At 51.8% G+C, this 72,089-nt stretch overlaps 2 protein-coding genes and 1 long non-coding RNA gene across 9 annotated transcripts; all 3 read right to left on the reverse strand.

Annotated features, from left to right (window-relative positions):
• Window positions 1-10,500: 10,500 nt before the first annotated feature.
• LOC121273405 lies at window positions 10,501-18,131 on the reverse strand. Its single transcript, XR_005942016.1, has 2 exons — window positions 17,965-18,131; window positions 10,501-10,943 (listed from the first exon to the last, which is right to left on the reverse strand). It is a non-coding gene; the product is annotated as an uncharacterized LOC121273405 (long non-coding RNA).
• Window positions 18,132-30,655: 12,524 nt separating this feature from the next.
• On the reverse strand, window positions 30,656-36,496 carry LOC121273402 (putative golgin subfamily A member 6-like protein 3). 7 transcript variants are annotated; one of them, XM_041180587.1, is made up of 5 exons: window positions 35,131-36,496; window positions 34,779-35,054; window positions 34,390-34,517; window positions 33,325-33,723; window positions 30,656-32,575 (listed from the first exon to the last, which is right to left on the reverse strand). In XM_041180587.1, exons 1-5 carry the CDS (start codon window positions 35,226-35,228, stop codon window positions 32,439-32,441), a joined length of 1,038 nt encoding a protein of 345 aa, XP_041036521.1. In that variant the 5' UTR covers window positions 35,229-36,496; the 3' UTR covers window positions 30,656-32,438. The 7 variants fall into 7 exon arrangements, with proteins under 7 accessions (XP_041036521.1, XP_041036519.1, XP_041036520.1 ...); XM_041180585.1 differs by having other exon boundaries at window positions 33,199-33,723; XM_041180586.1 differs by having other exon boundaries at window positions 30,656-32,496; window positions 33,196-33,723.
• A 1,695-nt stretch (window positions 36,497-38,191) lies between these two features.
• Window positions 38,192-41,260, reverse strand: LOC121273400 (zinc finger protein 665-like). Its single transcript, XM_041180579.1, has one exon. The coding sequence runs from the start codon at window positions 41,225-41,227 to the stop codon at window positions 38,192-38,194; it is 3,036 nt and encodes a 1,011-aa protein (XP_041036513.1). The 5' UTR covers window positions 41,228-41,260.
• Window positions 41,261-72,089: the final 30,829 nt, after the last annotated feature.

The raw sequence follows: 72,089 nt of genomic DNA on the forward strand, positions 1-72,089 counted from the left end.
TCCCTCTGTACCGCCCCTCTGATAGTGCAACACTCCCTCTGTACTGACCCGCTGACAGTGCGGCACTCCCTCAGTACTGACACTCTGACAGTGCAGCACTTCCTCAGTACTGAACCTCTGACAATGCAGCACTCACTCAGCACTGACCCTCTGACAGTGCAGCACTCCCTCAGTACTCACCCTTTGACAGTGCAGCACTCCCTCATTACTGACACTCTGACAGTGCAGCACTCCCTCAGTACTGACCCTCTGACAGTGCAGCACTCCCTCAGTACGTCCCTCTCTCAGTGCAGCACTCCCTCAGTACTGACCCTCTGACAGTGCGGCACTCCCTCAAAATTGACTCTCTGACAATGCAGCCCTCCCTCAGCACTGACCCTCTGACAGTGCTGCACTCCCTCAGTAGTGACCCTCTGACAGTGTGGCACTCTCTCAGTACTGACCCTCCGACAGTGCAGCACTGCCTCAGCAGTGACCATCTGACAGTGCGGCACTCCCTCAGTACTGAACCTCTGACAGTGCAGCACTCCCTCAGTACTGACCCTCTGACAGTGCAGCACTCCTCAGTACTGACCCTCTGAAACGGCGGCACTGTTTCACTACTGACCCTCTGACAGTGCGGCACTCCCTCAGCACTGACCCTCAGACAGTGCAGCACTCCCTCAGTACTGACCCTCCGACAGTGCGGCACTCCCTCAGCACTGACCCTCTGACAGTGCAGCAATCTCTCAGTAATGACCCTCTGACATTGCGGCACTCCCTCAGTACTGACCCTCCGAAAGTGCGGCACTCGCTCAGCACTGATTCTCAGACAATGCAGCACTCCCTCAGTAGTGACCCTCTGACAGTGCAGCACTCCCTCAGTACTGACCCTCTGACAGTGCAGCACTCCCTCATTACTGACCCTCTGACAGTGCACAATTCCCTCTGTACTGACCCTCTGACAGTGCAGCACTCCCTCAGGACTGACCCTCTGACATTGCAGCACTCCCACAGTACTTAACCTCTGACATTGCGTGACTCCCTCAGCACTGACACTCTGACAGTGCAGCACTCCCTCTGTACTGACCCTCTGGCAGTGCAGCACTCCCTCTGTACTGACCCTCTGACAGTGCAGCACTCCCTCAGTACTGATCCTCTGACTGGGCAACACTCCCTCAGTACTGACCCTCTGACAGTGCAGCTCTCCCTCAGTACTGACTATCTGACAGGGCGGCACTCCCTCCATACCGACAATCTGACAGCGCAGCACTCCCTCAGTACTGACCCTCTGACAGTACTGCACTCCCTCAGTACTGACCCTCTGACAGTGCGGCACTCCCTCAGCACTGACCCTCTGACAGTGCAGCAATCTCTCAGTAATGACCCTCTGACAGTGCGGCACTCCCTCAGTACTGACCCTCTGACAGTGCAGCACTCCCTCAGTACTGAACCTCTGACAGTGCAGCACTCCCTCAGTACTGACCCTCTGAGAGTGCAGCACTCCCTCAGGACTGACCCTCTCACAGTGCGGTACTACCTCAGTACTGACCCTCTGACAGTGAGGCACTCCCTCAGTACTGACCCTCTGACAGTGCAGCATTCCCTCATTACTGACCCTCTGACAATGCGGCGCTCCCTCTGTACTGATCCTCTGACAGTGCAGCACTCCCTCAGTACTGACCCTCTGACAGTGCAGCACTCCCTCAGTACTGACCCTCTGACAGTGCAGCACTCCCTCAGTACTGCCTCTCTGACAGTGCAGCACTCCCTCAGTACTCATCCTCTGACAGGGCAACACTCCCTCAGTACTGACCCTCTGACAGTGCAGCACTCCCTCAGTACTGACCCTCTGACAGTACAGCACTCCCTCAGAACTGACCCTCTGACAGTGCGGCACTCCCTCAGTACTGACCATCTGACAGTGCAGCACTCCCTCAGTACTGACCCTCTGACAGTGCAGCACTCCTCAGTACTGACCCTCTGACAGTGCAGCACTCCCTCAGTACTGAACCTCTGACAGTGCAGCACTCCCTCAGTACTGACCCTCTGACAGTGCAGCACTCCCTCAGTCCTGACTATCTGACAGTGCAGCACTCCCTCAGTACTGACCCTCTGACAGTACTGCACTCCCTCAGTACTGACCCTCTGACAGTGCGGCACTCCATCATTACTGACCCTCTGACATTGCAGCACTGCCTCAGTACTGACCCTCTGACAGTGCGGCGCTCCCTCATTACTGACCCTCTGACAGTGCAGCACTCCCTCAGTTCTTACCATCTGAAAGTGCAGCACTCCCTCAGTACTGACCCTCTGACATTGCGGCACTCCCTCAGTACTGATCCTCTGACAGTGCAGCACTCATCAGTACTGAACATCTGACAGTGCAGCACTCCCTCAGTACTGACCCTCTGACAGTGCAGCACTCCCTCAGTACTGACCCTCTGACATTGCGGCACTCCCTCAGTACTGATCCTCTGACAGTGCAGCACTCCCTCAGCAATGACCCTCTGACAGTGCAGCACTCCCTCAGTACTGACGCTCCGACAGTACAGCACTCCCTCAGTACTGACCCTCTGACAGTTCAGCACTCCCTCAGTACTGACCCTCTGACAGTTCAGCACTCCCTCAGTACTGACCCTCTGACAGTGCAGCACTCCCTCAGTACTGACGCTCTGACAGTGCAGCATTCCCTCAGTAATGTCCCTCTGACAGTGCGGCACTCCCTCAGTACTGACCCTCCGACAGTGTGGCACTAGCTCAGCACTGACCCTCTGACAGTGCAGCAGTCCCTCATTACTGACCCTCTGACAGTGCAGCACTCCCTCAGTTCTGACACACTGACAGTGCAGCACTCCCTCAGTACTGACCCTCTGACATTGCGGCACTCGCTCAGTACTGACCCTCTGACAGTGCAGCACTCCCTCAGTACTGACCCTCTGACAGTGCTGCACTCCCTCAGTACTGACCCTGTGACGTTGCAGCCCTCCCTCAGTACTGACCCTCTGACAGTGCAGCACTCCCTCAGCACTGACCCTCCGACTGTGCGGCAGTCGCTCAGCACTGACCCTCCGACAGTTTTGCACTCCCTCAGCACTTACCCTCTGGCAGTGCGGCACTCCCTCAGTACTCATCCTCTGACACTGCGGCACTGCCTCAGTACTGACGCTCTGACAGTCCGGCACTCCCTCAGTACTGACCCTCTGACAGTGCGGCACTCCCTCAGTCCTGACGCACTGACAGTGCAGCTCTCTCTCAGAACTGACCCTTCCGACAGTGCGGCACTCCCTCAGCACTGACCCTCCGACAGTGTGGCACTCCCTCAGCACTTACCCTCTGACAGTGCGGCACTCCCTCAGTACTGACCCTCTGAAATTGCGGCACTCCCTCAGTACTGACCCTCTGACAGTGCGGCACTCCTTCAGTACTGACCCTGTGACAGTGCAGCACTCCCTCAGGACTGACCCTCTGATAGTGCAGAACTCCCTCAGTACTGACCCTCTGATAGTGCAGCACTCCCTCAGTACTGACCGTCTGATAGTGCAGCACTCCCTCAGTACTGACCCTCTGACAGTGCAGCACTCCCTCAGTACTGACCCTGTGACAGTGCAGCACTCCCTCAGTACTGACCCTCTGACAGTGCAGCACTCCTTCAGTACTGACCCTGTGACAGTGCAGCACTCCCTCAGTACTGACCCGCTGACAGTGCAGCACTCCCTCAGTGCTGACCCTCTGATAGTGCAGCACTCCCTCAGTACTGACCCTCTGACAGTGCAGCACTCCCTCTGTACTGACCCTCTGCCAGTGCGGCACTCCCTCAGTACTGACACTCTGACACTGCAGCATTCCCTCAGTACTGACCCTCTGACAGTGCAGCACTCCCTTAATACTGACCCTCTGACAGTGCAGCACTCCCTCAGTACTGACCTTCTGACAGTGCAGCACTCCCTCATTACTTACCCTCTGATAGTGCAACACTCCCTCAGTACTGACCCTCTGATAGTGCAGCACTCCCTCAGTACTGACCCTCTGACGGTGCAGCACTCATTCTGTACTGACCCTCTGACAGTGCGGCACTCCCTCAGTACTGACACTCTGACACTGCAGCACTTCCTCAGTACTGAAACTCTGACCCGGCAGCTTTCCCTCAGTACTGACCCTCTGACAGTGCAGCACTCCCTCAGTACTGATCCTCTGACAGTGCAGCACTCCCTCAGTACTGACCCTCTGATAGTGCAGCACACCCTCAGTACTGACCCTCTGACAGTGCAGCACTCCCTCAGTACTGACCCTCTGACAGTGCAGCACTCCCTCACTACTGACCCTCTGACAGTGCGGCACTCCCTCAGTACTGACTCTCTGACAGTGCTGCACTCCCTCAGCACTGACCCTCTGACAATGCATCACTCCCTCAGTACTGACCCTCTGACAGTGCAACACTCCCTCAGTACTGACCCTTTGACAGTGCAGCACTCCCTCAGTACTGACCCTCTGATAGTGCAACACTCCCTCTGTACTGACCCGCTGACAGTGCGGCACTCCCTCAGTACTGACACTCTGACAGTGCAGCACTTCCTCAGTACTGAACCTCTGACAATGCAACACTCACTCAGCACTGACCCTCTGACAGTGCAGCACTCCCTCAGTACTCACCCTCTGACAGTGCAGCACTCCCTCATTACTGACACTCTGACAGTGCAGCACTCCCTCAGTACTGACCCTCTGACAGTGCAGCACTCCCTCAGTACGTCCCTCTCTCAGTGCAGCACTCCCTCAGTACTGACCCTCTGACAGTGCGGCACTCCCTCAAAATTGACTCTCTGACAATGCAGCCCTCCCTCAGCACTGACCCTCTGACAGTGCTGCACTCCCCCAGTACTGACCCTCTGACAGTGGGGCACTCACTCAGTACTGACCCTCCGACAGTGCAGCGCTCCCTCAGCAGTGACCATCTGACAGTGCGGCACTCCCTCAGTACTGAACCTCTGACAGTGCAGCACTACCTCAGTACTGACCCTCTGACAGTGCAGCACTCCTCAGTACTGACCCTCTGAAACGGCGGCACTGTTTCACTACTGACCCTCTGACAGTGCGGCACTCCCTCAGCACTGACCCTCAGACAGTGCAGCACTCCCTCAGTACTGACCCTCCGACAGTGCGGCACTCCCTCAGCACTGACCCTCTGACAGTGCAGCAATCTCTCAGTAATGACCCTCTGACATTGCGGCACTCCCTCAGTACTGACCCTCCGACAGTGCGGCACTCGCTCAGCACTGATTCTCAGACAATGCAGCACTCCCTCAGTACTGAACCTCTGACAGTGCAGCACTCCCTCAGTAGTGACCCTCTGACAGTGCAGCACTCCCTCAGTACTGACCCTCTGATAGTGCAGCACTCCCTCAGTACTGACCCTCTGACGGTGCAGCACTCATTCTGTACTGACCCTCTGACAGTGCGGCACTCCCTCAGTACTGATCCTCTGACAGTGCAGCACTCCCTCAGTACTGACCCTCTGATAGTGCAGCACACCCTCAGTACTGACCCTCTGACAGTGCAGCACTCCCTCAGTACTGACCCTCTGACAGTGCAGCACTCCCTCACTACTGACCCTCTGACAGTGCGGCACTCCCTCAGTACTGACTCTCTGACAGTGCTGCACTCCCTCAGCACTGACCCTCTGACAATGCATCACTCCCTCAGTACTGACCCTCTGACAGTGCAACACTCCCTCAGTACTGACCCTTTGACAGTGCAGCACTCCCTCAGTACTGACCCTCTGATAGTGCAACACTCCCTCTGTACTGACCCGCTGACAGTGCGGCACTCCCTCAGTACTGACACTCTGACAGTGCAGCACTTCCTCAGTACTGAACCTCTGACAATGCAGCACTCACTCAGCACTGACCCTCTGACAGTGCAGCACTCCCTCAGTACTCACCCTCTGACAGTGCAGCACTCCCTCATTACTGACACTCTGACAGTGCAGCACTCCCTCAGTACTGACCCTCTGACAGTGCAGCACTCCCTCAGTACGTCCCTCTCTCAGTGCAGCACTCCCTCAGTACTGACCCTCTGACAGTGCGGCACTCCCTCAAAATTGACTCTCTGACAATGCAGCCCTCCCTCAGCACTGACCCTCTGACAGTGCTGCACTCCCCCAGTACTGACCCTCTGACAGTGTGGCACTCTCTCAGTACTGACCCTCCGACAGTGCAGCACTGCCTCAGCAGTGACCATCTGACAGTGCGGCACTCCCTCAGTACTGAACCTCTGACAGTGCAGCACTACCTCAGTACTGACCCTCTGACAGTGCAGCACTCCTCAGTACTGACCCTCTGAAACGGCGGCACTGTTTCACTACTGACCCTCTGACAGTGCACAATTCCCTCTGTACTGACCCTCTGACAGTGCAGCACTCCCTCAGGACTGACACTCTGACATTGCAGCACTCCCACAGTACTTAACCTCTGACAGTGCAGCACTCCCTCAGTACTGACGCTCCAACACTGCAGCTCTCCCTCAGTACTGACCCTCTGAAAGTGCGGCACTACCTCAGTACTGACCCTCCGACAGTGCAGCACTCCCTCAGTACTGAGCCTCTGACATTGCTGCACTCCCTCAGTACTGACCCTCTGACAGTGCAGCACTCCCTCAGTACTGACGCTCTGACAGTGCAGCACTCCCTCAGTACTGACCCCCTGACAGTGCGGCACTCCCTCAGTACTGACCCTCTGACGGTGCAGTACTCCCTCAGTACTGACCCTCTGACAGTGCAGCACTCCCTCAGTACTGACCCTCTGACAGTGAAGCACTCCCTCAGTACTGACCCTCTGACACTGCAGCACTCCCTCAGTACGGCCCCTCTGACAGTGCAGCACTCCCTCAGTACTGATCCTCTGACTGGGCAACACTCCCTCAGTACTGACCCTCTGACAGTGCAGCACTCCCTCAGTACTGACCCTCTGACAGTGCAGCACTCCCTCAGTACTGACTATCTGACAGGGCGGCACTCCCTCCATACCGACAATCTGACAGCGCAGCACTCCCTCAGTACTGACCCTCTGACAGTACTGCACTCCCTCAGTACTGACCCTCTGACAGTGCGGCACTTCCTCAGCAATGACCCTCTGACAGTGCAGCACTTTCTCAGTACTGACACTCCGACAATACAGCACTCCCTCTGTACTGACCCTCTGACAGTGCAGCACTCCCTCAGTACTGACCCTCTGAGAGTGCAGCACTCCCTCAGGACTGACCCTCTCACAGTGCGGTACTACCTCAGTACTGACCCTCTGACAGTGAGGCACTCCCTCAGTACTGACCCTCTGACAGTGCAGCATTCCCTCATTACTGACCCTCTGACAATGCGGCGCTCCCTCTGTACTGATCCTCTGACAGTGCAGCACTCCCTCAGTACTGACCCTCTGACAGTGCAGCACTCCCTCAGTACTGCCTCTCTGACAGTGCAGCACTCCCTCAGTACTCATCCTCTGACAGGGCAACACTCCCTCAGTACTGACCCTCTGACAGTGCAGCACTCCCTCAGTACTGACCCTCTGACAGTACAGCACTCCCTCAGAACTGACCCTCTGACAGTGCGGCACTCCCTCAGTACTGACCATCTGACAGTGCAGCACTCCCTCAGTCCTGACCATCTGACAGTGCAGCACTCCCTCAGTACTGACCCTCTGACAGTGCAGCACTCCTCAGTACTGACCCTCTGACAGTGCAGCACTCCCTCAGTACTGAACCTCTGACAGTGCAGCACTCCCTCAGTACTGACCCTCTGACAGTGCAGCACTCCCTCAGTCCTGACTATCTGACAGTGCAGCACTCCCTCAGTACTGACCCTCTGACAGTACTGCACTCCCTCAGTACTGACCCTCTGACAGTGCGGCACTCCATCATTACTGACCATCTGACATTGCAGCACTGCCTCAGTACTGACCCTCTGACAGTGCAGCACTCCCTCATTACTGACCCTCTGACTGTGCAGCACTCCCTCAGTTCTTACCCTCTGAAAGTGCAGCACTCCCTCAGTACTGACCCTCTGACATTGCGGCACTCCCTCTGTACTGACCCTCTGACAGTGCAGCACTCCCTCAGTACTGACCCTCTGACAGTGCGGCACTCCCTCAGTACTGATCCTCTGACAGTGCAGCACTCATCAGTACTGAACATCTGACAGTGCAGCACTCCCTCAGTACTGACCCTCTGACAGTGCAGCACTCCCTCAGTACTGACCCTCTGACATTTCGGCACTCCCTCAGTACTGATCCTCTGACAGTGCAGCACTCATCAGTACTGACCATCTGACAGTGCAGCACTCCCTCAGCAATGACCCTCTGACAGTGCAGCACTCCCTCAGTACTGACGCTCGGACAGTACAGCACTCCCTCAGTACTGACCCTCTGACAGTTCAGCACTCCCTCAGTACTGACCCTCTGACAGTTCAGCACTCCCTCAGTACTGACCCGCTGACAGTGCAGCACTCCCTCAGTACTGAACCTCTGACAGTGCAGCACTCCCTCAGTACTGACGCTCTGACAGTGCAGCATTCCCTCAATACTGACCATCTGAAAGTGCGGCACTCCCTCAGTACTGACCCTCTGACAATGCAGCACTCCCTCAGTACTGACCCTTCCGACAATGCGGCACTCCCTCAGCACTGACCCTTGACAGTGCAGCACTCCCTCAATACTGACACTCTGACAGTGCTGCACTCCCTCAGTACTGACCCTCTGACAGTGCTGCACTCCCTCAGTACTGACCCTCTGACAGTGCGGCACTCCCTCAATGCTGACCCTCTGACAGTGCAGCACTCCCTCAGTACTGACCCTATGACAGTGCAGCACTCCCTCAGTACTGACCCTCTGACAGTGCTGCACTCCCTCAGTACTGACCCTCTGACAGTGCGGCTCTCCCTAAATACTGACCCTCTGACAGTGCAGCACTCCCTTATTACTGACCCTCTGACAGTGCTGCACTCCCTCAGTACTGACCCTGTGACGTTGCAGCCCTCCCTCAATAATGACTCTCTGACAGTGCAGCACTCCCTCAGTACTGACCCTCTGACAGTGCAGCACTCCCTCATTACTGACCCTCTGACTCTGCAGCACTCCCTCAGTACTGACCATCCGACAGTGCAGCACGCCCTCAGTACTGACCCTACGACAGTGCAGCACTCCCTCAGTACCGACCTGCCGACAGTGCGTCACTCCCTCAGTACTGACCCTCTGACCGTTCGGCACTCCCTCAGTACTGACACTCTGACAGTGCTGCACTCCCTCAGTACTGACCCTCTGACAGTGCAGCACTCCCTCAGCAATGACCCCCTGACAGTGCGGCACTCCCTCAGTACTGACCCTCTGACAGTGCGGCACTCCCTCAGTACTGACCCTCTGACAGTGCAGCACTCCCTCAGTACTGACCCTCTGACAGTGCAGCACTCCCTCAGTACTGACTCTCTGACAGTGCAGCACTCCCTCAGCAATGACCCCCTGACAGTGCAGCACTCCCTCAGTACTGACCCTCTGACAGTGCAGCACTCCCTCAGTACTGACCCTCTGACAGTGCAGCACTCCCTCAGCAATGACCCTCTGACAGTGCAGCACTCCCTCAGTACTGACCCTCCGACAGTGCAGCACTCCCTCAGTACTGATCTTCTGACAGTGCAGCACTACCTCAGTACTGGCCCTCTGACAGTGCGGCACTCCCTCAGTAGTGACCATCTGACAGTGCGGCACTCCCTCAGCACTGACACTCTGACAGTGCATTACTCCCTCAATACTGACCATCTGACAGTGCGGCACTCCCTCAGTGCTGACCCTCTGACAGTGCGGCACTCCCTCAGCTCTGACCCTCTGACAGTGCAGCACTCCCTCAGTACTGACCCTCTGACAGTGCAGCACTCCCTCAATACTGACCATCTGACAGTGCGGCACTCCCGCAGTGCTGACCGTCTGACAGTGCGACACTCCCTCAGCACTGACCCTCTGACAGTGCAGCACTCCCTCAGTACTGACCCTCTGACAGTGCTGCACTCCCTCAGTACTGACCCTCTGACAGTGCAGCACTCCCTCAGTACTGACCCTCTGACAGTGCAGCACTCCCTCAGTACTGACCCTCTGACAGTGCTGCACTCCCTCAGTACTGACCCTCTGACAGTGCAGCACTCCCTCAGTACTGACCGTCTGACAGTGCAGCACTCCCTCAGTACTGACCCTCTGACAGTGCGGCACTCCCTCAGTGCTGACCGTCTGACTGTGCGACACTCCCTCAGTACAGACCCTCTGACAGTGCAGCACTCCCTCAGTACTGACCCTCTGACAGTGCAGTACTCCCTCAGTACTGATTCTCTGACAGTGCGGCACTCCCTCAGTTCTCACCTTCTGACAGTGCTGCACTCCCTCAGTCCTGGTGTTGGTGTCTCTGCTACTCTCTGTCCCTGACACTGATGGTTTGTGTGAGTGATGGGCTGTGTTGAAAGCTGCTGCAGTTGGAGATAGTGAGGAGTCCGGGTGAAGTTTCATTGATCAGTTTATTGTATTTTGGGACACAGGGTGATCTTATCCTGACCTGGGGGAGGCACAGGATCAGGAATTACACATCCCTAATTTGCCTTTTTGATCTCGATTTTACCAATCACGCTTGACCTGGACAATATGATGGTTTTTTCTGTAGTTATTTTCTTCTCTCCTTTCCATAATGTTCTAAATGGCCAAAAATACCCGGTCTTGTACTCAGCAGTGATGCATATGGATCGATCGTAGATTCCTATACAGCCCACTTCAGCGCAAATTTCAAAATCTGTTTTCCCACAGTGATCCACTTTGACACGAAGGCTCTTTCCACATTTGTTAATCAGTGTCAGTCGCTCCATCTCTCACAGCTTCCAGAATCCTCTTCAATCTCGACTCTCTGGGTCCCAGTCAGGAAACATATTTGGCAAAAGCGGGTCAAATCTGGGAGAGAGGGAGCAGAGCAAATTGGGAGAGAGTTATTGAATTGAAGATTGGCACAAGTACAGGAGAGACAGAAACAGAGACAGAAAGGTAGAGTTAGAGCACAGAGAGAAAAGGAGGGGGAGATACTAACACTGATTTCTTTCAGTTCCTCCCTCTCACTAACCCCTGTGTTCCCCAACATTTCTGGTATGTTATTAGTTTCTCCTTTGCGAAGACAGAACCAAAGTCTGTGTTTAGTTGGTCACCCATTTCTTTGTTCCCCATTATAAATTCCCCTGTTTCTGACTGTAAGGGACCTGCATTTGTCTTCACCAATCTTTATCTCTTCACATACCTATAGAAACTTTTACACTCAGTTTTTATGTTCCCTGCAAGCTTATTCACATAATCTATTTCCCCTTCGTAATCAATCCCTTGATCCTCCTTTACTGAATTCTAAACTGCTCCCAGTCCTCAGGTCTGTTTTTTTTTCTGGCCAATTTAAATGCCTCTTCCTTGGATCTTGGAAAGAGAGAGAACGAGACAGAAGGAGAGAGAGAGACAGAAAGACAGAAGGAGAAAGACAGAGGGAAATAAGAAGAGAGGGAGAGATAGAGAGAGTGAGAGTGACAGCGAGAGAGAGGTAGAGAGCGAGGCAGAGGGACAGAGACAGAGAGGGAGAAAGACAGAGACAGGGAAAGAGAGAGATTGAGTGAGAGAGAGAGACAGACAGAGAGAGACAGAGAGAGAGACAGAGAGAGAGAGAGAGACAGAGAGAGAGAGGAACAGAAAGAGAGAGACAGTGAGAGGGACTGAGACAGAGGGACAGAAACAGAGTGTGAGAAGCAGAGAGAGAGACAGAAAGTGAAAGAAGCAGAGACAGGGAGATAGAGAAAGAAGGGAGTGATATGGATGGAAAGAGAGGGAGAAAGACAGACAGGGAGAGACAGATAGAGAGAAAGAGAGAGACAGAGAGAGTGAGACAGACAGACAGAGACAGAGAGAGATGTGGGAGTGAGACAGAGAGTGAGAACGAGAGAGGGAAAGAGAGGATTGTAAGAGTGAGAGAGACAGAGAGTGGGAGACAGACGGTTAATGGGGTGGGTCTGGAGCCAGGACAGAGAGCAGAGCAAAATTCAGAGAGAGAGAGAGAGGTACAGGCAGGGAGACCGACATCCAAACAGAGACAGAAAAAGACAGACAGAGTGAGATAGACTGAGAGACTGATAAAGTGACAGATAGAGAGTGGCACAGAGAAGAAGAGGGGGAAAGTGAGGGGAGAGTGAGAGTGGGATACAGGAGAGAGACTGGGGAGAGAAACTGAGAGTGACGGGGAGAGAGCAAGGCTCAGAGATACAAAGAGAGAGAGAGAGAGAAAGGGACACAGAGATAGGGCAGAGAGAGAGAGAGAGGGCTCAGAGAGACAGAGAGAGCAGATAGAGAGAGAGAGACAGAGAGAGAGAGACAGAGAGAGAGAGAGACAGAGACAGAGAGAGAGACAGAGACAGAGAGAGACAGAGACAGAGAGAGAGAAAGAGAGAGAGACAGACAGAGAGAGACAGACAGAGAGAGACAGAGAGAGAGACAGAGAGAGAGACAGAGAGAGAGACACACACAAAGAAAAATAGAGATAGAGAGAGAGAGATGGACTGAGATAGATAGGGAGAGAAAGAGACAGAGAGAAAGAGAGACAGAGATAGACAGACAGAGAGAGAGAGGGACAATGAGAGAGAGAGAGGGAGGCAGAGAGGGAGACAGACAGAGAGAGAGAGACAGAGAGGCACAGAGGGGGGAGGCAGACAGACAGGCAGAGGTACAGGGATAGGGAGAGAGAGACAAAGCGAGACAGACCAAGAGAAGACAGAAGGAGACAGACAGATAGTTAGAGAGGGAGAGAGATTCAGAGAGAAGACAGAGAGAGAGAGACAGATAGAGAGAGAGAGAGACAGAGAGAGGGGGAGAGAGAGAGACAGAGAGAGGGGGAGAGAGAGAGACAGAGAGAGGGGGAGAGAGAGATACAGAGAGAGAGAGAAGACAGAGAGAGAGAGAGACAGAGAGAGGGGCAGAGAGAAAGAGACAGAGAGAGACAGATAGAGAGAGAGAGACAGAGAGAGGGGGAGAGAGAGAGAGACAGAGAGAGACAGAGAGAAAGAGAGAGAGACAGAGGGGAGATAGAGAGAGAGACAGAGAGAGGGGGAGATTGGTGGGGGAGAGACTCAGGGGGCTGCTGAGAGATTCCCCAACATCTCACTAAGAGACTTATTGACAACGTCGAGATTCCCGTCTGGTCTGAAAGTCTGGGGACTCTGGGTAAGGCTGCTCTTTATAAAGGATCCGGAGAGGAACTGATCCCACCCCCTGATTTTCATATTGGGAATTCACCGTCAGCTGGTTTAAGGGGAATTCTCAGTCAGTGAGTAGCCCGAGGCTCCGACTGGGAATGTTCTCTGTTTCCAATAAAGATCCAGAGAGTCAGGAACAGGGAGAGAATGAGACTGAACAGAAAACACACATCAGAGTGAACTAAAGGGAGGGAGAGAGAGAGAATCTGCAAACTGAAAGAGAGATAGACATGGAGCCCAGGGAGAATGAAGAGGGAATTAACACAGGGGAGAGTGTAGAGGGAGATTTACACTGTATCTAACCCCGTGCTGTACCTGTCCTGGGAGTGTTTGATGGGGACGGTGTAGAGGGAGATTTACTCTGTATCTAACCCCGTGCTGTACCTGTCCTGGGAGTGTTTGACGGGGACGGTGTAGAGGGAGATTTACTCTGTATCTAACCCCGTGCTGTACCTGTCCTGGGAGTGTTTGATGGAGACAGTGTAGAGGGAGATTTACTCTGTATCTAACCCCGTGCTGTACCTGTCCTGGGAGTGTTTGATGGGGACAATGTAGAGGGAGATTTACTCTGTATCTAACCCCGTGCTGTACCTGTCCTGGGAGTGTTTGATGGGGATGGTGTAGAGGGAGATTTACTCTGTATCTAACCCCGTGCTGTACCTGTCCTGGGAGTGTTTGATGGGGACGGTGTAGAGGGAGATTTACTCTGTATCTAACTCCGTGCTGTACCTGTCCTGGGAGTGTTTGATGGAGACAGTGTAGAGGGAGATTTACTCTGTATCTAACCCCGTGCTGTACCTGTCCTGGGAGTGTTTGATGGGGACAGTGTAGAGGGAGTTTTACTCTGTATCTAACCCCGTGCTGTACCTGTCCTGGGAATGTTTGATGGGGTCAGTGTAGAGGGAGATTTACTTTGTATCTAACCCCGTGCTGTACCTGTCCTGGGAGTGTTTGATGGGGACGGTGCAGAGGGAGGTTTACTCTGTATCTAACCCCGTGCTGTACCTGTCCTGGGAGTGTTTGATGGGGACGGTGTAGAGGGAGATTTACTCTGTATCTAACCCCGTGCTGTACCTGTCCTGGGAGTGTTTGATGGGGACAGTGTAGAGGGAGATTTACTCTGTATCTAACCCCGTGCTGTACCTGTCCTGGGAGTGTTTGATGGGGACGGTGTAGAGTGAGCTTTACTCTGTATCTAACCCCGTGCTGTACCTGTCCTCGGAGTTTTTGATGCGGACAGCGTAGAGCACCTTCTGAAGGAGTATCACAGTGTCAGAGGGTCAGTGCTGTGGGAGCGCTGCACTGTCAGAGGGTCAGTACTGAGGGTTTGCTGCACTGTCAGAGGGTCAGTACTGAGGGAGTGCTGCACTGTCAGAGGGTCAGTACTGAGGGAGTGCTGCACTGTCAGAGGGTCAGTACTGAGGGAGTGCCGCACTGTCACAGGGTCAGTACTGAGGGAGTGCCGCACTGTCAGATGGTCAGTACTGAGGGAGTGCCGCACTGTCACACGGTCAGTACTGAGGTAGTGCCGCACTGTCAGAGGGTCAGTACTGAGGGTTTGCTGCACTTTCGGAGGGTCAGTACTGAGGGAGTGCTGCATTGTGAGATGGTCAGTACTGAGGGAGTGCTGCACTGTCAGAGGGTCATTACTGAGGGAGTGCCGCACTGTCACAGGGTCAGTACTGAGGGAGTGCCGCACTGTCAGAGGGTCAGTACTGAGGGTTTGCTGCACTTTCGGAGGGTCAGTACTGAGGGAGTGCTGCATTGTGAGATGGTCAGTACTGAGGGGGTGCTGCACTGTCAGAGGGTCATTACTGAGGGAGTGCCGCACTGTCAGAGGGTCAGTACTGAGGGAGTGCTGCACTCTCAGAGGGTCAGTACTGAGGGAGTGCTGCACTGTCAGAGGTTAAGTACTGAGGGAGTGATGCACTGTCGGAAGTTCAATACTGAGGGAGTGCCGCACTGTCAGAGGGTTAGTACTGAGGGAGTGCTGCCCTGTCAGAGGGTCAGTACTGAGGGAGTGCTGCACTGTCAGAGGGTCAGTACTGAGGGAGTGCTGCACTGTCAGAGATTTGTTACTGTTAGGATATTGAAGGTTCTAATGGCCGTTCTGACTGAGTCACAAAGGAATTTTTGGCCAAGCTATCACAACGATTTCGACTTGTATTTATATAACAAGAACTTTGTCCGTGTGGTGTAGGTACACCCACGGCGCTGTTAGGGAGGGAGTTCCAGGAGTTTGTCCGTGTGGTGTAGGTACACCCACGGCGCTGTTAGGGAGGGAGTTCCAGGATTTTTTCCGTGTGGTGTAGGTACACCCACACCGCTGTTAGGGAGGGAGTTCCAGGAGTTTGTCCGTGTGGTGTAGGTACACCCACGGCGCTGTTAGGGAGGGAGTTCCAGGATTTTGTCCGTGTGGTGTAGGTACACCCACGGCGCTGTTAGGGAGGGAGTACCAGGATTTTGTCCGTGTGGTGTAGGTACACCCACGGTGCTGTTAGGGAGGGAGTTCCAGGATTTTGTCCGTGTGGTGTAGGTACACCCACGGCGCTGTTAGGGAGGGAGTTCCAGGATTTTGTCCGTGTGGTGTAGGTACACCCACGGCGCTGTTAGGGAGGGAGTTCCAGGATTTTTTCCGTGTGGTGTAGGTAGTCCCACGGCGCTGTTAGGGAGGTAGTTCCAGGATTTTATCCGTGTGTTGTAGGTACACCCACGGCGCTGTTAGGGAGGGAGTTCCAGGATTTTGTCCGTGTGGTGTAGGTACACCCACGGCGCTGTTAGGGAGGGAGTTCCAGGATTTTGTCCGTGTGGTGTAGGTACACCCACGGCGCTGTTAGGGAGGGAGTTCCAGGATTTTTTCCGTGTGGTGTAGGTAGTCCCACGGCGCTGTTAGGGAGGTAGTTCCAGGATTTTATCCGTGTGGTGTAGGTACACCCACGGCGCTGTTAGGGAAGGAGTTCCAGGATTTTAACCCAGCGACAGTGAAGGAACGGCCAATATATTTCCAAGTCAAGATTGTGAGTGACTTGAAGGGGAACTTCCAGGTGGGGGTGTTCCCATGTGTCTGCTGCCCTTGTCCTTCTAGATGGTAGTGGTCGTGGGTTTGGAAGATGCTGTCGAAGGAGCCTTGGTGAATTCCTGCAGTGCATCTTTAGTCCTGTTTATTGTGTGGGGGGTGGGTTGAGTCTTGTTTATTGTGGGGGGTGTTGAGCCCCAGGTGCTGGGGGGATCTGTGGGTCCCTGTTTTATTGTGGGGGGGGGGAAATGTGGGCTTCAGTCAGTTTGACTGTCCATATAGGTGGAGCCTCCAAGATCCCTTTCTTACCCCACTGCTATTTTGAAGCTTTGTTTAGAGTTAATTTCAACATTATAGGATTATCGATACATACCTTTATACGTGTGTTTGTTTGTGTGCAAGGAAGCATTTGTATGTGAGTTTTAACATGTTTTTGTCCCTAAATTGTCATTTGTGTGTATAGTTCAGCACTTTATAGTCAAAAGCGTCATATTGAATTACAAGAAAAGTTTACTCATATGTTCCAAAGTTTTGACTATAAGGTTTGAGATGAGATTTCTGGCAAAAATCGCAGTTTGAAGGTATCATAAAGATAAAACAGGGTTTGCCTTTGAGATGAACCAACCCTTGTACCAGCACGTTGCAGCCTAGTAGGGAGTAACCCTCATATCATCAGCTCCCAGGATGACTGGGATTGATACACACTGGTTCCTGTTGGAAAATTCTGAGGGGAAATGAATTACCTGAAATTCAAAAGGATACCTGGAAAACCAGAAGACATAATCACACGGTCTAGGTGGTTCCAATGGATAAAAAGGGGTTTCTTTTGAAGAGATGAATTAAATATTGAAGGAAATCTGCATCCCGACAGCACTGGAATTTGAATTTGGGACTTTGAGATGTAAATTGCAGGGTCATTTAACAGGTTACTTTGAATAACAAGGATGTTATTCAGAGATAAGGAATTTGTCGATAAACATATGGAATTCTCATCTGGATACACATGAAGCAGAGTTTTAGTTTTGGTAGCGTGAATTACAGCTCTTAGAAAGTTTAAAAATTTGAGGATTGGTCCTTGACCAAGTTCTCAAAAGGGATTTCTTTTATTTTAAAGGGCTTTTGACAGCAATTGGCACCAATTCAAATACTGCAAGCACTGGTGTTTGTAACGTCTGTTCCCAAAATATGAAGCCAAGCTCAAGACCTTGGCAAAGTTTGGCAGAAATCCAATCTTTGGCCGAGTTGATGAATCTGGGGTAATGCTAGAAAAAGGTCTGACATAACTTTAGTGGGTGACTTTTGAGGCATAAGATGTTGTTTGAGAACTAGATAAGGCAGCAAAACATGTCAATGCCTGAATTCTGCTTTTAAACTGTTATGAGAATACTTTATTGGACAGTAAAGTCTCTGCAGACAACCTGAAGGAGATAAGATGGTAGCTACTGCGTGTGTAAAATGGTATGAGGAAAGGATTAAGGGTAGGAGAAAGAGGACACCATGATGTACAAACTGCTTTAAGGGAAGTGAATTTGATAATCTGGCCATCCACTGAGGTATTGGAACCACACGGTGGGAGATAAGCAAAGATCTGGAGGCAGAGATCCCCGTTGACGTGGAATAGTTAATACAGCCTAGAGAGCAAGGAAACATTTTAAACAACCAAGATAATAGAGAAACTGACCTCAAGAAAATCTTAGGATGACTCCTGTCAGTGTTACAGACCCACTTGTCACACCACCAGAATTCCATAAAACGCGCTAGAAGCCAACTGAAGAGGATAGACAATGACTATGAATTTCGACTCGTTCTGGGAATTAGATCAAAAGCACAGGCCAAGTTAAAAAGGAGTATACTGGGAGACATCAGAGGGCTACTTGGGAATGCCAATTCCAGGCTTAATTCTTGTCGGATCTGTGACTTAAATGATGATGGCTGCAATACCTCTGCCCGAGGGTTGAACTACAGTGCGCGTGGGACAGGATATACCCTGACCCCTGGGGAGCTACAAGGAGAGGGTCTGCTACAGATCCTTAGGCTGACGGGATTATAGACCCAGCCGAGTCGCGAGTCCACAGGGAGAGCACGTGAAATGCCAGCGCGAGATCCAACCGATGGGGTCAAATCTGACAAGGAGGATATCAGGTTTGGGGACAATTCCTGAACACACACGTTCGAGTCAGTTTACCAACGAAACCTCACAGGTTTACACAAGGAGCGGCAGCGATTGGTGATTACACAACAAGCCGGTGAACAAGAGGCTGAGATAAGCCAAGTAACCGCTGAGCTAAAGCCAGCACCCAACGTTACACAACCTCAAGGCGGAGGAGAGCCCAGAGTTATAAAACTCATCACACCCATTCCTCAAGAACATCATCCAAACCGGTGTTTCCTGAACTGCTATTGGTTCGAGTCCCTAGGAGTAGATAAAGCGGGGTGGGGGGGGGGGGGGGGGGGTGGTGGTGGGGAATGTTATCCGCGTAGGGCTATGTGGATATATATCCTAAAATACTGATGAGTACCAGAGACTTGTTCAGAATCAAGAAATTACATTGTGAGCTCATGCCAAACGCTGGCATGAACACCAGCAAAGTTACATTCACCGCTTTACTGATTCAGGAAGCATTTCAGGTGATTCAGGTATCCTCAACACAATGGTGCTTCAGGACCAGTGAGGCTGAGTTCCTTTATGGGGACTTACTTTGCGCCAGCAACCCGAGTTTCTGCCTACAGGTGACCGATCCTTTTACTACAGGAGAGGCTTCCATTTGTCAGCAGGAAGCACAGGATTCTTGTTCAGACCCTTGGTGGGATGACAGCTTGTTCGCTGATGAAACTCCTGTCAGAATAGCACACTCAGCCATGCAGGGAGCCACAAGAACGGCTCGATCGAATGTAGAAGCTTCTAGAGAGCACATCACAAGGGGGGCGGGGAGGGTGCGTGTTCAACAGGATCTAGCCACCCAATCGGGCAGGAGTTTAGCCCAATCAGCTCCTTCCTATGCTACGGCCGGAATATCGATGAATGGGTGGGAGATGGTCAGAATGGGTAAGACGATAGTCCCAGGAATGATGCTCTGATGGGCTACGTGACTCTTCTGCTACCAACATAAAACCCGGAAAGGGCCTCTCCAGGCACGGACAGCAACAAACCAAAGGAACTCATCAGCTCGCCGACCTATTCATACTCCGAGGGAGAAGACAAGGGAAGGGAAGGTTGTGGTTTAGGATTCCTCTGGCAGTCCGGATAACTGGCCACCCAAAGGACCAGGAGAGGAATTCTCAACTCGGGATGTGGACCAGTTTGGGCTTTGCCAAGGGCCAAAAGAGGGGGAGGGTCAGGGGGAAATTAAAAATGCTAACAGAGAACACTCACAATTTACTGAAAACCCCTAAACTCTCCAGGCAGACATGGTTGCTAAACATATTCGAAGATGACCAGACGAACATTGCGCAGCTTTGAGAGTCAGGTTGAAGACACCAGGAGGATATAAATTTGTTTAGGTGTACTCCCCTCTCACATCGGGAAGGGGGCAGATAGTTTTAGCGCAGATATGGGAAGACGGACAATGGACAGAGGGGGCTTGGATGAAACACCGACAGTCTTGGGTTGTGAGAACCAAGGTCTTTGTGCACGTGTTTTAATTTCGATTGGATAATATAATTACGTAGACAGCCCTGTAGAATCCTTGGTTAGCAGAATCGCGTGTTTATGTACTCAACTGGATAGAGTTAGCGTGGGACCGGTGTGTCGGTGACCGAGTGGATACATTCGAATGTACTCAAATGTATAGTGATCAGGAAAAGTACAAAAGTAATGAACTGAAATCAATCTGGGAGATGGGTCTTCATTCTGAGGAATGATTGCGGCTCCCTGGCCTATACATGAATTACACTGGGAAAGGAACCTGAGTCCCTCTGGAGGCTGTGTGAACGGGAATTGTAGATTCTCCTCTTCAACTGGCCTATGTCATAGTTGCTGGATTGAAAGGAATACCCTCTTCCCTCCCTATCTCTGTAACCTCCTCCAGCCCCTAAACCCCTCCCTATCTCTGTAACCTTCTCCAGCCCCTAAACCCCTCCCTATCTCTGTAACCTCCTCCAGCCCCTAAACCCCTCCCTATCTCTGTAACCTTCTCCAGCCCCTAAACCCCTCCCTATCTCTGTCACCTCCTCCAGCCCCTAAACCCCTCCCTATCTCTGTAACCTCCTCCAGCCCCTAAACCCCTCCCTATCTCTGTAACCTCCTCCAGCCCCTAAACCCCTCCCTATCTCTGTAACCTTCTCCAGCCCCTAAACCCCTCCCTACCTCTGTAACCTCCTCCAGCCCCTAAACCCCTCCCTATCTCTGTCACCTCCTCCAGCCCCTAAACCCCTCCCTATCTCTGTAACCTTCTCCAGCCCCTAAACCCCTCCCTATCTCTGTCACCTCCTCCAGCCCCTAAACCCCTCCCTATCTCTGTAACCTCCTCCAGCCCCTAAACCCCTCCCTATCTCTGTAACCTCCTCCAGCCCCTAAACCCCTCCCTATCTCTGTAACCTTTTCCAGCCCCTAAACCCCTCCCTATCTCTGTAACCTCCTCCAGCCCCTAAACCCCTCCCTATCTCTGTAACCTCCTCCAGCCCGTACAATTCTCATCCTCCTTCTGAAATCCCTCCATCACCCCCTCCCTCCCTATCTCTGTAACCTCCTCCAGCCCCTACAATTCTCATCCTCCTTCTGAAATCCCTCCATCACCCCCTCCCTCCCTATCTCTGTAACCTCCTCCAGCCCCTACAATTCTCATCCTCCTTCTGAAATCCCTCCCTCACCGCCTCCCTCCCTATCTCTGTAACCTCTTACAATTCTCCTCCTCCTCTTCAAATCTATCCCTCACCCCCTCCCTCCCTATCTCTGTAACCTCCTCCAGCCCCTACAATTCTCATCCTCCTGTTCAAATCCCTCCCTCACTCCCTCCCTCCCTATCTCTGTAACCTCCTCCAGCGCCTACAATTCTCATCCTCCTGTTCAAATCCCTCCCTCACTCCCTCCCTCCCTATCTCTGTAACCTCCTCCAGCGCCTACAATTCTCATCCTCCTGTTCAAATCCCTCCCTCACCCACTCTCTCCCTATCTCTGTAACCTCCTCCAGCCCCTACAATTCTCATCCTCCTGTTCAAATCACTTCCTCAAACCCTCCCTCCCTATCTCTGTAACCTCCTCCAGCCCCTACAATTCTCATCCTCCTGTTCAAATCCCTCACTCACCCCTTCCCTCCCTATCTCTGTAACCTCCTCCAGCCCCTACAATTCTCATCCTCCTGTTCAAATCCCTCAGTACTGAACATCTGAAAGTACAGCTTTGATTTTCTCCGTGTGGTGTAGGTACACCCGCGGTGCTGTTAGGGAGGGAGTTCCAGGATTTTGTCCGTGTGGTGTAGGTACACCCACGGCGCTGTTAGGGAGGGAATTCCAGGATTTTGTCCGTGTGGTGTAGGTACACACACGGCGCTGTTAGGGAGGGAGTTCCAGGATTTTGTCCGTGTGGTGTAGGTACACCCACGGCGCTGTTAGGGAGGGAGTTCCAGGAATTTGTCCGTGTGGTGTAGGTACACCCACGGCGCTGTTAGGGAGGGAGTTCCAAGATTTTGTCCATGTGGTGTAGGTACACCCACGGTGCTGTAAGGGAGTTCCAGGATTTTGTCCGTGTGGTGTAGGTACACCCACGGTGCTGTAAGGGAGTTCCAGGATTTTGTCCGTGTGGTGTAGGTACACCCACGGCGCTGTTAGGGAGGGAGTTCCAAGATTTTGTCCATGTGGTGTAGGTACACACACGGCGCTGTTAGGGAGGGAGTTCCAGGATTTTGTCCCGTGTGGTGTAGGTACACCCACGGCGCTGTTAGGGAGGGAGTTCCAGGAATTTGTCCGTGTGGTGTAGGTACACCCACGGCGCTGTAAGGGAGTTCCAGGATTTTGTCCGTGTGGTGTAGGTACACCCACGGCGCTGTAAGGGAGTTCCAGGATTTTGTCCGTGTGGTGTAGGTACACCCACGGCGCTGTTAGGGAGGGAGTTCCAGGGTTTTGTCCGTGTGGTGTAGGTACACCCACGGCGCTGTTAGGGATGGAGTTGCAGGATTTTGTCCGTGTGGTGTAGGTACACCCACGGCGCTGTTAGGGAGGGAGTTCCAGGATTTTGTCCGAGTGGTGTAGGTACACCCACGGCGCTGTTAGGGAGGGAGTTCCAGGATTTTGTCCTTGTGGTGTAGGTACACCCACGGCGCTGTTAGGGAGGGAGTTCCAGGATTTTGTCCGTGTGGTGTAGGTACACCCATCGTGCTGTTAGGGAGGGAGTTCCGGGATTTTGACCCAGCGACAGTGAAGGAACAGCCGATATATTTCCAAGTCAGGATGGTGAGTGGCTCGGAGGGGAACTTCCAGGTGGGGGTGTTCCCATGTATCTGCTGCCCTTGTCCTTCTAGATGGTGGTGGTCGTGGGTTTGGAAGGTGCTGTCGAAGGAGCCTTGGTGAGTTGCTGCAGTGCATCTTGTAGATGGTACACACGCTGCTGCTACTGTGCGTCGGTGGTGGTGGAGGGAGAGCACCCAAGATGCCCAGACACTGTGGTACGAGGGTCAGCAGCGTGTAGATGAGTTTAATCTTCTCCGTAGTGACGCTGATGGTGGTCATTCCTGCAGAGCAATGAGTCACTGGAAAATCAATGGACCAAGGTTTAGCCCCTGACAACGAGAGGATTTCCTCATGACACTCCTTCCCACAGCTCGTCCGGACTGGGAGAGATGGAGATGTCAGAGGAGTGGCCGCCATTATCTACCCAACCCACCTCTCAGCTCCGAACAGGGACTGTTGGAATCGGTCTGCATGCTTTACCACATCCATTTAACATCAGAAAGGTAGCAATCGCCTTCAAACCCCACTCCCCACAGCTCCTCCTCGAGCCTGTTACACAGGAACAGGAGGAGGCCATTCAGCCCCTTCTCGAGCCTGTTACACAGGAACAGGAGGATCCCATTCAGCCCCTTCTCGAGTCTGTTACACAGGAACAGGAGGATCCCATTCAGCCCCTTCTCGAGCCTGTTACACAGGAACAGGAGGATCCCATTCAGCCCCTTCTCGAGCCTGTTACACAGGAACAGGAGGATCCCATTCAGCCCCTTCTCGAGTCTGTTACACAGGAACAGGAGGAGGCCATTCAGCCCCTTCTCGAGCCTGTTACACAGGAACAGGAGGAGGCCATTCAGCCCCTTCTCGAGCCTGTTACACAGGAACAGGAGGAGGCCATTCAGCCCCTTCTCGAGCCTGTTACACAGGAACAGGAGGAGGCCATTCAGCCCCTCGAGCCTGTTACACAGGAACAGGAGGATCCCATTCAGCCCCTTCTCGAGCCTGTTACACAGGAACAGGAGGATCCCATTCAGCCCCTCGAGCCTGTTACACAGGAACAGGAGGATCCCATTCAGCCCCTTCTCGAGCCTGTTACACAGGAACAGGAGGAGGCCATTCAGCCCCTTCTCGAGCCTGTTACACAGGAACAGGAGGATCCCATTCAGCCCCTTCTCGAGCCTGTTACACAGGAACAGGAGGAGGCCATTCAGCCCCTTCTCGAGCCTGTTACACAGGAACAGGAGGATCCCATTCAGCCCCTCGAGCCTGTTACACAGGAACAGGAGGATCCCATTCAGCCCCTTCTCGAGTCTGTTACACAGGAACAGGAGGAGGCCATTCAGCCCCTTCTCGAGCCTGTTACACAGGAACAGGAGGATCCCATTCAGCCCCTTCTCGAGCCTGTTACACAGGAACAGGAGGAGGCCATTCAGCCCCTTCTCGAGCCTGTTACACAGGAACAGGAGGATCCCATTCAGCCCCTCGAGCCTGTTACACAGGAACAGGAGGAGGCCATTCAGCCCCTTCTCGAGTCTGTTACACAGGAACAGGAGGAGGCCATTCAGCCCCTTCTCGAGCCTGTTACACAGGAACAGGAGGATCCCATTCAGCCCCTTCTCGAGCCTGTTACACAGGAACAGGAGGAGGCCCATTCAGCCCCTCGAGCCTGTTACACAGGAACAGGAGGATCCCATTCAGCCCCTTCTCGAGCCTGTTACACAGGAACAGGAGGATCCCATTCAGCTCCTTCTCGAGCCTGTTACACAGGAACAGGAGGATCCCATTCAGCCCCTTCTCGAGTCTGTTACACAGGAACAGGAGGAAGCCATCCAGCCACTTCTCGAGCCTGTTACACAGGAACAGGAGGATCCCATTCAGCCCCTTCTCGAGCCTGTTACACAGGAACAGGAGGAGGCCCATTCAGCCCCTCGAGCCTGTTACACAGGAACAGGAGGATCCCATTCAGCCCCTTCTCGAGCCTGTTACACAGGAACAGGAGGAGGCCATTCAGCCCCTTCTCGAGCCTGTTACACTGGAACAGGAGGAGGGCCATTCAGCCCCTTCTCGAGCCTGTTACACAGGAACAGGAGGATCCCATTCAGCCGCTTCTCGAGCCTGTTACACAGGAACAGGAGGATCCCATTCAGCCCCTTCTCGAGCCTGTTACACAGGAACCGGAGGATCCCATTCAGCCCCTTCTCGAGCCTGTTACACAGGAACAGGAGGAGGCCCCATTCAGCCCCTTCTCGAGCCTGTTACACAGGAACAGGAGGAGGCCATTCAGCCCCTTCTCGAGCCTGTTACACAGGAACAGGAGGATCCCATTCAGCCCCTTCTCGAGCCTGTTACACAGGAACAGGAGGATCCCATTCAGCCCCTCGAGCCTGTTACACAGGAACAGGAGGATCCCATTCAGCCCCTCGAGCCTGTTACACAGGAACAGGAGGATCCCATTCAGCCCCTTCTCGAGCCTGTTACACAGGAACAGGAGGATCCCATTCAGCCCCTTCTCGAGCCTGTTACACAGGAACAGGAGGATCCCATTCAGCCCCTCGAGCCTGTTACACAGGAACAGGAGGATCCCATTCAGCCCCTCGAGCTTGTTACACAGGAACAGGAGGAGGCCCATTCAGCCCCTTCTCTAGCCTGTTACACAGGAACAGGAGGATCCCATTCAGCCCCCCTCGAGCCTGTTACACAGGAACAGGAGGATCTCATTCAGCCCCTTCTCGAGCCTGTTACACAGGAACAGGAGGATCCCATTCAGCCCCTCGAGCCTGTTACACAGGAACAGGAGGATCCCATTCAGCCCCTTCTCGAGCCTGTTACACAGGAACAGGAGGATCCCATTCAGCCCCTTCTCGAGCCTGTTACACAGGAACAGGAGGATCCCATTCAGCCCCTTCTCGAGCCTGTTACACAGGAACAGGAGGATCCCATTCAGCCCCTTCTCGAGCCTGTTACACAGGAACAGGAGGATCCCATTCAGCCCCTCGAGCCTGTTACACAGGAACAGGAGGAGCCCATTCAGCCCCTCGAGCCTGTTACACAGGAACAGGAGGATCCCATTCAGCCCCTTCTCGAGCCTGTTACACAGGAACAGGAGGATCCCATTCAGCCCCTTCTCGAGCCTGTTACACAGGAACAGGAGGATCCCATTCAGCCCCTTCTCGAGCCTGTTACACAGGAACAGGAGGATCCCATTCAGCCCCTTCTCGAGCCTGTTACACAGGAGCAGGAGGATCCCATTCAGCCCCTCGAGCCTGTTACACAGGAACAGGAGGATCCCATTCAGTCCCTTCTCGAGCCTGTTACACAGGAACAGGAGGATCCCATTCAGCCCCTCGAGCCTGTTACACAGGAACAGGAGGATCCCATTCAGCCCCTCGAGCCTGTTACACAGGAACAGGAGGAGGCCATTCAGCCCCCTCCTCGAGCCTGTTACACAGGAACAGGAGGATCCCATTCAGCCCCTCGAGCCTGTTACACAGGAACAGGAGGATCCCATTCAGCCCCTTCTCGAGCCTGTTACACAGGAACAGGAGGATCCCATTCAGCCCCTTCTCGAGCCTGTTACACAGGAACAGGAGGATCCCATTCAGCCCCTCGAGCCTGTTACACAGGAACAGGAGGATCCCATTCAGCCCCTTCTCGAGCCAGTTACACAGGAACAGGAGGATCCCATTCAGCCCCTTCTCGAGCCAGTTACACAGGAACAGGAGGATCCCATTCAGCCCCTTCTCGAGCCTGTTACACAGGAACAGGAGGAGGCCCATTCAGCCCCTTCTCGAGCCTGTTACACAGGAACAGGAGGATCCCATTCAGCCCCTCGAGCCTGTTACACAGGAACAGGAGGATCCCATTCAGCCCCTCCTCGAGCCTGTTACACAGGAACAGGAGGAGGCCATTCAGCCCCTTCTCGAGCCTGTTACACAGGAACAGGAGGATCCCATTCAGCCCCTTCTCGAGTCTGTTAAACAGGAACAGGAGGAGGCCATTCAGCCCCTTCTCGAGCCTGTTACATAGGAACAGGAGGATCCCATTCAGCCCCTTCTCGAGCCTGTTACACAGGAACAGGAGAGGCCCATTCAGCCCCTTCTCGAGTCAGTTACACAGGAACAGGAGAGGCCCATTCAGCCCCTTCTTGAGCCTGTTACACAGGAACAGGAGGATCCCATTCAGCCCCTCGAGCCTGTTACACAGGAACAGGAGGATCCCATTCAGCCCCTCGAGCCTGTTACACAGGAACAGGAGGATCCCATTCAGCCCCTCGAGCCTGTTACACAGGAACAGGAGGATCCCATTCAGCCCCTCGAGCCTGTTACACAGGAACAGGAGGAGGCCCATTCAGCCCCTCGAGCCTGTTACACAGGAACAGGAGGTTCCCATTCAGCCCCTTCTCGAGCCTGTTACACAGGAACAGGATGAGGCCCATTCAGCCCCTTCTCGAGCCTGTTACACAGGAACAGGAGGAGGCCCATTCAGCCCCTCGAGCCTGTTACACAGGAACAGGAGGATCCCATTCAGCCCCTTCTCGAGCCTGTTACACAGGAACAGGAGGAGGCCATTCAGCCCCTTCTCGAGCCTGTTACACAGGAACAGGAGGGGGGCCATTCAGCCCCTTCTCGAGCCTGTTACACAGGAACAGGAGGATCCCATTCAGCCCCTTCTCGAGCCTGTTACACAGGAACAGGAGGATCCCATTCAGCCCCTTCTCGAGCCTGTTACACAGGAACAGGAGGAGGCCATTCAGCCCCTTCTCGAGCCTGTTACACAGGAACAGGAGGAGGCCCCATTCAGCCCCTTCTCGAGCCTGTTACACAGGAACAGGAGGAGGCCATTCAGCCCCTTCTCGAGCCTGTTACACAGGAACAGGAGGATCCCATTCAGCCCCTTCTCGAGCCTGTTACACAGGAACAGGAGGATCCCATTCAGCCCCTCGAGCCTGTTACACAGGAACAGGAGGATCCCATTCAGCCCCTTCTCGAGCCTGTTACACAGGAACAGGAGGATCCCATTCAGCCCCTTCTCGAGCCTGTTACACAGGAACAGGAGGATCCCATTCAGCCCCTCGAGCCTGTTACACAGGAACAGGAGGATCCCATTCAGCCCCTCGAGCCTGTTACACAGGAACAGGAGGAGGCCCATTCAGCCCCTTCTCTAGCCTGTTACACAGGAACAGGAGGATCCCATTCAGCCCCTTCTCGAGCCTGTTACACAGGAACAGGAGGAGGCCATTCAGCCCCTCTCGATCCAGTTACACAGGAACAGGAGGAGGCCCATTCAGCCCCTCGTGCCTGTTACACAGGAACAGGAGGAGGCCATTCAGCCCCTTCTCGAGCCTGTTACACAGGAACAGGAGGATCCCATTCAGCCCCTTCTCGAGCCTGTTACACAGGAACAGGAGGAGGCCCATTCAGCCCCTTCTCGAGCCTGTTACACAGGAACAGGAGGATCCCATTCAGCCCCTTCTCGAGCCTGTTACACAGGAACAGGAGGAGGCCCATTCAGCCCCTTCTCGAGTCTGTTACACAGGAACAGGAGGAGGGCCATTCAGCCCCTCGAGTCTGTTACACAGGAACAGGAGGAGGGCCATTCAGCCCCTCGAGCCTGTTACACAGGAACAGGAGGATCCCATTCAGCCCCTTCTCGAGCCAGTTACACAGGAACAGGAGGATCCCATTCAGCCCCTTCTCGAGCCAGTTACACAGGAACAGGAGGATCCCATTCAGCCCCTTCTCGAGCCTGTTACACAGGAACAGGAGGAGGCCCATTCAGCCCCTTCTCGAGCCTGTTACACAGGAACAGGAGGATCCCATTCAGCCCCTCGAGCCTGTTACACAGGAACAGGAGGATCCCATTCAGCCCCTCCTCGAGCCTGTTACACAGGAACAGGAGGATCCCATTCAGTCCCTCAAGTCTGTTACACAGGAACAGGAGGATCCCATTCAGCCCCTTCTCGAGTCTGTTACACAGGAACAGGAGGATCCCATTCAGCCCCTTCTCGAGCCTGTTACACAGGAACAGGAGGATCCCATTCAGCCCCTTCTCGAGTCTGTTACACAGGAACAGGAGGATCCCATTCAGCCCCTTCTCGAGTCTGTTACACAGGAACAGGAGGATCCCATTCAGCCCCTTCTCGAGCCTGTTACACAGGAACAGGAGGATCCCATTCAGCCCCTTCTCGAGTCTGTTACACAGGAACAGGAGGATCCCATTCAGCCCCTTCTCGAGTCTGTTACACAGGAACAGGAGGATCCCATTCAGCCCCTTCTCGAGCCTGTTACACAGGAACAGGAGGATCCCATTCAGCCCCTTCTCGAGCCTGTTACACAGGAACAGGAGGAGGCCCATTCAGCCCCTCGAGCCTGTTACACAGGAACAGGAGGAGGCCCATTCAGCCCCTTCTCGAGCCTGTTACACAGGAACAGGAGGAGCCCATTCAGCCCCTTCTCGAGCCTGTTACACAGGAACAGGAGGAGGCCCATTCAGCCCCTCGAGCCTGTTACACAGGAACAGGAGGAGGCCCATTCAGCCCCTTCTCGAGCCTGTTACACAGGAACAGGAGGAGCCCATTCAGCCCCTTCTCGAGCCTGTTACACAGGAACAGGAGGATCCCATTCAGCCCCTTCTCGAGCCTGTTACACAGGAACAGGAGGATCCCATTCAGCCCCTTCTCGAGCCTGTTACACAGGAACAGGAGGATCCCATTCAGCCCCTTCTCGAGCCTGTTACACAGGAACAGGAGGAGGCCCATTCAGCCCCTTCTCGAGCCTGTTACACAGGAACAGGAGAGGCCCATTCAGCCCCTTCTCGAGCCTGTTACACAGGAACAGGAGGTCCAGACATTCAATGATCTCTGTGACCTAAGTCCATTGACCCACTTTTATCCTGTATCACTTAATCCCGCAGGCTAGTAAAAACTTATCAATCTCTGATTTAAAATGACCTGCTCCAGGGCCAATTGCCGTTTGTGGGAGGGAGTTCCAAATGCAGCCCTTTTGAGTGTGGTTTAGGGATGTTGCCTGCCCCCCACCAACGCCCCCCCCCACCCTTCTCTGAGTCTCCCTGACCCTGACCCACCAGGGATGGACTCCCCCTCTCTCCGATCCCATTTATATCCTGAACGCTTTGACCAAATCTCCCCTTCACCTTCTCGATTCCAGCGAGCTTAACCCTCGTTGGAGCTTAACCTCCCCTCGCGATTTAACCCTTGGCGTCTGGGTTGAGGGAAGTGTTACCCGACTTAAGACCAGGAATGCGCAGCCTGTTTTATGAGGGAAGGTCGGACAGGTTAGGCTTGTATCCGCTGGAGTTTAGAAGAGTGAGAGGCCACTTGATTGAAACCTTTAAGATCCTGAGGGGTGTTGGACAGGGGGGATGTGAAGAGGATGTTTCCTCTTGTGGGAGAATCTAGAACGAGGCGGGGGGGGGTCACTGTTTAAAAATAAGGGGTCGCCCATTTAGGACAGAGATGAGGGGAAATGTTTTCTCTCTCAGAAGGTGGTGAGTCTTTGGAACTCTCTCGCTCAACAGGCGGTGGAAGCAGAGACTTTGAATATTTTTAAGGCCGAGCGAGATAGATTCTGGGTTCACAAGGGGGTGAAAGGTTATCGAGGGGGGAGGCGGGAATGTGGGGTTGAGGGGACAATCGGATCAGCCACCATCTTGTTGAACAGGGGAGCAGGGCTCGAGGGGCAGAGCGGCCTCCTCCTGCTCCTGACCCGTACGCCCCGGTAAATCGACAGTGCAACCCCCACCTTCCCGGGTGTAGTAACGATTCCACGCTACTCCAGGTGTGGTGTCATCTGTGTGGTTCCCCTGTATGTGTGACTCCAGGCTTTGTACTCTGGTCATTGTGATATGAAGTACAGTTACCCCAACAGCTTGCTGACTATTCCCGGAATCAGCTCCCCACCCTCTCCAAACATCTCTCTGCATAGCCACAGTTTCCACTTAGCTCTGCTTCATGTTTTATTGATTGTGAATGACAGTTGAAACAGGAAGCTTTATTCTAATATATATATATTTATACACATATATATATGAAGAGAGAGAGGGCGACAGAGACAGAGAGAGGGTACGGGTTACACGGTTTCATGATAGCCTTTCACTGCTGTACAGTGACTGAGCGTCACATCCTGATCCAGGATTAAAGACCCTACACAGTGGGCAGAAGGGGAAGAGTCCATGTCCTACTGATGCTCCGCAGCCTCTCTCTCTCTCCGCAGCCTCTCTCTCTCTCTTTGTTCCAGCAGTGTCTGCAGCACAGGGTCCATGTTGTACTGAGATCCACAGTCTCTCGATCGCCAGTCTCCCTCTCTCTCTCCGCAGTGTCTCTCCCTCTCTCCGCAGTCTCTCTCTCTCTCTCCGCAGTGTCTCTGCAGCACAGTGTCCATGTCCTACTGAGTTCCGCAGTCTCTCTCTCCGCAGTCTCTCTCTCTCTCTCCGCAGTGTCTCTTCAGCAGTGTCCATGTCCTACTGAGCTCCGCAGTCTCTCTCCGCAGTCTCTCTCTCTCCACTGTGTCTCTTCAGCACAGTGTCCATGTCCTACTGAGCTCCGCATTCTCTCTCTCTGTCTCTCCGCAGTGTCTCTTCAGCAGTGTCCATGTCCTACTGAGCTCCGCATTCTCTCTCTCTGTCTCTCCGCAGTGTCTCTTCAGCAGTGTCCATGTCCTACTGAGCTCCGCAGTCTCTCTCTCTCTCTCCGCAGTGTCTCTGCAGCAGTGTCCATGTCCTACTGAGCTCCGCAGTCTCTCTCCGCAGTGTCTCTTCAGCAGTGTCCATGTCCTACTGAGCTCCGCAGTGTCTCTCTCTCTTCGCAGTCTCTCTGCAGCACAGTGTCCATGTCCTACTGAGCTCCGCATTCTCTCTCTGTCTCTCCGCAGTGTCTCTTCAGCAGTGTCCATGTCCTACTGAGATCCGCAGTCTCTCTCTCCGCAGTCTCTCTCTCTCCACTGTGTCTCTTCAGCACAGTGTCCATGTCCTACTGAGCTCCGCAGTCTCTCTCTCTCTCTCCGCAGTGTCTCTGCAGCACAGTGTCCATGTCCTACTGAGCTCCGCAGTCTCTCTCTCTCTCTCTCCGCAGTGTCTCTGCAGCACAGTGTCCATGTCCTACTGAGTTCCGCAGTCTCTCTCTCTCTCCGCAGTGTCTCTGCAGCACAGTGTCCATGTCCTACTGAGCTCCGCAGTCTCTCTCTCTCTCTCCGCAGTGTCTCTGCAGCACAGTGTCCATGTCCTACTGAGCTCCGCAGTCTCTCTCTCTCTCTCCGCAGTGTCTCTGCAGCACAGTGTCCATGTCCTACTGAGCTCCGCAGTCTCTCTCTCTCTCCGCAGTGTCTCTGCAGCACAGTGTCCATGTCCTACTGAGATCCGCAGTCTCTCTCTCTCTCTCCGCAGTGTCTCTGCAGCACAGTGTCCATGTCCTACTGAGCTCCGCAGTCTCTCTCTCTCTCTCCGCGGTCTCTCTCTCCGCAGTCTCTCTCTCCGCAGTCTCTCTCTCTCTCCGCAGTGTCTCTGCAGCACAGTGTCCATGTCCTACTGAGCTCCGCGGTCTCTCTCTCCGCAGTGTCTCTGCAGCACAGTGTCCATGTCCTACTGAGCTCCGCAGTCTCTCTCTCTCTCCGCAGTGTCTCTTCAGCACAGTGTCCATGTCCTACTGAGCTCCGCAGTCTCTCTCTCTCTCCGCAGTGTCTCTGCAGCACAGTGTCCATGTCCTACTGAGCTCCGCAGTCTCTCTCTCTCTCCGCAGTGTCTCTGCAGCACAGTGTCCATGTCCTACTGAGCTCCGCAGTCTCTCTCTCTCTCCGCAGTGTCTCTGCAGCACAGTGTCCATGTCCTACTGAGCTCCGCGGTCTCTCTCTCCGCAGTCTCTCTCTCTCTCCGCAGTGTCTCTGCAGCACAGTGTCCATGTCCTACTGAGCTCCGCGGTCTCTCTCTCCGCAGTCTCTCTCTCTCTCCGCAGTGTCTCTGCAGCACAGTGTCCATGTCCTACTGAGATCCGCAGTCTCTCTCTCTATCTCCGCAGTGTCTCTGCAGCACAGTGTCCATGTCCTACTGAGTTCCGCAGTCTCTCTCTCTCTCCGCAGTGTCTCTGCAGCACAGTGTCCATGTCCTACTGAGCTCCGCAGTCTCTCTCTCTCTCCGCAGTGTCTCTGCAGCACAGTGTCCATGTCCTACTGAGCTCCGCAGTCTCTCTCTCTCTCCGCAGTGTCTCTGCAGCACAGTGTCCATGTCCTACTGAGATCCGCAGTCTCTCTCTCTCTCTCCGCGGTCTCTCTCTCCGCAGTCTCTCTCTCCGCAGTCTCTCTCTCTCTCCGCAGTGTCTCTGCAGCACAGTGTCCATGTCCTACTGAGCTCCGCAGTCTCTCTCTCTCTCTCCGCAGTGTCTCTGCAGCACAGTGTCCATGTCCTACTGAGATCCGCAGTCTCTCTCTCTCTCTCCGCAGTGTCTCTGCAGCACAGTGTCCATGTCCTACTGAGATCCGCAGTCTCTCTCTCTCTCTCCGCAGTGTCTCTTCAGCACAGTGTCCATGTCCTACTGAGATCCGCAGTCTCTCTCTCTCTCTCCGCAGTGTCTCTTCAGCACAGTGTCCATGTCCTACTGAGCTCCGCAGTCTCTCTCTCTCTCTCCGCAGTGTCTCTTCAGCACAGTGTCCATGTCCTACTGAGCTCCGCAGTCTCTCTCTCTCTCTCCGCAGTGTCTCTTCAGCACAGTGTCCATGTCCTACTGAGCTCCGCGGTCTCTCTCTCCGCAGTGTCTCTGCAGCACAGTGTCCATGTCCTACTGAGCTCCGCAGTCTCTCTCTCTCTCTCTCCGCAGTGTCTCTGCAGCACAGTGTCCATGTCCTACTGAGCTCCGCAGTCTCTCTCTCTCTCCGCAGTGTCTCTGCAGCACAGTGTCCATGTCCTACTGAGCTCCGCGGTCTCTCTCTCCGCAGTCTCTCTCTCTCTGCAGTCTCTCTCTCTCTCCGCAGTGTCTCTGCAGCACAGTGTCCATGTCCTACTGAGATCCGCAGTCTCTCTCTCTCTCTCCGCAGTGTCTCTGCAGCACAGTGTCCATGTCCTACTGAGCTCCGCAGTCCCTCTCTCCGCAGTCTCTCTCTCTCTCCGCAGTCTCTCTCTCTCCGCAGTGTCTCTTCAGCACAGTGTCCATGTCCTACTGAGCTCCGCGGTCTCTCTCTCCGCAGTCTCTCTCTCCGCAGTCTCTCTCTCTCTCCGCAGTGTCTCTGCAGCACAGTGTCCATGTCCTACTGAGCTCCGCAGTCTCTCTCTCTCTCTCTGCAGTGTCTCTGCAGCACAGTGTCCATGTCCTACTGAGCTCCGCAGTCTCTCTCTCTCTCCGCAGTGTCTCTGCAGCACAGTGTCCATGTCCTACTGAGCTCCGCGGTCTCTCTCTCTCTCCGCAGTCTCTCTCTCTCTCAGCAGTGTCTCTGCAGCACAGTGGCCATGTCCTACTGAGCTCCGCGGTCTCTCCCTCCGCAGTCTCTCTCTCTCCACAGTCTCTCTCTCTCTCCGCAGTGTCTCTTCAGCACAGTGTCCATGTCCTACTGAGCTCCGCAGTCTCTCTCTCTCTCTCCGCAGTGTCTCTGCAGCACAGTGTCCATGTCCTACTGAGCTCCGCAGTCTCTCTCTCTCCGCAGTGTCTCTGCAGCACAGTGTCCATGTCCTACTGAGCTCCGCAGTCTCTCTCTCTCTCTCCGCAGTGTCTCTGCAGCACAGTGTCCATGTCCTACTGAGATCCGCAGTCTCTCTCTCTCTCTCCGCAGTGTCTCTTCAGCACAGTGTCCATGTCCTACTGAGCTCCGCAGTCTCTCTCTCTCTCTCTCCGCAGTGTCTCTGCAGCACAGTGTCCATGTCCTACTGAGCTCCGCAGTCTCTCTGTCTCTCCGCAGTGTCTCTGCAGCACAGTGTCCATGTCCTACTGAGCTCCGCAGTCTCTCTCTCTCTCCGCAGTCTCTCTCTCTCTCTCCGCAGTGTCTCTGCAGCACAGTGTCCATGTCCTACTGAGCTCAGCAGTCTCTCTCTCTCTCCGCAGTGTCTCTGCAGCACAGTGTCCATGTCCTACTGAGCTCCGCGGTCTCTCTCTCCGCAGTGTCTCTGCAGCACAGTGTCCATGTCCTACTGAGCTCCGCAGTCTCTCTCTCTCTCTCCGCAGTGTCTCTGCAGCACAGTGTCCATGTCCTACTGAGCTCCGCAGTCTCTCTCTCTCTCCGCAGTGTCTCTGCAGCACAGTGTCCATGTCCTACTGAGCTCCGCAGTCTCTCTCTCTCTCTCCGCAGTGTCTCTGCAGCACAGTGTCCATGTCCTACTGAGCTCCGCAGTCTCTCTCTCTCTCTCCGCAGTGTCTCTGCAGCACAGTGTCCATGTCCTACTGAGATCCGCAGTCTCTCTCTCTCTCCGCAGTGTCTCTGCAGCACGGTGTCCATGTCCTACTGAGCTCCGCAGTCTCTCTCCCTCTCCGCAGTATCTCTCTCTCCGCAGTGTCTCTGCAGCACAGTGTCCATGTCCTACTGAGCTCCGCAGTCTCTCTCTCTCTCTCCGCAGTGTCTGCAGCACAGTGTCCATGTCCTACTGAGCTCCGCAGTCTCTCTCTCTCTCTCCGCAGTGTCTCTGCAGCACAGTGTTCATGTCCTACTGAGCTCCGCAGTCTCTCTCTCTCTCCGCAGTCTCTCTCTCTCCGCAGTGTCTGCAGCACGGTGTCCATGTCCTACTGAGATCCGCAGTCTCTCTCTCTCTCCGCAGTGTCTCTGCAGCACAGTGTCCATGTCCTACTGAGCTCCGCAGTCTCTCTCTCTCTCTCCGCAGTGTCTCTGCAGCACAGTGTCCATGTCCTACTGAGCTCCGCAGTCTCTCTCTCTCTCTCTCCGCAGTGTCTCTGCAGCACAGTGTCCATGTCCTACTGAGATCCGCAGTCTCTCTCTCTATCTCCGCAGTGTCTCTGCAGCACAGTGTCCATGTCCTACTGAGCTCCGCAGTCTCTCTCTCTCTCCGCAGTGTCTCTGCAGCACAGTGTCCATGTCCTACTGAGCTCCGCAGTCTCTCTCTCTCTCCGCAGTGTCTCTGCAGCACAGTGTCCATGTCCTACTGAGCTGCGCAGTCTCTCTCTCTCTCCGCAGTGTCTCTGCAGCACAGTGTCCATGTCCTACTGAGCTCCGCAGTCTCTCTCTCTCTCCGCAGTGTCTCTGCAGCACAGTGTCCATGTCCTACTGAGCTCCGCAGTCTCTCTCTCTCTCTCTCCGCAGTGTCTCTGCAGCACAGTGTCCATGTCCTACTGAGATCCGCAGTCTCTCTCTCTATCTCCGCAGTGTCTCTGCAGCACAGTGTCCATGTCCTACTGAGCTCCGCAGTCTCTCTCTCTCTCCGCAGTGTCTCTGCAGCACAGTGTCCATGTCCTACTGAGCTCCGCGGTCTCTCTCTCTGTCTCTCCGCAGTCTCTCTCTCCGCAGTGTCTCTCTCCGGTGTCTCTTCAGCAGTGTTCATGTTGTATTGAGGTCCGCAGTATCTCTCTCTCTGCAGTGTCTCTCTCTCCGCAGTATCTCTCTCCGCAGTATCTCTCTCTCCGCAGTATCTCTCTCTCCGCAGTATCTCTCTCTCCGCAGTCTCTCTCTCTCCGCAGTCTCTCTCTCCGCAGTGTCTCTCTCCGGTGTCTCTTCAGCAGTGTTCATGTTGTATTGAGGTCCGCAGTCTCTCTCTCTCCACAGTCTCTCTCTCTCCGCAGTCTCTCTCTCTCCGCAGTGTCTGTTCACCAGTGTCTACGTTGTACTGTGCTCTGCACTCTCTCTCCCTCCCGCACTCTCTCTCTCCCCCTTGCAGTCTCTCTTTCCCGCCCGCACTCTCTCCACCCCTGCAATCTCTCTCTCTCCCTCCCATAATCTCTCTCCCTCCTGCAGTCTCTCTCTCTCTCCCTCCCCACACACTCTCTCTCTCGCCGCTGCAATCTCTCTCTCCGCTGCAATCTCTCTCTCTTTCCCTCCTGCAGTCTCTCACCCTGCTACAGTCTCTCTCTCTCCCCCCCACACTCTCTCTCTCTCCTGCAGTCTCTCTCTCCCATCGCACTCTCTCTCCCTGCTAGTCTCTCTCTCTCTCCCCCCATACTCTCTCTCTCCCTCCTGCAGTCTCTCTCTCTCACCGCACTCTCTCTCCCTGCTACAATCTCTCTCTCTCCCCCCCACACTCTCTCGCTCCCTCCTGCAGTCTCTCTCTCTCACCGCACTCTCTCTCCCTGCTACACTCTCTCTCTCCCTCCTGCAGTCTCTCTCTCTCACTGCACTCTCTCTCCCCGCTACAATCTCTCTCTCTCTCTCCCCCACCGCACTCTCTCTCTCCCTCCTGCAGTCTCTCTCTCTCACCGCACTCTCTCTCCCTGCTACAATCTCTCTCACCGCACTCTCTCTCTCCCTCCTACAATCTCTCTCTCTCTCCCCCACCGCACTCTCTCTCCCTGCTATAATCTCTCTCTCTCACCGCACTCTCTCTCTCCCTGCGACAATCTCTCTCTCTCTCCCCCCACCGCACTCTCTCCCTGCTACAATCTCTCTCTCTCACCGCACTCTCTCTCTCCCTGCGACAATCTCTCTCTCTCTCCCCCCACCGCACTCTCTCCCTGCTACAATCTCTCTCTCTCCCCCCACCGCACTCTCTCTCTCCCTGCGACAATCTCTCTCTCTCTCTCCCCCCACCGCACTCTCTCCCTGCGACAATCTCTCTCTCTCTCTCCCACCGCACTCTCTCTCTCCCTGCTACAATCTCTCTCTCTCTCTCCCCCCACCGCACTCTCTCTCTCCCTGCGACAATCTCTCTCTCTCTCTCCCCCCACCGCACTCTCTCTCTCCCTGCGACAATCTCTCTCTCTCTCCCACCCACACTCTCTCTCTCTCTCCGCTGTTTCTCCTTTCCCTCTCTCTCTGCGTTTGCGCAGCCACCACACAGGCCAACTCCAGCCCCTGAGAGAAGGGGTGGTGCTGCCTAACCTCCCTCCCTCCTGGCAGCGAGGTCCCCGTCCATCTCAGCCGCTGGCCCAAGTGATGAGGGGACGGCCGGAGCCATCGAGAAGTGGTCGGAGGAGGAGTCCAGTCCGCCAGCCTCTGGCGCGCCCGGTTCAGGGGTCTCTGCATGCTCGGGTCTGGTGGGAGCGAGCGAGGCCCCCCGTGACACCCAGCGAGATCCATCTCGTTGCCATCGTCGTCCGCCTCCCACCGGGAGACCTGGTCAGCAGGGACGCCCGCCGTGGAGTTCACTCGCCTCGCTTCCTATCCTCCCGATGTCTCACCTCGACCGTCTGTCCGGCCTGGAGCCCTGGCCTTGCCCACCGGGCTGGGATGGGGGCGGGGGTGGGGGGGGTGGTGGGGAGAGAGAAGGAATGTGGCAATATCACATGGGGGCAGCGTTGTGGCTGGCACCTCGCGACTCGGGGTGGGGGGGGGGTCTGTCGGGGGTGGGGGGGGTGGTGGTAAAGGGGTTGAAGAGGGGAGAGAGAAACCTCCCCTCCCTGTTCCCAAGCCCATGGAGGAACCCCGCTCGGGGCCAGGTCAGTGGGTGACGGGGTAGAGGGAGGGGACCTCTGGGAGGCGGAGGGGCTTCTGCTCGGTGCAGAGGGCGGTGAGCGGAGGGTGGGGGGCGGAGAGCTGCCCCGGGCCGGGGAGGGCGGGGAGCCGGGCCGGGGGGTACCCGTCGCCGCCGGGGAGGCCCGGCTCGCTCTTGGGCTGCAGCTCGGGCTGGGGCTCGGCCTTGAGCTGGGGCTGGGCCGGGGCCTGTGGGTGGTGGTGGCGGTGCTGGTGGACCCGGTGCCGGTGGGTCTTGAGGTGGGAGGACTGGGTGAAGGCCCGGCCGCACTCGGCGCAGCGGTAGGGCCTCTCGCCGGTGTGGGTGAGCCGGTGCCGGCGCAGGGCCGAGGAGACGGCGAAGGCCTTGCCGCACAGGCCGCAGACGCAGGGCCGCTCGCCGGTGTGGGCCAGCCGGTGCTTGGCGGCCTGGGAGGGGTAGCGGAAGAGCTTGTGGCAGAGGGGGCACTGGTGGCGGGGAGGTGGGGGGGGCCCCTGCCGGCGGCGGAGGGAGGCGGCTTCCCCGGCGCCGCCGGCGTGGGCCCGGCCGTGGGCCTTCAGCTGCGACGGGTAGCGGAAGGCTCGGGGGCACTCGGGGCAGCGGTGGGGCTTCTCGCCGGGCTGCAGCCTCCTCCTCCTCCGGCGGCCTTGCCCCCGGCCCTCCCCCTCCCCCTCCCCCTCCCCCTCCCCCGGCCGGCGGCAGCAGGCCCGGTGCTTGTCCAGGCCGCTCTGGGCCCTGAAGGCCCGGCCGCACAGGCCGCACTGGAAGGGAGGGGGCGGCCGGGGGGCGGAGTGCAGGCGCCGGTGGGTCTTGAGGTGGGAGGACTGGGTGAAGGCCTTGCCGCACTCGGCGCACTCGTAGGGCCGCTCGCCGGCGTGGATGAGGCGGTGCCGGAGCAGGGCCGAGGAGACGGCGAAGCCCTTGCGGCACAGGCCGCACTGGAAGGGCCGCTCGCCGGTGTGGATGCGCTGGTGGAGGGCCAGGCGCGAAGGGTAGAGGAAGGCCTTGGGGCAGAAGGGGCACTGGTGGGAGCGGGGGGCGGGAGGGGGCGCGGCGGCGGCGCCGGCCTGCTCCGGCTGGGCCCGGCCGGGCTTCCGGGGCCTGCCCAGGCCCGGAGCCTGCTCGCCCCCTCGGTGCTGCAGCTGCTGGTGGGCCCTCAGCTTGGAGGCGGAGGCGAAGGCCCGGCCGCACAGGCCGCAGGGGAAGGGCCGCTCGCCGGTGTGGACCGAGCGGTGCAGGGCCAGCTGGGAGGGGTAGCGGAAGCGCTTGGGGCAGTGCGGGCAGGGGCAGGGCCGCTCCTCGGGGGCTTGGGCCCGGGAGCAGGGCCCGCCCGCCGGCGCCTGCTGCTGGTGGGCCCGCAGGTGGGCCGGCCAGCGGAAGGAGCGGCCGCAGGCCGAGCAGCGGTAGGCCCGGCCCTCGCCGGTGTGTGTGTGCTGGTGCCGCAGCAGCGCCGAGGACTGGGTGAAGCCCTTGCCGCAGGCCGCGCAGCGGAAGGGCCGCTCGCCGGTGTGGGTCAGCTGGTGGGCCCGCAGCTTGGAGGGGACGGCGAAGGCCTTGCCGCACAGGCCGCAGGCGAAGGGCCGCTCGCCCGTGTGCACCCGGCGGTGCAGGGTCAGCTGGGAGGGGTAGCGGAAGGAGCGCGGGCAGAAGCCGCACTGGTGCAGGGCCGGGGGCGGCCCTTCCCGGCAGCGGTGGGCCGCCACCGAGCGGAAGCGGCTGAAGCCCCGGCCGCAGGCCGTGCAGATGAAGGGGCCGCCCTCGGACGGGTGCCGGGGGGGTTGGCGGCCGGCCTGCTGGTCCTCCTCGGCGCCACCGTGCGTGCGCTGGTGGGCCTTGAGGTGGGAGGACTGGCCGAAGGAGCGGCCGCACTGGCCGCAGCGGTAGAGCCGCTCGCCGGTGTGGGTGTGCTGGTGCCGCAGCAGCGCCGAGGACTGGGTGAAGCCCTTGCCGCAGGCCGTGCACTTGAAGGGCTTGTCGCCGGTGTGGACGTGCTGGTGCGAGCGCAGCTTGGAGGGGACGGTGAAGCCCTTGCCGCACAGGGCGCAGCGGAAGGGCCTCTCGCCCGTGTGGGTGCGCTGGTGCATGGCCAGCTGGGAGGGGTAGGGGAAGGCCCGGGGGCAGAAGCCGCACTGGTAGGCCCGGGGCTGGCCCCCTCCGTGGGATCGCTCGTGGACCCGCAGCAGCGACGGGTAGGGGAAGCTGCGCTCGCACAGCCGGCACTGCAGAGGGCGCCCGGGGGGGGCGTGGGCCCGCTCGTGGGCCCTCAGCGAGTCCGGCCGGGCGAACTCCTTGCCGCACTGACCGCAGCGGTGGGGGCCGGGCCGCGAGTGGGCCAGCAGGTGCTTGGCCAGGGTAGAGGCCGCCCGGAAGGCCTTGCCGCACAGGCCGCAGGGGTAGGGCCGCTCGCCGGTGTGCAGCCGCCGGTGCGTCTTGAGGTGCGAGGACTGGCTGAAGGCCTTGCCGCAGTCCGGGCAGGGGTAGGGCCGCTCGCCGGTGTGGATCAGCTGGTGCCGCTGGAGCACCGAGGCGACGGAGAAGCCCTTGCCGCAGACGGGGCACTTACAGGGCCGCTCGCCGGTGTGGGCGTGCCGGTGCTTGGCCAGCTGCGAGGGGTAGAGGAAGGACTTGCCGCACAGCTGGCAGCGATACTGCCGTTCGGCCGTGTGCAGCCGCCGGTGGTCGGAGAGCGAGCGGGCCTTGGCGAACTCCTTGCCGCACTCGGCGCAGCGCCAGGGACCGCCCTGCGCCTCGTGCCGCAGGCGCCGGTGACGGGAGAGATCCAGCCGCGAGGCGAAGCGCTCGCAGCACTCGGGACAGCCCAGCACCTTCTCGCGCTGGTGCCGGCGCTGGTGCAGCAGCAGCTGCGAGGGGTAGCGGAAGGACTTGGGGCAGGTGAGGCAGCGGTGGGGACGGCCGGGGACAGAGGGCACGGCCGACTCGAGGGTGGGGGTCCCACCGGGAGGCATCTCGTCCACGGCTTCCAGGCGCTCGGTCACCGACACGTCGATCTCCATCTTTGGCATCTCTTCATCGAAATCTACAAAAAGAAAACAGCCCCTGTAAATATTAACACACTCCCGGGGACAAACTGTAAATATTAACACACTCCCGGAGACCCCCTGTAAATATTAACACACTCCCGGAGACACCCTGTAAATATTAACACTCTCACGGGGACACCCTGTAAATATTAACACACTCCCAGGGACACCCTGTAAATATTAACACACTCCCAGGGACACCCTGTAAATATTAACACACTCCCAGGGACACCCTGTAAATATTAACACACTCCCGGGGACACACTGTAAATATTAACACACTCCCGGGGACCCGCTGTAAATATTAACACACTCCCAGAGACTCTATGTAAATATTAACACACTCCCGGGGATCCCCTGTAAATATTAACACACTCCCGGGGACCCGCTGTAAATATTAACACACTCCCGGGGACCCCCTGTAAATATTAACACACTCCCAGAGACCCCCTGTAAATATTAACACACTCCCGGGAACCCCCTGCAAATATTAACACACTCCCGGGGACCCGCTGTAAATATTAACACACTCCCAGAGACCGCCTGTAAATATTAACACACTCCCGGAGAGCCCCTGTAAATATTAACACAATCCCGGGGACCCGCTGTAAATATTAACACACTCCCAGAGACCCCCTGTAAATATTAACACTCTCCCGGAGACCCCCTGTAAATATTAACACACTCCCGGGGACCCCCTGTAAATATTAACACAATCCCAGAGACCCCCTGTAAATATTAACACTCTCCCGGAGACCCCCTGTAAATATTAACACACTCCAGGGGACCCCCTGTAAATATTAACACACTCCCGGAGAGCCCCTGTAAATATTAACACACTCCCGGGGAGCCCCTGTAAATATTAACACACTCCCGGAGACACCCTGTAAACATTAACAAACTCCCGGGGAACCCCTGTAAATATTAACACACTCCCGGGGACAAACTGTAAATATTAACACACTCCCGGGGACAAACTGTAAATATTAACACACTCCCGAGGACCACCTGTAAATGTTAACACACTCCCAGGGACCCCCTGTAAATATTAACACACTCCCGGGGACCCCCTGTAAATATTAACACAATCCCAGAGACCCCCTGTAAATATTAACACTCTCCCGGAGACCCCCTGTAAATATTAACACACTCCAGGGGACCCCCTGTAAATATTAACACACTCCCGGAGAGCCCCTGTAAATATTAACACACTCCCGGGGAGCCCCTGTAAATATTAACACACTCCCGGAGACACCCTGTAAACATTAACAAACTCCCGGGGAACCCCTGTAAATATTAACACACTCCCGGGGACAAACTGTAAATATTAACACACTCCCGGGGACAAACTGTAAATATTAACACACTCCCGAGGACCACCTGTAAATGTTAACACACTCCCAGGGACCCCCTGTAAATATTAACACACTCCCGGGGACACCCTGTAAATATTAACACACTCCCGGGGTGTCGCTGTAAATATTAACACACTCCTGGGGACCTCCTGTAAATATTAACACACTCGCAGGGACACCCTGTAAATATTAACACACTCCCAGGGACACCCTGTAAATATTAACACACTCCTGGAGAAACCTTTAAACATTAAAACATCCCGGAGACCCCCTGTAAACATTAATACACTCCCGGAGACCCCCTGTAAATACTAACATATTCCCGGAGACACCCTGTAAATATTAACACATCCCGGGGACCCCCTGTAAATATAAACACACTCCCGAGGAGCCCCTGTAAATATTAACATACTCCCGGAGACACCCTGTAAATATTAACACACTCCCGGGGACCCGCTGTAAATATTAACACACTCCCGGAGAACCCCTGTAAATATTAACACACTACCGGAGACACCCTGTAAATATTTACACACGCCCGGAGACCCCCTGTAAATATTAACACACTCCCGGAGAGCCCCTGTAAATATTAACACACACCCGGGGAGCCCCTGTAAATATTAACACACTCTCAGAGACCCCCTGTAAATATTAACACACTACCGGAGACACCCTGTAAACATTAACAAACTCCCGGGGAACCCCTGTAAATATTAACACACTCCCGGGGACCCCCTGTAAATATTAACACACTCCCGGGGACAAACTGTAAATATTAACACACTCCCGAGGACCACCTGTAAATGTTAACACACTCCCAGGGACACCCTGCAAATATTAACACATTCCCAGGGACCCCCTGTAAATATTAACACACTCCCGGGGACACCCTGTAAATATTAACACACTCCCGGGGTGTCCCTGTAAATATTAACAGACTCCCGGGGACCTCCTGTAAATATTAACACACTCCCAGGGACACCCTGTAAATATTAACACACTCCCAGGGACACCCTGTAAATATTAACACACTCCCGGAGAAACCTTTAAATATTAACACATCCCGGAGACACCCTGTAAACATTAATACACTCCCGGAGACCCCCTGTAAATACTAACATACTCCCGGAGACACCCTGTAAATATTAACACATCCCAGGGACCCCCTGTAAATATTAACACACTCCCGGGGAGCCCCTGTAAATATTAACATACTCCCGGAGACACCCTGTAAATATTAACACACTCCCGGGGACCCGCTGTAAATATTAACACACTCCCGGAGAACCACTGTAAATATTAACACACTACCGGAGACACCCTGTAAATATTTGCACACGCCCGGAGACCCCCTGTAAATATTAACACACTCCCGGAGACCCCCTGTAAATAGTAACACACTCCCGGAGACACCCTGTAAATATTAACACACACCCGGAGACCCCCTGTAAATATTAACACACGCCCGGGGACACCCTGTAAATATTAACACGCTCCCGGAGACCCCCTGTAAATATTAACACACTCCCGGGGACACCCTGTAAATATTAACACACTCCCGGGGACAAACTGTAAATATTAACACACTCCCGGGGACCACCTGTAAATATTAACACACTCCCGGGAACCTCCTGTAAATATTAACACACTCCCAGGGACACACTGTAAATATTAACACACTCCCGGGGACCACCTGTAAATATTGACACACTCCCGGGGACACCCTGTAAATATTAACACACTCCCGGAGACACCCTTTAAATATTAACACATCCCGCAGACCCCCTGTAAACATTAATACACTCCCGGAGACCCCCTGTAAATACTAACGTACTCCCGGAGACACCCTATAAATAGTAACACATCCCGGAGACACCCTGTAAATATTAACACACTCCCGGAGACACCCTGTAAATATTAACACACTCCTGGGGAGCCCCTGTAAATATTAACATACTCCCGGAGACACCCTGTAAATATTAACACACTCCCGGGGACCCCCTGTAAATATTAACACACTCCTGGAGACCCCCTGTAAATATTAACACACTCCCGGAGACCCCCTGTAAATATGAACACACTCCCGGGGACCCCCTGTAAATATTAACACACTTCCAGGGAACCGCTGTAAATATTAACACACTCCCAGACACCCCCTGTAAATATTAACACACTCCCGGGGACCCCCTGTAAATATTAACACACTCCCGGGGACCCGCTGTAAATATTAACACACTCCCAGAGACCGCCTGTAAATATTAACACACTCCCGGAGACCCCCTGTAAATATTAACACAATCCCGGTGATCCCCCTGTAAATATTAACACACACACGGAGACCACCTGTAAATATTAACACACTCCCGGAGACCCCCTGTAAATATTTACACACTCCTGGGGATCCCCCTGTAAATATTAACACGTTCGCAGTGACCAACTGAAAATATTAACACACTCCTGGAGATGCCCTGTAAATATTAACACATTCCCGGTGACCACCGGTTAATATTAACACACTCCCTGACAGTCCCCGTAAATATTAACAGACTTCCGGAGCCCCCCTGTAAATATTAACACACTTCCGGGGACCCCCTGTAAATTTAACACACTCCCGGGGACCCCCTGTAAATATTAACACACTGCCGGGGAAAAACTGTAAATATTAACACACTCCCGAGGACCACCTGTAAATGTTAACACACTCCCAGGGACACCCTGCAAATATTAACACATTCCCAGGGACCCCCTGTAAATATTAACACACTCCCGGGGACACCCTGTAAATATTAACACACTCCCGGGGACACCCTGTAAATATTAACACACTCCCGGGGTGTCCCTGTAAATATTAACACACACCCGGGGACCTCCTGTAAATATTAACACACTCCCAGGGACACCCTGTAAATATTAACACACTCCCGGAGAAACCTTTAAATATTAACACATCCCGGAGACCCCCTGTAAACATTAATACACTCCCGGAGACCCCCTGTAAATACTAACATACTCCCGGAGACACCCTGTAAATATTAACACATCCCGGGGACCCCCTGTAAATATTAACGCACTCCCGGGGAGCCCCTGTAAATATTAACATACTCCCGGAGACTCCCTGTAAATATTAACACACTCCCGGGGACCCGCTGTAAATATTAACACACTCCCGGAGAACCCCTGTAAATATTAACACACTACCGGAGACCCCCTGTAAGTATTAACACACTCCCGGAGACACCCTGTAAATATTAACACACACCTGGAGACCCCCTGTAAATATTAACACACGCCCGGGGACACCCTGTAAATATTAACACGCTCCTGGGGACCCCCTGTAAATATTAACACACTCCCGGGGACCACCTGTAAATATTAACACACTCCCGGGGACAAACTGTAAATATTAACACACTCCCGGGGACCACCTGTAAATATTAACACACTCCCGGGGACACCCTGTAAATATTAACACACTCCCGGAGACACCCTTTAAATATTAACACATCCCGGAGACCCCCTGTAAACATTAAGACACACCCGGAGACCCCCTGTAAATACTAACGTACTCACGGAGACACCCTGTAAATAGTAACACATCCCGGAGACACCCTGTAAATATTAACACACTCCCGGAGACACCCTGTAAATATTAACACACTCCCGGGGAGCCCCTGTAAATAGTAACATACTCCCGGAGACACTCTGTAAATATTAACACACTATCGGGGACCCCCTGTAAATATTAACACACTCCCGGGGACACCCTGTAAATATTAACACACTCCCGGAGACCCCCTGTAAATATGAACACACTCCAGGGGACCCCCTATAAATATTAACACACTCCCGCGGAAACGCTGTAAATATTAACACACTCCCAGAGACCCCCTGTAAATATTAACACACTCCCGGGGACCCCCTGTAAATATTAACACACTCCCAGGGACGTCCTGTAATTATTAACACACTCCCGGGGACCCCCTGTAAATATTAACACACTCCCGGAGAGCCCCTGTAAATATTAACACACTCCCGGGGAGCCCCTGTAAATATTAACACACTCTCGGAGACCCCCTGTAAATATTAACACACTCCCGGAGACACCCTGTAAACATTAACAAACTCCCGGGGAACCCCTGTAAATATTAACACACTCCCGGGGAACCCCTGTAAATATTAACACACTCCCGGGGACAAACTGTAAATATTAACACACTCCCGAGGACCACCTGTAAATATTAACACACTCCCGGGGACACCCTGTAAATATTAACACACTCCCGGGGTGTCCCTGTAAATATTAACACACTCCCGGGGACCTCCTGTAAATATTAACACACTCCCAGGGACACCCTGTAAATATTAACACACTCCCAGGGACACCCTGTAAATATTAACACACTCCCGGAGAAACCTTTAAATATTAACACATCCCGGAGACCCCCTGTAAACATTAATGCACTCCCGGAGACCCCCTGTAAATACTAACATACTCCCGGAGACACCCTGTAAATATTAACACATCCCAGGGACCCCCTGTAAATATTAACACACTCCCGGAGAACCCCTGTAAATATTAACACACCACCGGAGACACCCTGTAAATATTTACACACGCCCGGTGACCCCCTGTAAATATTAACACACTCCCAGAGACCCCCTGTAAATATTAACACACTCCCGGAGACACCCTGTAAATATTAACACACACCCGGAGACCCCCTGTAAATATTAACACACGCCCGGGGACACCCTGTAAATATTAACACGCTCCCGGAGACCCCCTGTAAATATTAGCACACTCCCGGGGACACCCTGTAAATATTAACACACTCCCGGGGACAAACTGTAAATATTAACACACTCCCGGGGACCACCTGTAAATATTAACACACTCCCGGGAACCTCCTGTAAATATTAACACACTCCCAGGGACACCCTGTAAATATTAACACACTCCCGGGGACCACCTGTAAATATTAACACACTCCCGGGGACACCCTGTAAATATTAACACACTCCCGGAGACACCCTTTAAATATTAACACATCCCGGAGACCCCCTGTAAACATTAATACACTCCCGGAGACCCCCTGTAAATACTAACGTACTCCCGGAGACACCCTGTAAATAGTAACACATCCCGGAGACACCCGGTAAATAGTAACACACTCCTGGGGAGCCCCTGTAAATATTAACATACTCCCGGAGACACCCTGTAAATATTAACACACTACCGGGGACCCCCTGTAAATATTAACACACTCCCGGGGACACCCTGTAAATATTAACACACTCCCGGAGACCCCCTGTAAATATGAACACACTCCCGGGGACCCCCTGTAAATATTAACACACTCCCGGGGAACCGCTGTAAATATTAACACACTCCCAGACACCCCCTGTAAATATTAACACACTCCCGGGGACCCCCTGTAAATATAAAAACACACCCGGGAAAACCCTGTAAATATTAACGCATTCCCGGGGACCACCTGTAAATATTAACACACTCCCAGAGACACCCTGTAAATATTAACACACTCCCGGGGACCCCCTGTAAATAGTAACACACTCCCGGGGACCCCCTGTAAATATTAACACACTCCCGGGTACCCCTGTAAATATTAACACACTCCCGGGGGCCACCTGTAAATATAAACACACTCCTGGGGACCCCCTGTAAATATTAACACACTCCCGGAGACACCCTGTAAATATTAACAAACTCCCGGGGACCCCCTGTAAATATTAACACACTCCCGGAGACACCCTGTAAATATTAACACACTCCTGGGGAGACCCTGTAAATATTAACACACTCCCGGAGACACCCTGTAAATATTAACACACTCCCAGAGGACCCCTATAAATATTAAGACCCTCCCGGAGATACCCTGTAAATATTAATTCACTCCCGGGGACACCCTGGAAATATTAACACACTCCCAGAGACCCCCTATAAATATTAACACACTCCCAGAGACATCCTGTAAATATTAACACACTCCCGGGAAAACCCAGTAAATAATAACACACTCCCGGCGACCACCGGTAAATATTAACACACTCCCGGGGACCCCCTGTAAATATTAACACACTCTCGGGTACACCCTGTAGATATTAACACACACTCGGAGACCCCCTGTAAATATTAACATACTCCCGGGGACCACCTGTAAATATTAACACAATCCCGGAGACACCCTGTAACTATTAACACATTCCCAGGAAAACCCTGTCAATATTAACACACTCTCGGAGACCCCCTGTAAATATTAGCTCACTCCCGGGGACCCGCTGTAAATATTAACACACTCCCAGAGACATCCTGTAAATATTAACACACTCACGGGAAAACCTAGTAAATATTAACACACTCCCGGGGGCCACCTGTAAATATTAACATACTCCTGGGGACACCCTGTACATATTAACACACTCCCGGGGAGTCCTTGTAAATATTAACAAACACCAGGAGACCACCTGTAAATATTAACACACTCCCGGGGACCTCCAGTAAATATTAACACACTCCCGGGTACACCCTGTAAATATTAACACACTCCCGGAGACACCCTGTATATATTAACACACTCTCGGAGACGCCCTGTAAATATTAACACACTCTCGGAGACCCCCTGTAAATATTAACACACTCCCGGGGACCACCTGTAAATATTAACACACGCCCGGAGACACCCTGTAAATATTAAAACACTCCCGGGAAAACCCTGTAAATATTAACACATTACCGGGGACCACCTGTAAATATTAACACACTCCCAGAGACACCCTGTAAATATTAACACACTCCCGGGGACCCCCTGTGAATAGTCACACACTCCCGGGGACCACCTGTAAATATTAACACACTCTTGGGGACACCCTGTACATATTAAAACACTCCCGGGGAGGCCTTGTAAATATTCACACATTCCTGGGGACACCCTGTAAATATTAAAACACTCCCGGAGACCCCGTGTAAATATTAACACACTCCCGGAGACACCCTGTAAATATTAACACACTCCTGGATACCCACTGTAAATATTACCACTCCCGGAGACCCCCTGTAAATATTAACACACTCTCGAAGACACTCTGTAAATATTAACACGCATCCCAGGGACCCCTGTAAATATTAACACACTCCCGGGGGCCACCTGTAAATATTAACACACTCCTGGGGACCCCCTGTAAATATTAACACACTCCCGGAAACACCCTGTAAGTATTAACAGACTCCCGGGGACCCCCTGTAAATATTAACACACTCCCGGAGATCCACTGTAAATATTAACACACTGCCGGGAAAACCTAGTAAATATTAACACACTCCCGGGAAAAGCTAGTAAATATTAACACACTCCCGGGGGCCACCTGTAAATATTAACACACTCCCAGAGACATCCTGTAAATATTAACACACTCCCGGGAAAACCCAGTAAATATTAACACACTCACGGCGACCACCGGTAAATATTAACACACTCCCGGGGACCCCCTGTAAATATTAACACACTCCCGGGCACACCCTGTAAATATTAACATACTCTCGGAGACCCCCTGTAAATATTAACACACTCCCGGGGACCACCTGTGAATATTAACACACTCCCGAAGACCCCCTGTAAATACTAACACACTCCTGGGGACACCCTGTAAATATTAACACACTCCCGGAGATCCACTGTAAATATTAACACACTGCCGGGAAAACCTAGTAAATATTAACACACTCCCGGGGGCCACCTGTAAATATTAACACACTCCCAGAGACATCCTGTAAATATTAACACACTCCCGGGAAAACCCAGTAAATATTAACACACTCACGGCGACCACCGGTAAATATTAACACACTCCCGGGGACCCCCTGTAAATATTAACACACTCCCGGGCACACCCTGTAAATATTAACATACTCTCGGAGACCCCCTGTAAATATTAACACACTCCCGGGGACCACCTGTGAATATTAACACACTCCCGAAGACCCCCTGTAAATACTAACACACTCCTGGATACCCACTGTAAATATTACCACTCCCGGAGACCCCCTGTAAATATTAACACACTCTCGAAGACACCCTGTAAATATTAACACGCATCCCAGGGACCCCTGTAAATATTAACACACTCCCGGGGGCCACCTGTAAATATTAACACACTCCTGGGGACCCGCTGTAAATATTAACACACTCCCGGAAACACCCTGTAAATATTAACACACTCCCGGAGACCCCCTGTAAATATTAACACACACACGGGGACCACCTGTAAATATTAACACACTCCCGGGGAACCCCTGTAAATATTAACACACTCCCGGAGACACCCTGTAAATATGAACACACTCCCGGGGACACCCTGTAAATATTAACACACACCCGGGGACCACCTGTAAATATTAACACACTCCCGGGGACCCCCTGTAAATATTAACACACTCCCAGAGACCCTTGTAAATATTAAGACACTCCCGGAGAACCCCTTTAAGTATTAACACAACCCGGAGACCCCCTGTAAACATTAATACACTCCCGGAGACCCCCTGTAAATACTAACATACTCCCGGAGACCCCTTGTAAATATTAACACACTCCCGGGGAAACCCTGTAAATATTAACTCACTCCCGGGGACACCCTGGAAATATTAACACACTCCCAGAGACCCCCTATAAATATAAACACACTCCCAGAGACATCCTGTAAATATTAACACACTCCCGGGAAAACCCAGTAAATATTAACACATTCCCGGCGACCACCGGTAAATATTAACACACTCCCGCGGACCCCCTGTAAATATTAACACACTCTCGGGTACACCCTGTAAATATTAACACACTCTCGGAGACCCCCTGTAAATATTAACACACTCCCGGGGACCACCTGTAAATATTAACACAATCCCGGAGACACCCTGTAAATATTAACACATTCCCGGGAAAACCCTGTCAATATTAACACACTCTCAGAGACCCCCTGTAAATATTAACTCACTCCCGGGGACCCGCTGTGAATATTAACACACTCCCAGAGACATCCTGTAAATATTAACACACTCCCGGGAAAACCTAGTAAATATTAACACACCCCCGGGGGCCACCTGTAAATATTAACATACTCCTGGGGACACCCTGTAAATATTAACACACTCCCGGGGAGTCCTTGTAAATATTAACACACACCAGGAGACCACCTGTAAATATTAACACACACCCGGAGACCCCCTGTAAATATTAACACGCATCCCGGGGACCCCCGTAAATATTAACACACTCCCGGGGGCCCCCTGTAAATATTAACACACTCCTGGGGACCCCCTGTAAATATTAACACACACCCGGAGACACCCTGTAAGTATTAAAAAACTCCCGGGGACCCCCTGTAAATATTAACACACTCCCAGAGACCCCCTGTAAATATTAACCCACTCCCGGGGAGCCCCTGTAAATAGTAACACACTCCCGGGGAGCCCCTGTAAAAATTAACACAATCCTGGGGACCCCTGTAATTATTAACACACTCCCGGGGACCCCCTGTAAATATTAACGTACTCCCGGGGACACCCTGTACATATTAACACACTCCCGGGGACCCGTGTAAATATTAACACACTCCCAGAGACCCCATATAAATATTAAAACACTCCCGGAGACCCCCTGTAAATATTAACACACTCTCGAAGACACCCTGTAAATATTAACACGCATCCCAGGGACCCCTGTAAATATTAACACACTCCCGGGGGCCACCTGTAAATATTAACACACTCCTGGGGACCCCCTGTAAATATTAACACACTCCCGGAAACACCCTGTAAATATTAACACACTCCCGGAGACCCCCTGTAAATATTAACACACACACGGGGACCACCTGTAAATATTAACACACTCCCGGGGAACCCCTGTAAATATTAACACACTCCCGGAGACACCCTGTAAATATGAACACACTCCCGGGGACACCCTGTAAATATTAACACACACCCGGGGACCACCTGTAAATATTAACACACTCCCGGGGACCCCCTGTAAATATTAACACACTCCCAGAGACCCTTGTAAATATTAAGACACTCCCGGAGAACCCCTTTAAATATTAACACATCCCGGAGACCCCCTGTAAACATTAATACACTCCCGGAGACCCCCTGTAAATACAAACATACTCCCGGAGACCCCTTGTAAATATTAACACACTCCCGGGGAAACCCTGTAAATATTAACTCACTCCCGGGGACACCCTGGAAATATTAACACACTCCCAGAGACCCCCTATAAATATAAACACACTCCCAGAGACATCCTGTAAATATTAACACACTCCCGGGAAAACCCAGTAAATATTAACACATTCCCGGCGACCACCGGTAAATATTAACACACTCCCGGGGACCCCCTGTAAATATTAACACACTCTCGGGTACACCCTGTAAATATTAACACACTCTCGGAGACCCCCTGTAAATATTAACACACTCCCGGGGACCACCTGTAAATATTAACACAATCCCGGAGACACCCTGTAAATATTAACACATTCCCGGGAAAACCCTGTCAATATTAACACACTCTCAGAGACCCCCTGTAAATATTAACTCACTCCCGGGGACCCGCTGTGAATATTAACACACTCCCAGAGACATCCTGTAAATATTAACACACTCCCGGGAAAACCTAGTAAATATTAACACACCCCCGGGGGCCACCTGTAAATATTAACATACTCCTGGGGACACCCTGTACATATTAACACACTCCCGGGGAGTCCTTGTAAATATTAACACACACCAGGAGACCACCTGTAAATATTAACACACACCCGGAGACCCCCTGTAAATATTAACACGCATCCCGGGGACCCCCGTAAATATTAACACACTCCCGGGGGCCCCCTGTAAATATTAACACACTCCTGGGGACCCCCTGTAAATATTAACACACACCCGGAGACACCCTGTAAGTATTAAAAAACTCCCGGGGACCCCCTGTAAATATTAACACACTCCCAGAGACCCCCTGTAAATATTAACCCACTCCCGGGGAGCCCCTGTAAATATTAACACACTCCCGGGGAGCCCCTGTAAAAATTAACACAATCCTGGGGACCCCTGTAATTATTAACACACTCCCGGGGACCCCCTGTAAATATTAACGTACTCCCGGGGACACCCTGTACATATTAACACACTCCCGGGGACCCGTGTAAATATTAACACACTCCCAGAGACCCCATATAAATATTAAAACACTCCCGGAGACACCCTGTAAATGTTAACACACTCCCAGAGACATCCTATAAATATTAACACACTCCCGGGAAAACCTAGTAAATATTAACACACTCCCGGGGGCAACCTGTAAATATTAACATACTCCTGGGGACACCCTGTACATATTAACACACACCGGGGAAGGCCTTATAAATATTAACACACTCCCGGGGACACCCTATAAATATTAACTCACTCCCGGGGACACCCTGTAAATATTAACACACTCCCAGAGACCCCATATAAATATTAAAACACTCCCGGAGACACCCTGTAAATGTTAACACACTCCCAGAGACATCCTATAAATATTAACACACTCCCGGGAAAACCTAGTAAATATTAACACACTCCCGGGGGCAACCTGTAAATATTAACATACTCCTGGGGACACCCTGTACATATTAACACACACCGGGGAAGGCCTTATAAATATTAACACACTCCCGGGGACACCCTATAAATATTAACTCACTCCCGGGGACACCCTGTAAATATTAACACACTCCCAGAGACCACCTGTAAATATTAGCACAGTCCCGGGAAAGCCCTGTAAATATTAACACAATCCCGGAGACCCCCTGTAAATATTAACACACTCCCGGGAAAACCCTATAAATATTAACACACTCCCGGGGACCCCCAGTAAATATTAACACACTTTCGGAGACCCCCTGTAAATATTAACACACTCCCGGGGACCACCTGTAAATATTAACACACTCTCGGAGACACCCTGTAAATATAAAAACACACCCGGGAAAACCCTGTAAATATTAACGCATTCCCGGGGACCACCTGTAAATATTAACACACTCCCAGAGACACCCTGTAAATATTAACACACTCCCGGGGACCCCCTGTAAATAGTAACACACTCCCGGGGACCCCCTGTAAATATTAACACACTCCCGGGTACCCCTGTAAATATTAACACACTCCCGGGGGCCACCTGTAAATATAAACACACTCCTGGGGACCCCCTGTAAATATTAACACACTCCCGGAGACACCCTGTAAATATTAACAAACTCCCGGGGACCCCCTGTAAATATTAACACACTCCCGGAGACACCCTGTAAATATTAACACACTCCCGGGGAAACCCTGTAAATATTAACACACTCCCGGAGACACCCTGTAAATATTAACACACTCCCAGAGGACCCCTATAAATATTAAGACCCTCCCGGAGATACCCTGTAAATATTAATTCACTCCCGGGGACACCCTGGAAATATTAACACACTCCCAGAGACCCCCTATAAATATTAACACACTCCCAGAGACATCCTGTAAATATTAACACACTCCCGGGAAAACCCAGTAAATAATAACACACTCCCGGCGACCACCAGTAAATATTAACACACTCCCGGGGACCCCCTGTAAATATTAACACACTCTCGGGTACACCCTGTAGATATTAACACACTCTCGGAGACCCCCTGTAAATATTAACATACTCCCGGGGACCACCTGTAAATATTAACACAATCCCGGAGACACCCTGTAACTATTAACACATTCCCAGGAAAACCCTGTCAATATTAACACACTCTCGGAGACCCCCTGTAAATATTAGCTCACTCCCGGGGACCCGCTGTAAATATTAACACACTCCCAGAGACATCCTGTAAATATTAACACACTCACGGGAAAACCTAGTAAATATTAACACACTCCCGGGGGCAACCTGTAAATATTAACATACTCCTGGGGACACCCTGTACATATTAACACACACCGGGGAAGGCCTTATAAATATTAACACACTCCCGGGGACACCCTATAAATATTAACTCACTCCCGGGGACACCCTGTAAATATTAACACACTCCCAGAGACCACCTGTAAATATTAGCACAGTCCCGGGAAAGCCCTGTAAATATTAACACAATCCCGGAGACCCCCTGTAAATATTAACACACTCCCGGGAAAACCCTATAAATATTAACACACTCCCGGGGACCCCCAGTAAATATTAACACACTCTCGGAGACCCCCTGTAAATATTAACACACTCCCGGGGACCACCTGTAAATATTAACACACTCTCGGAGACACCCTGTAAATATAAAAACACACCCGGGAAAACCCTGTAAATATTAACGCATTCCCGGGGACCACCTGTAAATATTAACACACTCCCAGAGACACCCTGTAAACATTAACAAACTCCCGGGGAACCCCTGTAAATATTAACACACTCCCGGGGACCCCCTGTAAATATTAACACACTCCCGGGGACAAACTGTAAATATTAACACACTCCCGAGGACCACCTGTAAATGTTAACACACTCCCAGGGACACCCTGCAAATATTAACACATTCCCAGGGACCCCCTGTAAATATTAACACACTCCCGGGGACACCCTGTAAATATTAACACACTCCCGGGGTGTCCCTGTAAATATTAACAGACTCCCGGGGACCTCCTGTAAATATTAACACACTCCCAGGGACACCCTGTAAATATTAACACACTCCCAGGGACACCCTGTAAATATTAACACACTCCCGGAGAAACCTTTAAATATTAACACATCCCGGAGACACCCTGTAAACATTAATACACTCCCGGAGACCCCCTGTAAATACTAACATACTCCCGGAGACACCCTGTAAATATTAACACATCCCAGGGACCCCCTGTAAATATTAACACACTCCCGGGGAGCCCCTGTAAATATTAACATACTCCCGGAGACACCCTGTAAATATTAACACACTCCCGGGGACCCGCTGTAAATATTAACACACTCCCGGAGAACCACTGTAAATATTAACACACTACCGGAGACACCCTGTAAATATTTGCACACGCCCGGAGACCCCCTGTAAATATTAACACACTCCCGGAGACCCCCTGTAAATAGTAACACACTCCCGGAGACACCCTGTAAATATTAACACACACCCGGAGACCCCCTGTAAATATTAACACACGCCCGGGGACACCCTGTAAATATTAACACGCTCCCGGAGACCCCCTGTAAATATTAACACACTCCCGGGGACACCCTGTAAATATTAACACACTCCCGGGGACAAACTGTAAATATTAACACACTCCCGGGGACCACCTGTAAATATTAACACACTCCCGGGAACCTCCTGTAAATATTAACACACTCCCAGGGACACACTGTAAATATTAACACACTCCCGGGGACCACCTGTAAATATTGACACACTCCCGGGGACACCCTGTAAATATTAACACACTCCCGGAGACACCCTTTAAATATTAACACATCCCGCAGACCCCCTGTAAACATTAATACACTCCCGGAGACCCCCTGTAAATACTAACGTACTCCCGGAGACACCCTATAAATAGTAACACATCCCGGAGACACCCTGTAAATATTAACACACTCCCGGAGACACCCTGTAAATATTAACACACTCCTGGGGAGCCCCTGTAAATATTAACATACTCCCGGAGACACCCTGTAAATATTAACACACTACCGGGGACCCCCTGTAAATATTAACACACTCCCGGGGACACCCTGTAAATATTAACACACTCCCGGAGACCCCCTGTAAATATGAACACACTCCCGGGGACCCCCTGTAAATATTAACACACTTCCAGGGAACCGCTGTAAATATTAACACACTCCCAGACACCCCCTGTAAATATTAACACACTCCCGGGGACCCCCTGTAAATATTAACACACTCCCGGGGACCCGCTGTAAATATTAACACACTCCCAGAGACCGCCTGTAAATATTAACACACTCCCGGAGAGCCCCTGTAAATATTAAGACACTCCCGGGGACCCGCTGTAAATATTAACACACTCCCAGAGACCCCCTGTAAATATTAACACTCTCCCGGAGACCCCCTGTAAATATTAACACACTCCCGGGGACCCCCTGTAAATATTAACACACTCCCGGGGACCCACTGTAAATATTAACACACTCCCGGAGAGCCCCTGTAAATATTAACACACTCCCGGGGAGCCCCTGTAAATATTAACACACTCTCAGAGACCCCCTGTAAATATTAACACACTCCCGGAGACACCCTGTAAACATTAACAAACTCCCGGGGAACCCCTGTAAATATTAACACACTCCCGGGGACCCCCTGTAAATATTAACACACTGCCGGGGAAAAACTGTAAATATTAACACACTCCCGAGGACCACCTGTAAATGTTAACACACTCCCAGGGACACCCTGCAAATATTAACACATTCCCAGGGACCCCCTGTAAATATTAACACACTCCCGGGGACACCCTGTAAATATTAACACACTCCCGGGGACACCCTGTAAATATTAACACACTCCCGGGGTGTCCCTGTAAATATTAACACACACCCGGGGACCTCCTGTAAATATTAACACACTCCCAGTGACACCCTGTAAATATTAACACACTCCCGGAGAAACCTTTAAATATTAACACATCCCGGAGACCCCCTGTAAACATTAATACACTCCCGGAGACCCCCTGTAAATACTAACATACTCCCGGAGACACCCTGTAAATATTAACACATCCCGGGGACCCCCTGTAAATATTAACGCACTCCCGGGGAGCCCCTGTAAATATTAACATACTCCCGGAGACTCCCTGTAAATATTAACACACTCCCGGGGACCCGCTGTAAATATTAACACACTCCCGGAGAACCCCTGTAAATATTAACACACTACCGGAGACCCCCTGTAAGTATTAACACACTCCCGGAGACACCCTGTAAATATTAACACACACCTGGAGACCCCCTGTAAATATTAACACACGCCCGGGGACACCCTGTAAATATTAACACGCTCCTGGGGACCCCCTGTAAATATTAACACACTCCCGGGGACCACCTGTAAATATTAACACACTCCCGGGGACAAACTGTAAATATTAACACACTCCCGGGGACCACCTGTAAATATTAACACACTCCCGGGGACACCCTGTAAATATTAACACACTCCCGGAGACACCCTTTAAATATTAACACATCCCGGAGACCCCCTGTAAACATTAAGACACACCCGGAGACCCCCTGTAAATACTAACGTACTCACGGAGACACCCTGTAAATAGTAACACATCCCGGAGACACCCTGTAAATATTAACACACTCCCGGAGACACCCTGTAAATATTAACACACTCCCGGGGAGCCCCTGTAAATAGTAACATACTCCCGGAGACACTCTGTAAATATTAACACACTATCGGGGACCCCCTGTAAATATTAACACACTCCCGGGGACACCCTGTAAATATTAACACACTCCCGGAGACCCCCTGTAAATATGAACACACTCCAGGGGACCCCCTATAAATATTAACACACTCCCGCGGAAACGCTGTAAATATTAACACACTCCCAGAGACCCCCTGTAAATATTAACACACTCCCGGGGACCCCCTGTAAATATTAACACACTCCCAGGGACGTCCTGTAATTATTAACACACTCCCGGGGACCCCCTGTAAATATTAACACACTCCCGGAGAGCCCCTGTAAATATTAACACACTCCCGGGGAGCCCCTGTAAATATTAACACACTCTCGGAGACCCCCTGTAAATATTAACACACTCCCGGAGACACCCTGTAAACATTAACAAACTCCCGGGGAACCCCTGTAAATATTAACACACTCCCGGGGAACCCCTGTAAATATTAACACACTCCCGGGGACAAACTGTAAATATTAACACACTCCCGAGGACCACCTGTAAATATTAACACACTCCCGGGGACACCCTGTAAATATTAACACACTCCCGGGGTGTCCCTGTAAATATTAACACACTCCCGGGGACCTCCTGTAAATATTAACACACTCCCAGGGACACCCTGTAAATATTAACACACTCCCAGGGACACCCTGTAAATATTAACACACTCCCGGAGAAACCTTTAAATATTAACACATCCCGGAGACCCCCTGTAAACATTAATGCACTCCCGGAGACCCCCTGTAAATACTAACATACTCCCGGAGACACCCTGTAAATATTAACACATCCCAGGGACCCCCTGTAAATATTAACACACTCCCGGAGAACCCCTGTAAATATTAACACACCACCGGAGACACCCTGTAAATATTTACACACGCCCGGTGACCCCCTGTAAATATTAACACACTCCCAGAGACCCCCTGTAAATATTAACACACTCCCGGAGACACCCTGTAAATATTAACACACACCCGGAGACCCCCTGTAAATATTAACACACGCCCGGGGACACCCTGTAAATATTAACACGCTCCCGGAGACCCCCTGTAAATATTAGCACACTCCCGGGGACACCCTGTAAATATTAACACACTCCCGGGGACAAACTGTAAATATTAACACACTCCCGGGGACCACCTGTAAATATTAACACACTCCCGGGAACCTCCTGTAAATATTAACACACTCCCAGGGACACCCTGTAAATATTAACACACTCCCGGGGACCACCTGTAAATATTAACACACTCCCGGGGACACCCTGTAAATATTAACACACTCCCGGAGACACCCTTTAAATATTAACACATCCCGGAGACCCCCTGTAAACATTAATACACTCCCGGAGACCCCCTGTAAATACTAACGTACTCCCGGAGACACCCTGTAAATAGTAACACATCCCGGAGACACCCGGTAAATAGTAACACACTCCTGGGGAGCCCCTGTAAATATTAACATACTCCCGGAGACACCCTGTAAATATTAACACACTACCGGGGACCCCCTGTAAATATTAACACACTCCCGGGGACACCCTGTAAATATTAACACACTCCCGGAGACCCCCTGTAAATATGAACACACTCCCGGGGACCCCCTGTAAATATTAACACACTCCCGGGGAACCGCTGTAAATATTAACACACTCCCAGACACCCCCTGTAAATATTAACACACTCCCGGGGACCCCCTGTAAATATAAAAACACACCCGGGAAAACCCTGTAAATATTAACGCATTCCCGGGGACCACCTGTAAATATTAACACACTCCCAGAGACACCCTGTAAATATTAACACACTCCCGGGGACCCCCTGTAAATAGTAACACACTCCCGGGGACCCCCTGTAAATATTAACACACTCCCGGGTACCCCTGTAAATATTAACACACTCCCGGGGGCCACCTGTAAATATAAACACACTCCTGGGGACCCCCTGTAAATATTAACACACTCCCGGAGACACCCTGTAAATATTAACAAACTCCCGGGGACCCCCTGTAAATATTAACACACTCCCGGAGACACCCTGTAAATATTAACACACTCCTGGGGAGACCCTGTAAATATTAACACACTCCCGGAGACACCCTGTAAATATTAACACACTCCCAGAGGACCCCTATAAATATTAAGACCCTCCCGGAGATACCCTGTAAATATTAATTCACTCCCGGGGACACCCTGGAAATATTAACACACTCCCAGAGACCCCCTATAAATATTAACACACTCCCAGAGACATCCTGTAAATATTAACACACTCCCGGGAAAACCCAGTAAATAATAACACACTCCCGGCGACCACCGGTAAATATTAACACACTCCCGGGGACCCCCTGTAAATATTAACACACTCTCGGGTACACCCTGTAGATATTAACACACACTCGGAGACCCCCTGTAAATATTAACATACTCCCGGGGACCACCTGTAAATATTAACACAATCCCGGAGACACCCTGTAACTATTAACACATTCCCAGGAAAACCCTGTCAATATTAACACACTCTCGGAGACCCCCTGTAAATATTAGCTCACTCCCGGGGACCCGCTGTAAATATTAACACACTCCCAGAGACATCCTGTAAATATTAACACACTCACGGGAAAACCTAGTAAATATTAACACACTCCCGGGGGCCACCTGTAAATATTAACATACTCCTGGGGACACCCTGTACATATTAACACACTCCCGGGGAGTCCTTGTAAATATTAACAAACACCAGGAGACCACCTGTAAATATTAACACACTCCCGGGGACCTCCAGTAAATATTAACACACTCCCGGGTACACCCTGTAAATATTAACACACTCCCGGAGACACCCTGTATATATTAACACACTCTCGGAGACGCCCTGTAAATATTAACACACTCTCGGAGACCCCCTGTAAATATTAACACACTCCCGGGGACCACCTGTAAATATTAACACACGCCCGGAGACACCCTGTAAATATTAAAACACTCCCGGGAAAACCCTGTAAATATTAACACATTACCGGGGACCACCTGTAAATATTAACACACTCCCAGAGACACCCTGTAAATATTAACACACTCCCGGGGACCCCCTGTGAATAGTCACACACTCCCGGGGACCACCTGTAAATATTAACACACTCTTGGGGACACCCTGTACATATTAAAACACTCCCGGGGAGGCCTTGTAAATATTCACACATTCCTGGGGACACCCTGTAAATATTAAAACACTCCCGGAGACCCCGTGTAAATATTAACACACTCCCGGAGACACCCTGTAAATATTAACACACTCCTGGATACCCACTGTAAATATTACCACTCCCGGAGACCCCCTGTAAATATTAACACACTCTCGAAGACACTCTGTAAATATTAACACGCATCCCAGGGACCCCTGTAAATATTAACACACTCCCGGGGGCCACCTGTAAATATTAACACACTCCTGGGGACCCCCTGTAAATATTAACACACTCCCGGAAACACCCTGTAAGTATTAACAGACTCCCGGGGACCCCCTGTAAATATTAACACACTCCCGGAGATCCACTGTAAATATTAACACACTGCCGGGAAAACCTAGTAAATATTAACACACTCCCGGGAAAAGCTAGTAAATATTAACACACTCCCGGGGGCCACCTGTAAATATTAACACACTCCCAGAGACATCCTGTAAATATTAACACACTCCCGGGAAAACCCAGTAAATATTAACACACTCACGGCGACCACCGGTAAATATTAACACACTCCCGGGGACCCCCTGTAAATATTAACACACTCCCGGGCACACCCTGTAAATATTAACATACTCTCGGAGACCCCCTGTAAATATTAACACACTCCCGGGGACCACCTGTGAATATTAACACACTCCCGAAGACCCCCTGTAAATACTAACACACTCCTGGGGACACCCTGTAAATATTAACACACTCCCGGAGATCCACTGTAAATATTAACACACTGCCGGGAAAACCTAGTAAATATTAACACACTCCCGGGGGCCACCTGTAAATATTAACACACTCCCAGAGACATCCTGTAAATATTAACACACTCCCGGGAAAACCCAGTAAATATTAACACACTCACGGCGACCACCGGTAAATATTAACACACTCCCGGGGACCCCCTGTAAATATTAACACACTCCCGGGCACACCCTGTAAATATTAACATACTCTCGGAGACCCCCTGTAAATATTAACACACTCCCGGGGACCACCTGTGAATATTAACACACTCCCGAAGACCCCCTGTAAATACTAACACACTCCTGGATACCCACTGTAAATATTACCACTCCCGGAGACCCCCTGTAAATATTAACACACTCTCGAAGACACCCTGTAAATATTAACACGCATCCCAGGGACCCCTGTAAATATTAACACACTCCCGGGGGCCACCTGTAAATATTAACACACTCCTGGGGACCCGCTGTAAATATTAACACACTCCCGGAAACACCCTGTAAATATTAACACACTCCCGGAGACCCCCTGTAAATATTAACACACACACGGGGACCACCTGTAAATATTAACACACTCCCGGGGAACCCCTGTAAATATTAACACACTCCCGGAGACACCCTGTAAATATGAACACACTCCCGGGGACACCCTGTAAATATTAACACACACCCGGGGACCACCTGTAAATATTAACACACTCCCGGGGACCCCCTGTAAATATTAACACACTCCCAGAGACCCTTGTAAATATTAAGACACTCCCGGAGAACCCCTTTAAGTATTAACACAACCCGGAGACCCCCTGTAAACATTAATACACTCCCGGAGACCCCCTGTAAATACTAACATACTCCCGGAGACCCCTTGTAAATATTAACACACTCCCGGGGAAACCCTGTAAATATTAACTCACTCCCGGGGACACCCTGGAAATATTAACACACTCCCAGAGACCCCCTATAAATATAAACACACTCCCAGAGACATCCTGTAAATATTAACACACTCCCGGGAAAACCCAGTAAATATTAACACATTCCCGGCGACCACCGGTAAATATTAACACACTCCCGCGGACCCCCTGTAAATATTAACACACTCTCGGGTACACCCTGTAAATATTAACACACTCTCGGAGACCCCCTGTAAATATTAACACACTCCCGGGGACCACCTGTAAATATTAACACAATCCCGGAGACACCCTGTAAATATTAACACATTCCCGGGAAAACCCTGTCAATATTAACACACTCTCAGAGACCCCCTGTAAATATTAACTCACTCCCGGGGACCCGCTGTGAATATTAACACACTCCCAGAGACATCCTGTAAATATTAACACACTCCCGGGAAAACCTAGTAAATATTAACACACCCCCGGGGGCCACCTGTAAATATTAACATACTCCTGGGGACACCCTGTAAATATTAACACACTCCCGGGGAGTCCTTGTAAATATTAACACACACCAGGAGACCACCTGTAAATATTAACACACACCCGGAGACCCCCTGTAAATATTAACACGCATCCCGGGGACCCCCGTAAATATTAACACACTCCCGGGGGCCCCCTGTAAATATTAACACACTCCTGGGGACCCCCTGTAAATATTAACACACACCCGGAGACACCCTGTAAGTATTAAAAAACTCCCGGGGACCCCCTGTAAATATTAACACACTCCCAGAGACCCCCTGTAAATATTAACCCACTCCCGGGGAGCCCCTGTAAATAGTAACACACTCCCGGGGAGCCCCTGTAAAAATTAACACAATCCTGGGGACCCCTGTAATTATTAACACACTCCCGGGGACCCCCTGTAAATATTAACGTACTCCCGGGGACACCCTGTACATATTAACACACTCCCGGGGACCCGTGTAAATATTAACACACTCCCAGAGACCCCATATAAATATTAAAACACTCCCGGAGACCCCCTGTAAATATTAACACACTCTCGAAGACACCCTGTAAATATTAACACGCATCCCAGGGACCCCTGTAAATATTAACACACTCCCGGGGGCCACCTGTAAATATTAACACACTCCTGGGGACCCCCTGTAAATATTAACACACTCCCGGAAACACCCTGTAAATATTAACACACTCCCGGAGACCCCCTGTAAATATTAACACACACACGGGGACCACCTGTAAATATTAACACACTCCCGGGGAACCCCTGTAAATATTAACACACTCCCGGAGACACCCTGTAAATATGAACACACTCCCGGGGACACCCTGTAAATATTAACACACACCCGGGGACCACCTGTAAATATTAACACACTCCCGGGGACCCCCTGTAAATATTAACACACTCCCAGAGACCCTTGTAAATATTAAGACACTCCCGGAGAACCCCTTTAAATATTAACACATCCCGGAGACCCCCTGTAAACATTAATACACTCCCGGAGACCCCCTGTAAATACAAACATACTCCCGGAGACCCCTTGTAAATATTAACACACTCCCGGGGAAACCCTGTAAATATTAACTCACTCCCGGGGACACCCTGGAAATATTAACACACTCCCAGAGACCCCCTATAAATATAAACACACTCCCAGAGACATCCTGTAAATATTAACACACTCCCGGGAAAACCCAGTAAATATTAACACATTCCCGGCGACCACCGGTAAATATTAACACACTCCCGGGGACCCCCTGTAAATATTAACACACTCTCGGGTACACCCTGTAAATATTAACACACTCTCGGAGACCCCCTGTAAATATTAACACACTCCCGGGGACCACCTGTAAATATTAACACAATCCCGGAGACACCCTGTAAATATTAACACATTCCCGGGAAAACCCTGTCAATATTAACACACTCTCAGAGACCCCCTGTAAATATTAACTCACTCCCGGGGACCCGCTGTGAATATTAACACACTCCCAGAGACATCCTGTAAATATTAACACACTCCCGGGAAAACCTAGTAAATATTAACACACCCCCGGGGGCCACCTGTAAATATTAACATACTCCTGGGGACACCCTGTACATATTAACACACTCCCGGGGAGTCCTTGTAAATATTAACACACACCAGGAGACCACCTGTAAATATTAACACACACCCGGAGACCCCCTGTAAATATTAACACGCATCCCGGGGACCCCCGTAAATATTAACACACTCCCGGGGGCCCCCTGTAAATATTAACACACTCCTGGGGACCCCCTGTAAATATTAACACACACCCGGAGACACCCTGTAAGTATTAAAAAACTCCCGGGGACCCCCTGTAAATATTAACACACTCCCAGAGACCCCCTGTAAATATTAACCCACTCCCGGGGAGCCCCTGTAAATATTAACACACTCCCGGGGAGCCCCTGTAAAAATTAACACAATCCTGGGGACCCCTGTAATTATTAACACACTCCCGGGGACCCCCTGTAAATATTAACGTACTCCCGGGGACACCCTGTACATATTAACACACTCCCGGGGACCCGTGTAAATATTAACACACTCCCAGAGACCCCATATAAATATTAAAACACTCCCGGAGACACCCTGTAAATGTTAACACACTCCCAGAGACATCCTATAAATATTAACACACTCCCGGGAAAACCTAGTAAATATTAACACACTCCCGGGGGCAACCTGTAAATATTAACATACTCCTGGGGACACCCTGTACATATTAACACACACCGGGGAAGGCCTTATAAATATTAACACACTCCCGGGGACACCCTATAAATATTAACTCACTCCCGGGGACACCCTGTAAATATTAACACACTCCCAGAGACCCCATATAAATATTAAAACACTCCCGGAGACACCCTGTAAATGTTAACACACTCCCAGAGACATCCTATAAATATTAACACACTCCCGGGAAAACCTAGTAAATATTAACACACTCCCGGGGGCAACCTGTAAATATTAACATACTCCTGGGGACACCCTGTACATATTAACACACACCGGGGAAGGCCTTATAAATATTAACACACTCCCGGGGACACCCTATAAATATTAACTCACTCCCGGGGACACCCTGTAAATATTAACACACTCCCAGAGACCACCTGTAAATATTAGCACAGTCCCGGGAAAGCCCTGTAAATATTAACACAATCCCGGAGACCCCCTGTAAATATTAACACACTCCCGGGAAAACCCTATAAATATTAACACACTCCCGGGGACCCCCAGTAAATATTAACACACTTTCGGAGACCCCCTGTAAATATTAACACACTCCCGGGGACCACCTGTAAATATTAACACACTCTCGGAGACACCCTGTAAATATAAAAACACACCCGGGAAAACCCTGTAAATATTAACGCATTCCCGGGGACCACCTGTAAATATTAACACACTCCCAGAGACACCCTGTAAATATTAACACACTCCCGGGGACCCCCTGTAAATAGTAACACACTCCCGGGGACCCCCTGTAAATATTAACACACTCCCGGGTACCCCTGTAAATATTAACACACTCCCGGGGGCCACCTGTAAATATAAACACACTCCTGGGGACCCCCTGTAAATATTAACACACTCCCGGAGACACCCTGTAAATATTAACAAACTCCCGGGGACCCCCTGTAAATATTAACACACTCCCGGAGACACCCTGTAAATATTAACACACTCCCGGGGAAACCCTGTAAATATTAACACACTCCCGGAGACACCCTGTAAATATTAACACACTCCCAGAGGACCCCTATAAATATTAAGACCCTCCCGGAGATACCCTGTAAATATTAATTCACTCCCGGGGACACCCTGGAAATATTAACACACTCCCAGAGACCCCCTATAAATATTAACACACTCCCAGAGACATCCTGTAAATATTAACACACTCCCGGGAAAACCCAGTAAATAATAACACACTCCCGGCGACCACCAGTAAATATTAACACACTCCCGGGGACCCCCTGTAAATATTAACACACTCTCGGGTACACCCTGTAGATATTAACACACTCTCGGAGACCCCCTGTAAATATTAACATACTCCCGGGGACCACCTGTAAATATTAACACAATCCCGGAGACACCCTGTAACTATTAACACATTCCCAGGAAAACCCTGTCAATATTAACACACTCTCGGAGACCCCCTGTAAATATTAGCTCACTCCCGGGGACCCGCTGTAAATATTAACACACTCCCAGAGACATCCTGTAAATATTAACACACTCACGGGAAAACCTAGTAAATATTAACACACTCCCGGGGGCAACCTGTAAATATTAACATACTCCTGGGGACACCCTGTACATATTAACACACACCGGGGAAGGCCTTATAAATATTAACACACTCCCGGGGACACCCTATAAATATTAACTCACTCCCGGGGACACCCTGTAAATATTAACACACTCCCAGAGACCACCTGTAAATATTAGCACAGTCCCGGGAAAGCCCTGTAAATATTAACACAATCCCGGAGACCCCCTGTAAATATTAACACACTCCCGGGAAAACCCTATAAATATTAACACACTCCCGGGGACCCCCAGTAAATATTAACACACTCTCGGAGACCCCCTGTAAATATTAACACACTCCCGGGGACCACCTGTAAATATTAACACACTCTCGGAGACACCCTGTAAATATAAAAACACACCCGGGAAAACCCTGTAAATATTAACGCATTCCCGGGGACCACCTGTAAATATTAACACACTCCCAGAGACACCCTGTAAATATTAACACACTCCCGGGGACCCCCTGTAAATAGTAACACACTCCCGGGGACCCCCTGTAAATATTAACACACTCCCGGGTACCCCTGTAAATATTAACACACTCCCGGGGGCCACCTGTAAATATAAACACACTCCTGGGGACCCCCTGTAAATATTAACACACTCCCGGAGACACCCTGTAAATATTAACAAACTCCCGGGGACCCCCTGTAAATATTAACACACTCCCGGAGACACCCTGTAAATATTAACACACTCCCGGGGAAACCCTGTAAATATTAACACACTCCCGGAGACACCCTGTAAATATTAACACACTCCCAGAGGACCCCTATAAATATTAAGACCCTCCCGGAGATACCCTGTAAATATTAATTCACTCCCGGGGACACCCTGGAAATATTAACACACTCCCAGAGACCCCCTATAAATATTAACACACTCCCAGAGACATCCTGTAAATATTAACACACTCCCGGGAAAACCCAGTAAATAATAACACACTCCCGGCGACCACCGGTAAATATTAACACACTCCCGGGGACCCCCTGTAAATATTAACACACTCTCGGGTACACCCTGTAGATATTAACACACTCTCGGAGACCCCCTGTAAATATTAACATACTCCCGGGGACCACCTGTAAATATTAACACAATCCCGGAGACACCCTGTAACTATTAACACATTCCCAGGAAAACCCTGTCAATATTAACACACTCTCGGAGACCCCCTGTAAATATTAGCTCACTCCCGGGGACCCGCTGTAAATATTAACACACTCCCAGAGACATCCTGTAAATATTAACACACTCACGGGAAAACCTAGTAAATATTAACACACTCCCGGGGGCCACCTGTAAATATTAACATACTCCTGGGGACACCCTGTACATATTAACACACTCCCGGGGAGTCCTTGTAAATATTAACAAACACCAGGAGACCACCTGTAAATATTAACACACTCCCGGGGACCTCCAGTAAATATTAACACACTCCCGGGTACACCCTGTAAATATTAACACACTCCCGGAGACACCCTGTATATATTAACACACTCTCGGAGACGCCCTGTAAATATTAACACACTCTCGGAGACCCCCTGTAAATATTAACACACTCCCGGGGACCACCTGTAAATATTAACACACGCCCGGAGACACCCTGTAAATATTAAAACACTCCCGGGAAAACCCTGTAAATATTAACACATTACCGGGGACCACCTGTAAATATTAACACACTCCCAGAGACACCCTGTAAATATTAACACACTCCCGGGGACCCCCTGTGAATAGTCACACACTCCCGGGGACCACCTGTAAATATTAACACACTCAAGGGGACACCCTGTACATATTAAAACACTCCCGGGGAGGCCATGTAAATATTCACACATTCCTGGGGACACCCTGTAAATATTAAAACACTCCCGGAGACCCCGTGTAAATATTAACACACTCCCGGAGACACCCTGTAAATATTAACACACTCCTGGATACCCACTGTAAATATTACCACTCCCGGAGACCCCCTGTAAATATTAACACACTCTCGAAGACACCCTGTAAATATTAACACGCATCCCAGGGACCCCTGTAAATATTAACACACTCCCGGGGGCCACCTGTAAATATTAACACACTCCTGGGGACCCCCTGTAAATATTAACACACTCCCGGAAACACCCTGTAAGTATTAACAGACTCCCGGGGACCGCCTGTAAATATTAACACACTCCCGGAGATCCACTGTAAATATTAACACACTGCCGGGAAAACCTAGTAAATATTAACACACTCCCGGGAAAAGCTAGTAAATATTAACACACTCCCGGGGGCCACCTGTAAATATTAACACACTCCCAGAGACATCCTGTAAATATTAACACACTCCCGGGAAAACCCAGTAAATATTAACACACTCACGGCGACCACCGGTAAATATTAACACACTCCCAGGGACCCCCTGTAAATATTAACACACTCCCGGGCACACCCTGTAAATATTAACATACTCTCGGAGACCCCCTGTAAATATTAACACACTCCCGGGGACCACCTGTAAATATTAACACACTCCCGAAGACCCCCTGTAAATACTAACACACTCCTGGGGACACCCTGTAAATATTAACACACTCCCGGGGAACCACTGTAAGTATTAACACACTCCCGGAGAGCCCCTGTAAAAATTAACACACTCCTGGGGACTTCTGTAAATATTAACAAACTCCTGGGGACACCCTGTGAATATTAACACACTCCCGGGGACCCCCTGTAAATATTAACACAAGCCCGGTGACACCCTGTAAATATTAAGACACTCGTGGGGAGGCCAGGTAAATATTAACACACACCCGGGAAAACCCAGCAAATAATAACACACTCCCGGAGACCACCTGTAAATATTAACAAACTCCCAGGGACCCCCTGTAAATATTAACACACTCCCGGAGACCACCTGTAAATATTAACACACTACCGGGGACCCCCTGTAAATATTAACACACTCCCGGAGACCCCTGTAAATATTAACACACTCTCGGGGACCCCCTGTATATATTAAAACACTCCCGGAACACCCTGTAAACATTAACACACTCCCAGAGACCCCCTGTAAATATTAACACACTCCCGGGGGTCACCTGTAAATATTAACACACTCCCGGGGACACCCTGTAAATATTAACACACTCCCGGAGACACCCTTTAAATATTAACACATCCCGGAGACCCCCTGTAAACATTAATACACTCCCGGAGACCCCCTGTAAATACTAACGTACTCCCGGAGACACCCTGTAAATAGTAACACATCCCGGAGACACCCTGTAAATATTAACACACTCCCGGAGACACCCTGTAAATATTAACACACTACCGGGGACCCCCTGTAAATATTAACACACTCCCGGGGACACCCTGTAAATATTAACACACTCCCGGAGACCCCCTGTAAATATGAACACACGCCCGGGGACCCCCTGTAAATATTAACACACTCCCGGAGACCCCCTGTAAATATTAACACATTCCCGGAGACCCCCTGTAAATATTAATACACTCCCGGGGAGCCCCTGTAAATATTAACATACTCCTGGGGACCCCCTGTAAATATTAACACACTCCCGGAGACACCCTGTAAGTATTAACAGACTCCCGGGGACCCCCTGTAAATATTAACACACTCCCGGAGATCCACTGTAAATATTAACACACTCCCGGGAAAACCTAGTAAATATTAACACACTC

Source organism: Carcharodon carcharias, assembly GCF_017639515.1.
Source record: "Carcharodon carcharias isolate sCarCar2 chromosome 9 unlocalized genomic scaffold, sCarCar2.pri SUPER_9_unloc_1, whole genome shotgun sequence".
NCBI lineage: Eukaryota > Metazoa > Chordata > Chondrichthyes > Lamniformes > Lamnidae > Carcharodon > Carcharodon carcharias.

Excerpts from the sequence above, each read along its gene's own strand:
- LOC121273402 (XM_041180581.1), bottom strand. The coding sequence starts at position 35,228 with ATGGACACTGTGCTGCAGACACTGCGGAGAGAGAGAGAGAGACTGCGG. Across the intron at positions 35,055-35,130 it reads GAGACACTGCGGAGAGAGAG|AGAGAGACTGCGGATCTCAG; the intron begins ATACTGCGGAGA and ends CTGCGGAGAGAG. Across the intron at positions 31,061-33,069 it reads ACTGCGGATCTCAGTAGGAC|ATGGACACTGTGCTGCAGAG; the intron begins ATGGACACTGTG and ends ACTCAGTAGGAC.
- LOC121273400 (XM_041180579.1), bottom strand. The coding sequence starts at position 41,227 with ATGCCAAAGATGGAGATCGACGTGTCGGTGACCGAGCGCCTGGAAGCC.